Source organism: Chionomys nivalis, chromosome 21, assembly GCF_950005125.1.
Source record: "Chionomys nivalis chromosome 21, mChiNiv1.1, whole genome shotgun sequence".
Classification (NCBI taxonomy): Eukaryota; Metazoa; Chordata; class Mammalia; order Rodentia; family Cricetidae; genus Chionomys; species Chionomys nivalis.
In genome coordinates, this window is record NC_080106.1 from 40375779 (window position 1) to 40445691 (window position 69913).

At 44.7% G+C, this 69913-nt stretch overlaps 1 protein-coding gene across 2 annotated transcripts; it reads left to right on the forward strand.

Moving 5' to 3' along the window:
* The first annotated feature begins 7726 nt into the window (after positions 1-7726).
* Mylk3 (myosin light chain kinase 3) lies at positions 7727-55891 on the forward strand. 2 transcript variants are annotated; one of them, XM_057754035.1, is made up of 13 exons: positions 7727-7813; positions 27773-27866; positions 29077-29485; positions 32941-33383; positions 34925-35030; positions 35504-35597; positions 36774-36883; positions 37807-37948; positions 40340-40410; positions 47812-47940; positions 51751-51903; positions 53670-53802; positions 55272-55891. In XM_057754035.1, exons 1-13 carry the CDS (start codon positions 7727-7729, stop codon positions 55329-55331), a joined length of 2031 nt encoding a protein of 676 aa, XP_057610018.1. In that variant the 3' UTR covers positions 55332-55891. The 2 variants fall into 2 exon arrangements, with proteins under 2 accessions (XP_057610018.1, XP_057610017.1); XM_057754034.1 differs by lacking the exon at positions 7727-7813 and adding an exon at positions 21691-22176.
* Positions 55892-69913: the final 14022 nt, after the last annotated feature.

Sequence of the window (69913 nt, forward strand, 5' to 3'; positions counted from 1 at the left end):
CTCCCACAGTGGCCACCAGATGGGTTTCCATCAAAGTCCCATCGTGTGTGTGTGTGTGTGTGTGTGTGTGTGTCCGTGTCCCTGTCCAGTGATAGAAGGATAGGAAAATGGCTGGGGTCAATCCAGGGTGTTGTTAATGACAATTCCTGGAGAACAGCCCTCTCTGCAGAGGCCGATGGACTGATTAGAACATGATGATGTGGACAGGTTGGAATGTCCGCTATCCAGAGACTAATTACCTTAGCCTGAGCTCGCTTCAGTCCTGTTTCCTGCCGCCAGGTTCCTGCCCTGCCGTCCTGCTCAGCATTGTTTTTGGTTGTGGTGCTTATTACAACAATAGAAACCCTAACTAAGACCCTAGCTCCGACCGATCTTGGGCCTATAGCCTCACTGTATCCCCGCTCTGATGTTCCTTCCCTTCAGTGTATTTTAAACCTGCCTTGATTTATGATTTTCTCTGTTCTGTGAAACTATAAATCTTCATGAAACTGCTTCCATGTTGGAACATGGAACCAACATCTGTGTTCCTTGGCCATGGTCACTCAAAATAGTTCCAGAATAAACTCCCCTCATTACCTTTTAGGTTTTGTTGATGTTTCTTTCTAGTCTTTTCTCTCTGTGTTTTCCTGGACTCCATTTAGTAAATATTGGACTTTTGTGTCTTTTTTCTTGTTTTTTATCTGTCCTTTCACGGTTTCTTTTTAGTCTGTTCTGACAGTCCCTCTTTTATCATTATTTTGAGCATTTTATTTCAACTATTATGTTATTGGTTTCTAATAACTATCTTTTTTTTCTTCAGACATCTTATTTGTAAAGTTTTGAGTCATTTCCCCCCTTTCCCAGATTGTCTTCATTCCCGTAGAATTTTCTTTTCCAGTCTGTGTGCGTTTCGGTTTCTTTTTCAGGCTGCTACTTTTGCTAATATTCAGGTGGCCATCCTTAAGGTGAGTCTGCGTAACTGGATGTCTCTCAGCAGTGAGAGTTATGACATGATGCTCTGGCAAGGTGCGGCAAGGTTAAAATTCATTTCTAGCCTGAGGCCCCCTGATTAATAGGACAGGACTTCCCTTTGGGGCACCAAGCTGATGACTAAAACCCCCGAGATTCTCTAGGACAATTGGTGTCAGATGCTTGTTTGCTTAGGTCTGGAGTGACCAGACAGTTAGGGAAGGAAAAGCTGCTGTTAATCTATCAGAGATTGCCTGGTCACACAGTTGGCTAGGAGCTCTCCTCCCCAGCCTGCTATCTGATGCACCAAGACTTTATCAAAATTCATGTTATCTTACTCTAGCTCATGCAGAATGCAGAACCAAATCTCACTCATTTTGCTTAGAGTTAGTAAGCCAGTCTCCACTACACGCCTAACCAATAGCCAGGTTTGAGAAACTCCTGACTCCTCTCCTCTTTTCCCACAGTGCTGCTCTCTCTTCGCTCGTCCCTTGCACACTGAGCCCTTGTTTCACAGGGCTCCCTTTGTTCTATTTTCCTGCCTTGCAGTTCTCAGAATCTCTCTCAGGGTCTCATCAGGTTCAGCCTGTGGTCTGACTGAGTAGCCCTACCTTTGACCTCTGATAGGGACTGCAGCTGTCGGAGAAACACCGGCAGCAGTGCCGGCTAACCTGGTAAACACTGCAGTAACTTCCTTAGTTTGCTGGATCTGATTCTGATAGATCGTTCCATGACAGATTAATAAATACAAGTAATGCTGCAGCTGGGAATCACAAGTGAGTCCAGTTGTTAGCTATGTAACTAATCAGTGGCCAGAAATAAGACTATGGGCTTGAGTCTCAGATAGCCAAGATTCGTTTCTTCCCGTGTGTTCCACAGGCAGTGGGGTGTGAGGCAGTGGGTCCGCTGGTGAGTTCTCCTTTATTTACTCAGTATAAAGAGATGCCGTGATATTCTTATCTGTGAGATAGGTTGTGCGGGGTGGATAACAGAGGAGTTAGCAACATGGCCCAGAGGAACTCTCCGTGGGCTGGGGCCAGCTGACACATGCCACTTAAGTTTCCAAGGAGCCAAATGCCCCACTCACACACGGCTGATGCATTTGTGTCTAAATGCGGTGCTGCCAGGGCCTCTGGCCAGCTTCAGGGCAGGAAATAGAATGTCCCCTTCTTCCCCAGTGAAATCGGCCTGTGCATGATTTATACTGGGGCCAGTGAAAAGGCTCAGAGGGACAGGCAGCTGAGGCAGGCAGACCAGGAGGCGGCTTCTACAGATCTTCACGAGCTGCCTACTTGCCCAGGTCTAAGGGCATCTTCCTGGAAGATGGCGATATTTAAGATCTTACTGGAGACTTAGGAAAGCAATGTCTCCAACTGGCCACTTGGGACCACGGATGAAGGTGCCTCTCGAGTTCAGGTGATAAATTTACGGTGTGTTTGTGTTTTCAGCAGTGTGTCGGGCACTTGCAAACCCTCCTGAAAATGCTTTTAGAGTTTGGTTTTTCTAAACAGCAATAGAAAATGAATAGCTGCTGGACTTGGATGCATGTATTTGGTTTTAGTTTGACCAGGTCTGGAGAAATTACACATGTAATTTAGAGATCATAGTGCGATTTTCAAACATGTTGCTCTGATTAATAATTCAGACATTTAATGCATTTGAGAATGTTGCAGCTGGTGACTGTTTCCAAACGCTCACTAACTTTGCTTTACAAATATGTCCCAAGTTGATTATACTTTGTAGATTATGAATTGTGCATAAAGCTAAGAACCTTTCTTCCTAAGTTGACTGGGAGTCTATTAAAACAACAAACCAAACAAAAACAGCACAACTGGTATCATGGCTCATGCCTGCAATACCAGTACTTGGAAAACTGAGGCAGGAGGATTGCTGTGTGTTTGAAGTTAACCTGGGCCACATAGTGAGTTCTAGGCTAGCTTAGGCTATAAAGAGTGGTTAAAAAAAAATAAAAAGTACCAACCGAAAAACAAAAATTGTTGCTTTGTCTCCCATGATTTGCTACCTTTGAAGAGTTTGGTTCAGCTGTGACGCAGCAGTTGATCTCACTTATGACTCTCCTGCATCACAGAAGTGGCTCTGTGTCAGGCTCTCTTGATCACTTCCGTCCATTTCCCCAGGGACCTTATCATGGCACTTCCCACCTCAAGAAAGTCCGTCGGTGGTTGTCTCCCTCACTATTTCAGTCCAAATATTTCTCATCACTTTTCAGTTCATTCTGCTGGATCTCCTGAGCTTTCCCTGGTCCCTTGAAGGATGAGAGATAGAAGGGGCCAAGAAAAGGCAATTCTAGTGAAGGCAGAACTAACAAAACTCCAAGAAGAGCCTAGAATTGCCGTTCCTTGGCCCCTTATATCTCTCATCTTTCAAGGCTCAGCTTAAAGTTTGTTTTCTCCAGAACATCCCCCAGCCCCCAATCCTTTTGCCTCCTCTTTCACAATGGCACTCCGTGGCTAAGCACCCAGAAAGATGGTTGTGGGAGTCCTGCCAACCGCCATGCCATTTGGTCTCCTGACTCTGGCCGGCCCTTTGGTTCCTGCTCTGCTTGCTTTCTGAACCCATCCTCCCTCCCTCCCTCCCTCACATGCCAGGGCTTCATGGGGGTCTGTCAGTCATCCAACCCCAGACCTGCTTGGTGTGTTCATGCCCTGTCTCCTTTCCCTGTTCTTAAGGTCGCTAGGACAAGCCAGGAGCCTCTTCTATGTTCCCTCAGGTCCCTCAGATCACACACACTGGTCCAGGAAAAGAGGAGAGGTGAGATGGAGGGAAAGAGCGTAAACAGGGGAAGATAAAATTCCTTTCACCAGATACAGGCAGGCTGGAAATACTTGCATATTGTACAGTTTTATTCCATCACACTCATGCCCTTTTGTATGCATCTATCTGTGAATCGCTGTGAGGGTTAATTTTGGTCATCAGACTCACACACCTGACAGAGAAGAACCTGAACTGAGAAATTGCCTCCATCAGATTGGCTTGTTGGCGTTTTCGTGGTGGCAGCGTTTTGCTTGCTAATTAAAGAAGCAGGGTTCAGTTCTCTGTGGGCGGTGCCACCCCTCAGTAGGTGGACAGGGCCTACATAGGACAAGCAATGGAACAAGCCATGGAAGCCAGTGTGAAGTGTTTCCTGCCTGACTTGCCTCCTCTTCCTTCAGTGATGACTACAGTCTGTAAGCGGAGAAAAATCCTTTATTCCCAGGGGCCAGCTTTGGCCATGTGTTTATGATAACAACACACAGGAGACCAGGCCAGAGATAGGCCACCTAGAGTCTGTGGTTGCTGTAATGGACGCTTCATTTTGGGGGCGGATTGTGGAAGTGTTTGAAGATTTGGGCTGAAAGAGTCTTTGCTCCCTCAGGACGTAATGAACTGTCCTGGGACTTGAGGGAAGACGCTAAGAGCAATGCAGACTACAGAAGCCTGGCTTACGAAGTCTCAGAGGGAAGCTTGAAAGTTCCTTACAGCATCTATCAGGGCCGTTTGTGTGAGAATCTGTGGTGTCTGGTCTTTCGGGGCTGAAGAATGAGGTGTGATTAATAAGAAGAGATGAGCGGAACTGAAGCGAGGCTGGAACAATTGAGGCTGGTTAGCTAGGCCTGAAATGCCAGCTGTGATAGACAGGAGACCGGAGTCGCTGAGGTGAACTCTTCCCGCAAGTGTTGGGTCGGCGCGTAGAAGCTGTGCTCCAGAGGGGCCAGAGCTGCATTTCAAGCAAGTAGCCAAACTTGATAATGTGAGGTCTCCCACATGGGACTTCAAGGCACTGAAGGGGTCATGGAGAGCAGCTGAGACTTAGCACCATGTGGCATGGTTGGAGTCCCTGGAGAGAGCCAAGACACCATTGTTGAAAGACACTTGGTTGCAGAGGAGGTACCAGAATAATAGAGAGGCAGGGACATCCACCAAAGACAGCCACAAGCAGGGAGTAGAGTCAGCTTGAGCCTACAAGACAAGATGTACGTGTTGCCGATTGCAGATACGTGGGACAGTCCAAGTCCTTGGATCCCAAAGGATCGTGAGTCTCAGACACTGGACACGTTTTACACTGCTGGGGTTGGTTTTGCTTTGATCTGATTGTAACTATGCCTTGGTTCGGCCCTTTAGGGATATAAAAGTATGTAACTTACTTTGAATTTTACAGGCACCCACAGTCAGGAGAATTAGGAGAGACTTTTGATACGGTGCTGTTTTATATTGTGATATCAATATGAGAGCTTGGGGACGCGGAAAGGCTGTGTGTGATTCAACAGTGACGTGTTTGTGTGTCAAGTTGGTGACGGGTGGACTTGTGATGGCTGGCCTCCCCTTGGTTCTCAGCTTGATGCACCTGGGAAGAGGGTACCTGAGCTGAGAAATTACCCCTCAGACTGGCCTGCGGTCACAGCTACGGAACATCTTATTCTTGCTGACTGATGCAGGAGGGCCCGGCCCACTCTGGGGCAGAACAGTAAGCAGTTCCTTCATTGGTTTCAGCTCCTAGCTCCTGTCTTGGTTTCCTTCTGTAATGTACTGTAAGCTGTAAGCTGAAGCAAACACTTTCTTGTTTAGGCTGCGTTTGGTCTGTGTTCTATCACCCCTTTCCATTGTTCTGCTATGCGGCCCTTACCTACATCCAGACTTCTGGGGCTTCTTGTGGCACAAGGAGAACTCTGAGCTCACAAGTAAATACAGCCAGGGAGCCTAAATAAGATTGCAATTAAAGTCATCCAATATCAAAGGTCTGCAAGTCCTCCTCTGAATAGGTTAGTCCTAGCAGATGAGCAGACGTTTTCAAGCAATGTGTGTGTGTGTTGTGGGGAGTACAGAGGTCTACAGAAGGTCTTCCTTCTACACACCTTCAGGGGTGTAGAGGCCCAGCTCCCCACTTCTTCAGGAGTCAGAGATCCCAATCCCTCCTCCTCAGACGAGCGGCCAGAGTGAGGCACATGGGAAAACACGCCACGGATGGGAGCTTCCTTACGGCGAGAGCTGGCAGAAGGATAGCCTAGGCATCTGCCAGCATGGAGCCGGTCGGCCTGGTTCTCACTTGTGAATTTATTTGGGTTTTCTGAATTGGTAGTTGGCAAATACAGCCCTCTAGAGACAAATGCAGGTTCCAGTCAGACAACAGGAGGTTTCAGACTGCTAGATGATTGCCTACATTTAAACTGAAGTTCTGTGTACTTTGGAAATTTCTCGATTTTTGCAAGCCTGAGTTTGTCTTTAAAAATGAAGATAACAGCTCCTACCTCCTACACTTGTTGGGAAGGCAAATATGGTAATTTATATAGAGATGTTATACCAATACCTGGCACATAAAAGTGCTGGTGTCCACCAGCCCCTTAAATGCACTTGCTTTCCAATAAACAATGAATAAGTAGATAAATGACTTAACTACTATCCATCTGGATTTAGTTCCTGGTGGTGCTTTTTGGTTTTCTTCCAGTGTCCAGCTAATTCCCTCTGCCCTTGCTGAGACAGGGAAGCTATTCAGCTGGGGATTCAGGGAGCGAAGAAACGAAACAAAAGGGCTTCAACCAGGGCTAAGATGGCTGAGCGCAGAAAACCGAGGCAAATCTACCAGCAGCACAGGACTGGAGGGAACCACTACACCCAGGCGAGGCTTCGGCACCGTTGTTCCTCCCATTCAGCCTCTTCAGAGGAGCCAGCTTGGCTTGGGGCTTGGTTCCAGGCAGTTTCTGGATTCATCCTGTCAGGATATGGGGCTGCTTCGATCCTCTATGTGGGGTCACTATGACGAGACAAGTTAGAGACATTTTTTTTCTGTGAAAGAATTAGCAACCAATCTTGGTATCTGGGGGGGTCCCTGCGTTTCAGACCCTTCCTTACGTCATCAAATGACTGTTAGAACTGAGTCTGAGGACACAGGCCAGTCGGACCCTCTAGCTGCCCCTGAGGTCTCTCGACCCACAGAACAGGTGGGGGGTTCCATGATCTCTCTAAGGGCTTCATTTAGTTGTCCAGTTCTGCCTTCGCCAATCACCTACTGTGTATCTACAGAAACACTCTTCCCCTCTCTGGTCCTTAGATTTTCCATCTGAAAACCAAGGGAGATTATAGCCCCGTCTGGAATTTCTCTTGCCTCCCAGGGTACTCTGGGAAAGAGCTGACTCTGGCACATCGTTGAGCAGAAGTCTTGTGTCGTGACCTTCTCCTGGCTGCAGTGTGCCTGAGTTCTTATGGAATCTACACTTAGTTATGGCTTCCTGAGTCCTTTTATTCGGGAAGGTAATTGTCGGATCCTCCTAGCCCAGAGGTAATCAATTAGGCTCCCAGCCAGCGTGTGAGCAGCCCCACAGAAGAAAATTAGGGCCTCTGACCTCTTCTGGTGCTGGGTGGGACTTCTCTGACCTGAAAGGCTGAAGACAGGAATTCCCAGTTCATCTAGGCCTGTACCGGATTCTGAACAGAGTGTTTCAAGCCAGCTCAGCCCCACGACTCCCCTCCCTTCACTCCACCCTCTATGGACTACACGATGTTTAGTCACAATTAGACAGCTTGCTAAGTGATGCAGGAAGTAGGCCCCCCTGGGAAGGCAGATACAGCCCAGCAAAGCAGATAACCGAGTGAAGCCTCTGGAAGCTTCTGGGGCCTGGACAGGGTCAAAGATAAGTGGAAATACCAGGCTTATCACTAAGCCTGAGCTCTTCCAGAGAAGCCAGCCCAGCCAACCAGCCCACCTCATTACCAGGGCTCCGTATAGTTGGGCAACAACTATCTCCAGGCAAAGTAAACACGACTTGACCACTGTGGCCACAGGATGGGAACTCTGTGCCCTGTCCCAGCACTGTGCAGGCCTGGCACCAGAGGCCAGCAGCGGGCATCAGATTACACCCAGATATTTGCGGTAAGGGTGGCGCCAAGCCATGGTGCTTTGAAGTTAGAGCCTGAGAAACAATTGGTAAGGTCGCAGGACTAAAGGAGACAATGACGATTGTTCCCGAGGCTTAGGTCCTCTTGAACAAAGAAATGTAGTCAATAGAAAATTTTGATTGATGGGTATAGTCTGTGGATAGCCATCTTGGGCGTCCCTAGCTTCTACTAAAGTGTAAAGGACAGGCAATGTCAAGCGGTAACTAACCCTCCAGTGTGTGCTGGACTCTGGATTTCTGGGACCGATTTCCGTTTGCTTTCCTTTCTTAACTAAGTTTGGTTCCACAGAGAGCGTGTGTGTGTCTTCCAAGCATGTCGTCTAATGCTGCCTGCGGAGGGTGCAGAGAGGTGCAGGGTGGACTGACCGGAGAGTGCCGAAATGTGTTCCCTGCTTGTACCCATAGCTGCCTTACTGGGCTGACAGTTCCACGGGGAAGGTGGGGACGGCAGTCTTAATCTCTACATGTGCTAGACACTGTGCAGGCGCTGAGCTGACTTTCCCCGGACAATCGCACGCAAGCTTCCCGTGAGGAGGAGGGATGCCGCAGGCAAGCAGGTGAAGCTGGCCCCATGCTCGCAGCAGTCCCTATGGTACTATTCTCTGAGCATCTGCTTCTGGTTCTAGGAACCATCTCTTGATACTTGGTTTTGTTAGAGTAGGACCCGCCCCTCTCATAACAATACGCAATATTGTTATGAATATACAAAAAGGAGGGGTGCCTTGTGTTCTGTTTCTTAGACGTGTGCCTTGAGTTCTCCGTAACAGACCTCTTTTTCCCACAGACAACGAAGGAAAATTTTCAGTTGTTTTTGTTTGTTTGTTTTTGTTGCTGTTTTGTTTGGTTTGGTTTTGGTTTTTCGAGACAAGGTTTCTCTGTGTAGCCCTAGCTATCCTAGAACTTGCTTTGTAGACCAGGCTGGCCTCAAGCTCATAGATACCCACCTGCCTCTGCCTCCAGGGTGCTGGGATTAAAGGTGTGGGCCACCACGCTCGACTCAGCTCTTTTCCCATACGTATTTGCTGTTAGTTCCATCCCTGGACTTCCTTAGCTAATGGACCTGGACCTTTCTCACTCAGGCTTCCAAGCTCATCCTAATCTTGCCACATTTCTGCTTTTGCATACTCAAGTGTTTGCTTCCTTAGGGCTGTACATATTCATCGCTAAATCAATGACTGGACTTTAACATCCTTCTTTCTTGTAAGACATTTCTGGGGTTTTTGTTTCTGTTTGTCATGCCTGCCAACCGTCAGGCTACCCTGCTGAATACTTTCAATGTGTCAATCACAGATAAACCTTGTAAGGGTCCACATTCCCCTGGTAACATGAGATACACATATAGTTGTTTTTCTTATGTCACAGAACGAGCAAGAAGGGCAGACTCAGAAGTTAGGTAACCCTTGGCCACTGTTCTAGATAATAACAGAGAGAGAAGCAGGAGTTAAATCCATTCTGACTCTCAGGCCCCAAGCTCTTAACATTTCTCAGATATTTTAGGACTGGGAGTGTAGCTCAGAGGTACAACGCTTGCCTAGCATGTGAACATCACTCCCCCAACCCCTAACAACAACGAAACAAAAAACAGTGTGTGTGTGGGCGGCAGAGACAGGTTGCTGCATTTTGAGACAAGGGCTCACAATCTCATATAGCACGGGGTGGCTTCAAGCTTGAACTGTTGACCCTTCTGCTTCTCCTTCCCAAGTGCTAGGATCACTTTGCTAACTATTTTACAGACTGTTTCCCGCTCCCTTCGAATCATCCCTCTGGAGAATTCTTCATTCTCCTGCTTCAGCATCGAGACTGTGTTGAAACTTTTCCCCCCTGCTTTGACTGGAGTTCAGCTTTAAAGCAGCTCCCCTGGGGAGGGTGCAGTGAGGAAAGGAAACTAAAGTGTCCATGTTTCTACATCTTTGGGAGCTCTAGAATTCTCTGGCAAGGGTGCATTGTCCTCAAAGTTCTGAAGGGAAATGCTTTCCAACCTAGAAGTCTACTTCCAACCCAGCTGTTTTCTGGTGTCCAGTTGTTAGGATGAGAAGTCTGATGTCTGACTTCTCATTGTTGTGTTTGTGGTTCATTGTGCAGTTTTGTTTTCTAATTTCCAGAAGCTTTTATTTATTTTTTAATTAAAAAATTATTCTATTTTAAAGTGTGTGCGTACATGCGCACGTGCATGTATGTGTGTGTGTGTGGCATACACATTGTAAGCTGGTTCCCATAGAGGCCAGGGGTGTTGGATCCTTTGGAACTGGAGTTACAGGCTGCTGGGAGCTACTGGGCCTGGATGCTGGTTCTCTGGAAAGGCAGTGTGGACTCTAGCTGTTAGATCATCTCTGCCATAAAATTGCACAATATAGTGTTTGCTAAGTTTCTGAAACCCCAGTTAATTAGGTGTGAAACTACCTGGATACATACATTAATATATTTTTGTTTATTTTCTTAAAATAATTTTGATTTTATTTTATGTGTGTGGGTATTTTGGTCTGCATGTAGTCTGTGTACTACATGTGTGCCGGGTCCACAAGGAGGAGAAAAGAAGGTGTCAGGTCTTTTGGACCTGGAGTTGTGTGGGTGCTGGAAATCAAACACAGGTCCTCTGGAAGAGCAGACAGTGTTCTATAACCAACGAGCCATCTTTCCAGTTCTTCTCTTTGCTTCTTATGCATATTTCTTCATTTTCATGTTTTGTTATTTTTAATTTTAAGTTACATTTGTCTGTTTCTTTTATACTGATTGGCTAATCTGTGTACCTTTACCCGCAGATCCATCTCACTTACCCTATGTCTTTATTTCACCTGTTTTTGTGACTATACAGTTTATGAATGGCAACCATTTTGAATTATTCTGCTTCTCACATTCTCTGTTTCCTCCTTGATTATATTTCTTTTCTCTTTAATCTCCTAATTTCTTTGGGAGTTTTCTTTGAATAACTGATGATTCTTTTTTGTCTCTGTGTATTTCAGAATGTGATTTAGTGGCTGAGGCTTTTGACTGCTCTGTTTAGTTGAATATCATCTGGGGATAGATTCCAAGGGGCCTCCTCTATTCCAGTGCACAGAACTCTTGTACTGTGGACCTTTGAGTTTCCCCAGAAGCATTGTCAGAGGGGTATAGTCTTTTAACTGTGCCTTCTCTGTAGATGGAAGTTTCTGTCCCACCTGGTCCTGCAGTCATTCAGTTCCAAAGAAACACACAGAGACATATATTAATTATAAACTGTTTGGCCTATAGCTCAGGCTTATTACTAACTAGCTCTTAAAACTTAAATTAACCCAGAATTCTTGTCTATGTTTAGCCACATGACTTGTTACCTTTTCTCAGTGAGGCATTCTCATCTTGCTCCCTCTGCATCTGACTGATGACTGTGCCTCTGCCTCTCCTCTTCCCAGGATTCTCCTACTCTGTTTGCCCTGCCTATAATTCTTGCCTGGCTACTGGCCAATCAGCATTTTATTAAACCAATATGAGTGACAAATCTTCACAGTGTGTACTTCTCTGTGCAGAGATGTGGGGAACAGTTAACTAAGAATGAATCTCTTGGTGCTGCTGTCTACACTGCTGGGGGTCAGTTTCCTGGGGTTCAGATCTGATCTGATTTAATCTTACATTGTGGGGTGACAAGTGTCAAGAAGTTAGTGCCGAAAAACTTTTTGTGGCCAATTTTAAGCATCTAAGAGGTAAAAAAGGAGTGGTTCTTAGGTCAACTGGACCTGAAGTCCACTCTGTTGGCATTGTGAATGATGTCTTATTATCCAAAAGCTGTACTTCTATGGCGTGTCAAAGGACAATAAACTTTCTAGAAACACAACTGTGAAGAGAAGATAGTGCAGCAGAAGGTTCATATACAATAGTTATAATCTAATTTGTCTTAATAATAAAAACCTTGAGTCAGATAGGGACTGAAAGCTGAAAGATCAGAGAAGCAGAACAGCCAGCCACTAGTTCTTACCTCTATAAAATCCTCAGACCGAATGGGGTATCCTGTCTCTACAAGTCCTCAGAATGAATGCCATCTCTATGAAACCTCAGACTGAGGTTCCTGTCTCCTCCCACCTTATATTCCTCTCTCCACCCAGCTATCTCACTTCCTGTCTCCACCTCTCTAGTGCTGGGATTAAAGGTGTAAGTCACCACTGCTTTGCTCTGTTTCTCTTTTAGACCAATTCAGTCTCAAGTAGTACAGGGTGGCCTTGAACTCACAGAGATCCTTCCGCCTCTGTCTCCCGAATGCTGAGATTAAAGGTGTGTGCCACCATTGCCTGGCCTCTATGGTTAACTATTATGGCCAACTCCACACTCTGATGTCCAGGCAAGCTTTATTTCTTGAAGCACAAACAAAATATCACCACATTTGGCCACAGGGCCAGAGAGGTAGCTCCGTGGTGAAGAGCGCAGACTGCTCTTATGCTCTTACAGAGGATCCGAGTTCAAGGCAGATGGTTCACAGGCAACTGTAACCCCAGCTCCAGGGAACCTGACACCTCTGGCCTCCACCAACACCTGAATCCAAGTGCACATATCTTCTTCCCTGCAGATCTTATGTTAGGAAGAAAAAAAGCTTAACAAGAACACAATGATCAAGGGCAAATGTCTTCGCAGTTAACAGACAACAGATGCGGAATTTACTGAAACAACCAAGAGGAAAACTAAGGTGGAAGTTAAGTACTACTTGTAGACTTTCAAGTCTTTGTTACCTTTCCATCACCAAGAGGCACAGCGTGGGAGCCAACGTAAGGGCTGAGTGCTTGCCTTTGCTGAGGAACATATTCTTAGTACAGGTAGGAACTGTCTTAGTTAGGGTTTCTATTGCTGCCATGAAACACCATGACCAAAAAGCAAATTAGGGAGGAGAGGATTTGTTTAACTTCCACTTTCATGATCACTGTTCATCAACTGAAGGAAGTCAAGACAGGAACCTGGAGGCAGGAGCCGATGCAGAGGCCATGGAGCGGTACTGCCTGCTGACTTGCTTCTTGTGGCTTGCTCAGCCTGCTTGGTTATAAAACCCAGGACCACCAGCCTAGAGAGGATGCCACCCACAGTGGAATGGGCCCTCCTCTTCTATCACTAATTAAGAAAACGCCTTACAAGCCGGGCGGTGGTGGCGCACGCCTTTAATCCCAGCACTTGGGAGGCAGAGGCAGGCGGATCTCTGTGAGTTCGAGACCAGCCTGGTCTACAAGAGCTAGTTCCAGGACAGGCTCCAAAGTCACAGAGAAACCCTGTCTCGAAAAACCAAAAAAAGAAAAAAAGAAAAAAAAAAGAAAACGCCTTACAGCCAGATCTTCAGGAGGCATTTTCTCTGAAAATGACATTTCCTCCATTCAGATGACTCTAGCTTGTGTCAAGATGACATAAAGCTAGCCAGCACAGGGAGTACACAAAACCTGGGGAATGTCAGCATCAATAACAATTCTGTTTCATAGAATGCCATCTTTGTAAAGTGTTTCCTTAAGCTTTGTGTCGTAGACTGTTTAGGAGTACATATATAAAAGAGCCAAAACAACTAGCATCGTTACATAGAAGAATTATACAGACGTCTTTTTTTTTTTAATCTATGAAGCCAGCTTCTTTTATGGAGTGAGATTTAGGGTTTTTCTCTCAGCAGAGCAATGGGGTTACAACAATGGCTAAAATTTAGATCTCTTACAGACTTATGGGACGAGGTTAGTGGTTACAAATAGACCATGGACAAGTGCACCTTGCATAAAATAACAAATACTTATTTTGTCAGGTTAGGCAGATATATACCAGGGTTTCAACCACCAAGATTTCCCAGGTGGAGGATTGCCCTCAGACTCTGTTTAAGCTGACGAGGAAGGCAGCGTTACATATCCGTATGCTGCTGTGGGCTGCCTTGCATTTCTTCATGCTTAGTTTAGCCTGGCCCAAGGCCGAGGGGAAACAGGACCATACTCTGGCCTGATGTGCCCACTGCTTAGATTCACTGTGGTTACAGCTATTGTTTGTCCTTCAGCCACATCTGAAATAAATCTGGACTGTGGGAAGGTAGTTTCCCAAGTAACCCACGTCTGAAACAGAAACAGTTTTTAACAAAACATCAAATCCTGTCTTTTAGGTTAAATATAAAATGCTATTAGGGACAGAACAATGGACTTCAGCCTAAAGTGTCCTAAGGTGGCTTAACTGTCTATTAGCTACAGACTGCCTTGTGATTTCCTCAGGTCTCCAACAAACACATGTTGCACAAGAACCCAGACTATATAAAAATAATTACACACACTTTCAGAGCCAAGAAACAGCAAAGTCCACTTCCTCAGCATCCCCATGATTCTGAACTGATGACATAGTCAATGAATAACTAGAAAGGAAAACCAAGATTTAAGTGTATTTTGGGCATCAATAGATGCCCACTTTGAATTCTTGAAAAACTAAATAACATCTAATTTTTAATTCTATTTTTAATTTTACATCTAATTTTTGCAGTATTTTTAAGACCTTTACAAATATCAAAGTATTAAAAATAGTACAGTTTTTCTGTAACGATAACTAGATGAACTTCTTAACTGATTAAAAACTTCTATATTGTTTGGAAACCTGAAAACTTGCCAAATTGGCTTGTCACCTCTATTGAAATCTCCTAAATCATGCAACTAGCAAACAAGATGAGATCTCAAGGCACAAACACAGAAGCTTCTCCAAGTCGGTCAACAGGGTGAAATCCCGAAACGGCATCTATGAGGGAAGAGTGATCCAGCAGCAGACAGTGGGAGGCAGAGGGTAGGCAGTCACAGGTGCGGCCTTTGCTTCCTCTAGGCTGCTTCATACCCACGCACACAGAAACTGGGCAGTACGGTCAACATCTCGTTATTGCGGGACCGTGCAGAGGAAAAGCAAATTGCAGTTGCTTCCCAGGCCTGCCCACTGGTTCATTCAGAAAGGAAAACTGATGAATTCAAGCTGTAGACTTTTAAGGCAAAATAAAGGGTGAAAGGTAGTGGAACCATGCTGATTTTTAGGAATGTTTTTGTTCTCTAAAAATAGGCTCTCTTATGAAGTCCTCTTGACTCTCCATGCTTCACTTACTTTCCTGTTGTGGTGGTAAGGCACCATGGTCAAAGCAACTTACAGAAGGGAGGGTTTATGTTGGGCTCATGGCCCTGGATCCATCTCCATCACAGTGGGGAAGCAAGGCACCAGACCAGAGTGTGGAGGCATGAAGAGTTGGGGGCTTGCATCTTGCAAAAGAGAGTTTGAACTGAAAATGGAGGGAATCTTTTAAAACCTTTAGGCCCATCCCCAGGAGCATATGTCCTCTAGCAAGGCCATACCTCCTAAACCTTGCCAAACAGGGCCTCCAACTGGAACCCAAACATTCAAATGTGAGAGTCCTCTTCGGGGATCTCATTCAAACCACCACACTTATCTAACAGTTCAGGAAGCAGAGTCACAGCAGGAGAGAGAAGACAGCATACATATAATTTTCAACACACAATGCAGCTTTCTCTTGTTTTGAGACAGGGTCTAGTAGGGCCCAGTGGGCCTGGAGCTGGTTAAGGCTAGGCATGATTTGGAAGTACTGATCCCTCACCCCTGCAATTATAGGCCTATGTGCCTCCACCGCCCCAGTTTGGGCAGTGCTGAGGATCAAACCCAGAGCCTCTGGTAGGCTAGGCGACCATCAGTCTACCCCCTGAGGTACACCCCAGCCAAGTTTACAGTACAGAATGCTCAGCATAGTCTATTGCAGCGCCAAGGTCCCTAGCACACAAGTTTCAGGGAATAGGATTATTTGAACAAAGGGACAAATGGGAGAAATATTCATGTGAAGATGGAGAATAGGGTGCTGATTCTCTGTATTACAATGAAAGAATGAACTTTTTATTTAAAAAAAGAAAAAGCAAGCTTCAAAATGGATTTGATGTTGAAATTGTCATGTATATATATATATACACACTATACATATGTATGTATGCAAATATACCCCAAATTATCTTTTTTAATAAGAAATTATTTTTTATTATCTTTTAATTTGTATTAGTGCTCTGGCTTCATGTATGTCTGCCTGTGTACCACGTGCATGCTTGTGTCTACAAAGGCCAGAAGAAGGCATTGGATCCCCGGCACTGGAGCTGCAGACAATTGTGAGCCTCCATACAGGGACTGGGAATTGAACTCAGGTCCTCTGGAAGATCAGCCAGTGCTCTTAACCACTGAGCTATCTCTCCAGCTCTGGGAACGACATTTCTAATAGCATTTTCATTATGTTGCATCTGTCAGAGTTACATAACATTACATGTACAATGAGAACATTCTGTCTACAAATACAAGCATAGAATTTAATAGTTCAATGGACAGAGACTAATTCTAATATATCTTTGTGAATTACGCTGGTTTTATCTTGATCATTTTACAATGTAGATTTATACCAAATTGTTAATTAGATAGATTTTTTTACCAGACTTGGAGGCCATTAAGATAGCCATCTCCCATTTCCTGGGTAACACACAAGAAAATAACATAGAGAAGGAAAGAGGCCAGAGATGCCGTGGCTTGGTGGAGGTCTAAGGAAAAGCTACTTCCCCGTTAAAGCAAAAGAATTTGAGTTCTATCTCTGGTCCTGGGTAGGGACATAACCCTCCTGTAGGTCTGAAAGTCCATAACTTTCAAGGTTATTGTCCTTTTCTTGGTGTAACCCTTAGAGATCTTCACTATCGAGTTTGCCCACTTTTCTTGCTACCTACCTTTTTATCTCTTCTTCGAAAACAGATCCCGATCCTATCCTAAGTGTCTGGTCAGCATCCTGGACATTCTCTCATTCTGAAGAGCCCCTCCTCCACTTAGCTTCATATCAGTCTCTTATTGAGATCCGCCCTGTCCCCTTTTGGGAACTCTGTCTCAAAGACTTCCTTTTAGTCTCTTTTCTTTCTTCAGCTACCAAGGTGTTTAGCCTATCCATTTCCCTGTTCTCAAACTCCAACAAAAGGATCCTCAGGAATCAGAGCCTTCTGGTTCGGTTCCCAGATGCCCCATTAATAGGTCTAAGCACTCACAAAAGGGAGGCCCAAGTCCTGGACTCCTAATTTTATAATATTATTTACAGCAAATGTATTCATTCTCAGCAGTTATCACAATAGTAAAATTAGCCATATATATATATGCAGAGTGGTGCATGCCCTTAGTCCCAGCACTCAGGAGGTAGAAACAGAACTCTGTGAGTTTGGGACAAGTCACAGGTACATGGTGAGACCCTGACTTAATAAAATAAAATAAAATAAAATAAAATAAAATAAAATAGAGCAAGGCACAGAAATCATGTAACAGTATCTTTACATACAGGTTAATTCCCAAAAGATTACATTTCTCTAGCAAAAAACAGTTTAGATATTTTTTTCTGACTATTCAATGAAGACATATTTTAATAATTTAGTAACTTTAAATGTAAGCTATTAATCTATCTCCTTATAATAAGACTTAACGAAATAGACCTTTTAAAAATTATACCCAGTAAGCTAATACAGATCCTCAAAATTATTATATGTAGAATTATATCTCCTGTATTTTTCCCTGAAAAAGAAAAATTAAAAAAAAATGTAGGTGTGTGTATGTGCATACACATGAGCTCAGGTACTGTTTGGAGCCATAAGGGGACATTATATCCCCTGGAACTGGAGTTGCAGGCAGTTGTTGTCTGCCTGACATGGGGTTTGGGAACTGAATCTGGGTCCTCACCAGAGTAGCAGGTACTCTTAACCCTGGAGCCATCTCTCCAGCCTCTGAAAAAAGGAAATTTAACAAGGACGTTTTACAGACGTACATATCCAGCATTTATATCATAGGCTCTGTAGGTGGACTTCTCTGTCCCTCCTGCCAGCTCCCAAATCACAACATGGAGACTTCTTATTAATTATGAAAGCTCTGCCCATAGCTTAGACTTGTTACTATCTAGCTCTTACAACTTAAATTAGCCCATTTTTATTACCTTACTTTCTGCTTTGTGGCTCTATTACCTTTCCTCTGTACTGCTCATGCTGCTTCCTCTCCATCTGGTTGGTGATTTCTGCATCTCTACCCTTCTTCCCAGTGTCCTCTCTGTCCTGAAAATCCTGCCTCGCTATTGGCCTTTCAGCTTTTTATTAAGCCAGTCCAAGTGACAAATCTTCACAGTGTACAAAAAGGTTTTTCCACAACAAGCCTCAATAAAAAATCTTATACTTATCACTCATCTGTTATCTTGAGTAAAACTTAGCAATAATCCAACAGGAGTGATAGAAAGTCTTGCCATGTAAAAAGCAGCTGATGCCTCCTGAAGTTGTAAGATGGAAAATGTCCTTGAAACAATATGACACTAGCGACTGCTAGCACCTTCCAGTCTTTCCTCTCCATCCAAAGCCAACATTCTGTGGGTGGCAGCCCCCCCAAATGTGCCTTTTGATCCCTTCATAGTGTCTACGATTGATACTAGATGGAGTCACAGCCTGTTACCCAACAAGGTAGAACCGATCATTCACCTGCCCTCAACGAGCCAATTAAAAGAACCAAATTAACAGCGGAAATTAGAAAATGGAGATTTATTCAATGTGGCCATTTTGGGAAAGGGGACATATTTCCAGTCTGGGACACATGGGACAAATAGATCCAAACTCTACCCAAGTCTGCCTTCAAGGTCCCGAGGTTCACAATTAGGTAGAGGTCAGAACTGTACACATCTAAGTAGTCCTGGTTAAAAGAAGTCTCTGCACAGCTCTGATCCATCACTGTTTTGGTTCTACACCCCAAGGTGATCTGAAAATGTAACATTCTCGCTCTGGGGAAGTTTTGTTCAGGCTGGTCCTGGGTTTGGCATTTCCCTTCTTTAGGCTTGTGGTTGTTGAGGGCACTCTGATTAACACAGAGTTAATGCAAAACACAGCTCTCAACTCAGAGGAAGCAAGAGTTGAATTCTTTTAGAGCTAAGATACAAATGACCATAGTCCCAGGATCATAGCTTTAGGTCTTTCCAAATACAGTGTTCCAATATGAAAATAGTTTCATGGAGTTTCTATAGGAAGAGAACAAAGAAAGCCACAAATCAAGGAACTTTCAAAATACATTTGGTGGAATCTTTGGAGAGGTAGTTACAGCAAGATGGCGAGAACCTCAACAAGCCCCAGGTCTTTTTTTTTTTTTTTTTTATAACGTTCTTTAAAAATTTTTTTAGATTTATTTATTTTATGTGTATGAATGCTTTGTCTGCATACACACACACACACACACACACATACGTATCACGTGACTTGTGGCATCAGCAGCTGTCAGAAGAGGCTATCAAATCCCCTGGAACAGGAGTTACAAACAGTTGTCAGACACCCTGGGAGCGCTGGCAACTAAGCTGCTGAGCCATCTCAAGCCACCTCTCCAGCCCTGAGAGCATTCTTACTCTTCCAGCGGTAGAGGGGAGGGTTCTGCTAAGTTAATGCATCTGTCAGGATGTTAGAGCTGACATAGGTAGGTAAGGATAGCTGTTTGGTAGGCTAACGATCACCCAAGATAATTATAGCCCTGAAACTGCGACCTTCCAAACTCTGCCCGACCCTGAAGTTTAAGGCAGTCAGCCTGTGCACACAGCTTCTTTTTGGTACCTGTGTAGTTCACAGATCTGTCATTTCAATAGTCTGAGAGCCAAAGTGAGGAACACAAGAGCATCTGTAGGAAATCTTCATCCCTGCCAGTCGGATGTACTTCCATACCTGGTTTATGTAATGCTGGCAATTGAGTCCAGGACTCTATGCACACTAGGCAATGATTCTCCCACTGATCTACATCCCCATGCTGTGCATCTGTCTTTAATCTCACTAATGGGATAGTCCAAGCTCCTTTTGAGCTTGCTGAGCTCATTTCATTACCAACACGCAGGACTGCTCCCAGAGCGAGTTTAGATCCTCCCAGGCTGAGGAACAGGCGTTCTGAAGAGGAATGGGTACAGGGATTGTGACCAAGCACAGCAAGGGCACCATTGAAAGGCCACCTATGGCTTAAAATAGCAAAATGGCTTGATGGTGCTTGTGGGTGCTAAATTTCCAGGCCAGTTTATCAAAATTGCTTGTGTTCAGTAAAGGGAATCTAAGGGGGGGGACACACACACTAAAGACCCCTTCCCTTGGTGCCTCCCTGTCCGTGGCAAAACCACCTTCGGAGCCCGTTTGCCTGCCTGCCCTGGGCATATTTACCTTTCTGAGCTCTGCTCTTTACCAAAGGGACTTGGATGAAAGATGTCCGGTTGCTCTGTGGCACCCTTGGCACTCTGAGATGCAAATTCACCTTCGTGTCCCACCCCAGTGATGATCTGAATGTGTTCACTTCAGACATTGGTACTTTTGTAAGAATCCTATTCAAGCTAAGAATTTTCGAAGATAAAGTGTTTGAAAAACCACAGGAACACTAGCCTTGTTGTCATAAACACTATAGAGACCGGAAACTTAGACTTTGGTTGTCTGAGGTGTTCCTTGTTATTGCTGGGACCCAGAGGGTCACTGATGATTGTCCCTGAAGGGGCTTTGTAAGGAACAGGACCCATGGGGTTGCACTTGGTGAGTAGCCTAGGTTGTTGTTTCTCAGATCTATTTTTAGGTACAAGTGGGGACCCAAGTGCATGTTTGTTAGGGGCAAGACCTGCAGACTCTCCCCACAGGCGGTCCAGATTCACACTTCATGTATCATCCAAGCGGGAAACAACAACAAAAAGCTTGTTTTTAGTTTGCAGAAACAGTAAGATTTTCGTGACGGTGAAAGGCAGAACTTGGTGAAATCGCCTTGCACTTTGTTCTGCTCTCTGCTGTGAATTAGGCGTGTGGATGGTTCTGGACACCGTGTCTTCAGCGTCTGCAGTTCTGAAAACCGCCTTGCATAGCCAGCTGACAGATATACTCTCTTAGGGTTTTTTGCTAATAATAAATCACAAGGAAATTTATTTTAAGACAATTTGTTGATATACATACAATTTTATCATTTTAAAAGACCAAAGTGAATTTGTATGGTAATGAGAACATGTTTTTCTGTGTTTTATTTTTATTTTGTTTTGGTTTCTTGAGACAGGGTTTCTCTGTGTAGCCCTGGCTCTTCTGGAACTGGCTCTGTAGACCAGGTTGGCCTCGAACTCAGAGATTGACTTGCCATTGAGTGCTGGGATTAAAGGTGTGTGCCACCACTGTCTGGTTATTTTTATTTTTAATTAAATCGCAATTATATAATTTCTCCTTTCCTTTTCCTCCATCGCCCCCACTCAAATTCACGTCTTTTTTATTGTTATTATATGTATAAAAGTGCATGAATTTATAACTACAACCTACTGAGTTTGTTTAGTATTACTTGTATATTATTTCAGGTCTGATCACTTGGTATTGGATAATCAGTTAGTGGGTTCATCCCCGAGGAAGACTAATTCTCCTGTTCTCAGCTCTCCTTAGTTGCCTGTAATTCTTCATCTAGAGGTGGGGTCCCGTGGATTTCCCCTCCCTAGTTTTCATGCTAAAAGATAATTTTCTCTCAGCCTTTAGCATCGGCTGTATGAACCCCAGCCTTCTCCGGGCAGATTCTTAAAATAACTGCCATCAGCAGCCTCTCAAAGGGGAATGTTAATTGTTACCATGATGTCAAAGAGGCCCCAAGAAAAGGGCCTGGGCTAAACTCAGCCTGTCACTCCCTGGCAGTGGCTGAGTGGAAGATAGGCAAAGCAGACACACAGAAAACCTGGCCCTCTCAGCTCCCCAAACGCCCAGGCAACAGGGCAGGCTGATGCTGTACAGCAAGGCTCTTACCAGAACAATGGCCTTCCAGACGTTACCGCCTAAGTGAGAAGCGGGGCTGTGGCGCTTCTTCGTTGCCTTGCCTTTCCCCTTACCTAGCCGGAATTGGAATGTCAGGAGTTCCAGAGGAGGGTCCCGAGGGTCTGGGGCCCCTGAGGCTGCCAGCCTTGGCCAGAGCTCCCTTAGCCAACATGGACAGCAAACTTACGGTGCTGAGCGAGAAGGTTGACAGACTCCTACATTTCCAAGAAGATGTCACAGAGAAGCTGCAGTGTGTGTGCCGGGGCATGCACCAGCTGGAACAAGGTCTACATCGGCTGGAGGCCTCCCGCGAGTTGAGTCTGGCAGCGCCCTATGGCCCTCTTCCAGCCACTGCTCAGGCTGCGTGGCCTGAGGTCCTGGAGCTGGTGAGGGCGGTGCGGCAGGAGAGTGCCCAACATGGTGCCAGGCTCGAAGCCCTCTTCAAGATGGTGGTGGCTTTGGACAGGGCTATTACTTTGGTAGGGGCCACATTCCAGAACTCAAAGGTGGATGATTTCATCACGCAAGGGAACGTGCCCTGGAGGAAGGGCAGCTTGGCCGCTGGCTCCGAGGAGGTTGGTTCTGGATTCCCTGCCCTGGCTGGAGGGTGTTCCGGGACCCTGGTGGGAAGACCTGCCTGGAAATTATTCTTAGAAGAGCTGGGGACATTGTTTCCTTATCATGTATTCTGTGTTCTGTCGATGGGGAAATGAGAGATGGAAACAGGGAGAATAGATGGATTTCCATATGGTTCAATGATCCCCGCTCTAAGAGAGGGTGAGGTAGTGGTCCAGTCAGTATGTAGCTCCTTGGGCAACTCTGCCACCCATATGTGAAGGACAAACTAGATGTGAAGAAACGGAGGGTGCTGTGCTTAACACCCCTGGGACTTCTCTCTTGCCCCTTCCTGTCCCTTTATAGCTGGAGTAAGAGACATGGTCATTTTATCCCCCAGCCCTTACTCAACAGCCAAACCCTCATTGTCCCCTACATTGTGCTTTGCCCCAGAGACGGCAAAGTGTATAGCTGCCTGTGGGAAAGTGACTGTTGACAGTGACTAACAAGGGACAGCAAGCAGAGGTATGACCCCCTCCCCCCAGGGGGAAAGATGGCATTTCTGGGAGTGACTGTTTCCAAGGGTTGTATAATCACACTACTGCTGGCTAATAGAAGCTTGTCCACTGGGCACATTGTGTGTGTGTGTGTCTCTGTGTGTGTGTGTGTGTCTCTGTGTGTGTGTGTGTGTCTCTGTGTGTGTGTGTGTGTGTCTCTGTGTGTGTGTGCGCGCGCACGTGTGTGTAGGGAACACCTTGTTTGAGAACAGCTGAAGACCAGCCACTTAGCAACACCAGATAGCCTGGAGCCACCATTTAAGATTCTGTGATTATCGCTTGCCCCTGGCACAGAATGGATTGGTGTGAATGAGGTCTGTACTTGAAGAGGACACCTTCCTGCCCAGTCCCGCAGGTCCCAGGCCACCCAGTGTCCCTCTTCTCCCTGTCTGAAGCTCCTCCCTCCTGGAGCACACCTCTCCCCTCTCCCTCAGCTCCCCGATCCCTGCTCTGCAGCCCTGGAAATGCTGTCCTGCAAAGAAAATGGGGCACACGCACTGCACTGCCCTGGCCACCGCATCTAATTACACTACTAAAATAAGTTGAATTAATGGCCTTAGAAAGGAAAACTAAAATGCTTTTAATCTGATAGTTTAACACGGTAAAAGAAAACACTTTTGATATAGGTGGCTCTAAGTTTAATCCCTAACATTAAAGAGAGAAAGGGAGAGAGAGAGAGACCAATCAAACATAAATAAAAAAAAAACAAAAACAAAAACATGAAAAGCATCTCCTTCTGATTCCACCACTGGGTCCTTGGGAGTCCAGGTAAAGGTTTTGCAACTAAAAGCACATTATGTGTAAAACCTAACCAGCCTTCAAAAAGTTCATTTTAAGGCAAGGTGTGGCAGCACAGACCTGCAGGAGAATCAGGGTCAGTCTGGGCTCTGTGCGGCTTTGTCTAAAACAATTAGAAGTCATTCCAGGGGTTGTAGGTGGAGGTTCACTATGCCTTCAGTGAAGAGCTTTCTTCTTAGTTTTCCTGAGTGTGGGGAGGGAATTCCACCCCCTCCTGGGGGATGTTTCTGCTACAAGATAATAGCTATTTGCATAGCATATTACATTAAAAACTATACTATACAATGTATAATGTACAGATGATTTAAAGTCAACAGGGAACTAATCTGGAATGAGTGGTGTTGTTCAAAGGGGTCTCTTACCCAGCATGCCTGAGGCTTACATTTCAAACCTAGCACTACAATTAGCAAACAAGTAGAGTTCAGCATTTTTGTTTAAAAGACTTGGACTACCTCAGAAACAATTGTATTGCTGTTAGTATGTCCTCAAAGTAAACGCTTTTGCTATTATTTGAAGTTAGTATTCAAGCATCCCGAAAGTCTTAAACTTCTTAGTGTCCTTATTGAATCAGGCCCCAATGAAGCAGTTGGTGATGCCCTATAAAGTTAATCCTTCTTCTGAATTCATAGAAAGTTGTCTTTTTATTCAGGAAAACCTCAGACATAACCAAGAACAGAGAGAATGTGTCCTAAAGCTTTGACGTCTTTTACTAAAGGATGGACCATCGTTTTAAAAAAAAACCATTTGCATTTTCAGTGAATGACCTCTTCACAAATTTTCCTCCTGTTTCTTGTTTTGTTTTCCACAATTTCCTGTTTATTCATAGGGTTCTTTATAGAATAGCAGAACTAACTGGCGCCCAGGTTGTAAATACATAGGCGTCTGGGACAGGGGAGGTCAGGGACTGTGTGTTCATTCCTGCAGCTTTACCTGTCTGCGAGGCTCCGCTGCATCTCCCTCTGCTCTTTGTGATTAATTTGTGTATGGTTGACTGTCTGCTGGTTTGGGTCCTGTCTTCTCATTAGATTGCCAGTTGTCAATTGGATCATGGCATGCTTCTGTTTGTCAGGGATGAACTTGCAGGTCAGAGAACCCTTCTCACGAGGTGGAACCACGGGCCTTAACAAATTCCTCATGCTGAAATCTAGACTCCAGAGACTTCTGGAGACCCTCCGTTTGTTTCTTAAGAGAACAGGGGTGTAGTGATCACATGTAGAACTGAATTACATCCTAACACTGGCTGTTAAATTTGGAAATTATGCCAGGGCTTGGTCAAGGTCCTCCTTGAGAACTTTATATTATATTTTGGTGGTAGTGCTGGGGATTGAACTCAGGGCCTCACTTACACAAGGCAGGTGTCCCGCCATTGAATTACTTCCCCAGACACCACCCACACCTGCTTCATCTTCTAAAGTACCCACCGAACTCTGTAACGATGAATTAGATTATCACTAGAAGCCAGCTGCCGTCAGCTTCAGTCCAACAGAGTCGAGCTGTTCAGGACATCAGCCCTCATGAGAGGTGGACACAGGAGCCTTCCTATACTGAAGAAAAGGAGGGAAAGAAGGACTGTTCGCATCAACAGGGACTGCCTCTAGAAGTCTGTGCAAGTCAGTTTCTACTGATGAGGAGGTCTGTGGCAATGCCTCCGGTTTCCTAAAACAGAAGTGGCAGAGAAGATCCTGCAGAGGAAGGGAGAGGGGGGCTGTTTGATGTGAGGATCATAGCGAGAACTTGTGTGTGTGTGCGTGTGTGTGTGTGCATGCGTGTGTGCGTGCATGCGTGTGTGCGTGTCCTTTGGGCATTGGGCTGTGTGCTCTCCATGTATTGTGTCCTTACTATTGAAAGAGGAAATCTGGGCTGGCTTCTCAAAACTGAGTTTAATCCCTAGGCCTACCATACAGAGAGAGAACTGACTTTCATACGTTGTCCTTTGACCTCCACATGCCACCTGGACACATGCACAAGTGCACACACCAAAAGGAAGACAGAAAGAGAAAGAAGGAAGGAAAAGAAACATGGAGTCCTTTAGTGTCTTTGGGCTTGCAAGACGCTTGCTACAAAGTCTGAAAACCAGTGGTGGAACGAGGGGACCAATTCCTGCAAACTGTCATGTGATCTCCAAGGGTAGGGCCCGTGCTTGTTCTCTCTCTCACACACACTTACACACACACACCTAACACACACACGCTGAATAAAGAATGAATGAATGCAATATTTGATGTTCTGGAGCCACAAAGAAGTGAGAAGGGAACAGGGCTGAGAAAGGTGACTGAAGCCAAGGAAAACCTGGCAAGGGGGTTGGGGGAGCAGAGGACTTTGGGAACTGCTCTGGCTGATAAACAAAGGACTTAGGTCAGGAATGGAAAATCAAATTCTACCCACCCTAAGTCAGATCAACATTCAAGCCACTATAGTTCTGATTGAGACTGGATTCCCAAGTCAAATCATGCTGACAGGATGGGGCACCACAGTCAGGGTCTAACCCCTGCCTGGGGACTGGGTGGGGGACCCCATGTCACCCTTCCCAGGGTCTAACCCCTGCCTGGGGACTGGGTAGGGGACCCCATGTCACCCTTCCCAGGGTCTAACCTCCTCCTGGGAGCTGGGTGGGGGACCCCATGTCACCCTTCCCAGGGTCTAACCTCCTCCTGGGAGCTGGGTGGGGGACCCCATGTCACCCTTCCCAGGGTCTAACCTCCTCCTGGGAGCTGGGTGGGGGACCCCATGTCACCCTTCCCAGGGTCTAACCTTAGCCTGGGGGCTGAGTGGGGGTCCCCATGTCACCCTTTCTAGTGTAGCAGTGTGGCAGGAGCCTGGCCTCTCAGGTCAAATTTGTTGCTTTTAACTCTGCCTTTAGCACCTGGCCTACTCCTTTGCTTCTGTGTTTCTCATTTTCTCCATTTATTCCATCAGTAAATGTTATCTCAAAGAGTGGGCAGGAGGAGGGGGAACTAATCTGTGAAATGTTTGGAAAAGTGTGTCCAGCACACAAAAGTTACTCAACAGCTATGGCTATTTTGAAACAGAGCGGTGAGTGGCCCGTGTCGAGGAGCCCTCTAGTAAGGATGCTGAGGATAAGGATGCTGAGCGCTGGTCCAGAGGGATTCTCCGCAGCTCTTCTTTAAACCTAAAAGGTCTACTAGAGACCAGGGCTTGACAGACATGCTCAGAGCCCTACACTGGACCTGGCCACTCCGTGACAGTCAGGAAACCCTCCAGAAAAGGTTGCTTCTCTTGCTGGGGTTTCCACCCTTTGACCAGTAAGGTCCCAACTGTGGCTCCTGGTGTTGAGTCACAGCAATAGCTCCGGTTAACATGTCCCTGATCCCCTGTGCACCAGGGAAAGTGACTCACCAGCTAACTGGCCTCTCTCTGGCCCAGCCACAGAGTTCCTTAACGAGGAGCCCAGAGAGCAAAACAGCTGAGGACACATGCTATCTGCAGCACTGAAAAGATTTTAATTGATTTCCAAGACGGAAAATTGAAATCTTTGGATTAAAATGCTAGGGATCCTTTGGGGGTTGCAGAATTGCCCTGCATTTTGTACATTGGTTGAGCTGGTGTGGTACACACCTTTAGGCTCAGTACTCAGGAGGCAGAAGCAGGTGGATTTTCGTGAGTCTGGTCTTTATAGGGAGTTCTAGACTCTCAGGGCTACATAGTGAGACAGTCTCACAAAAAAGTTTATAGTTTGTATGTGTAATTTATTGTATACAAATGATGCTTTAATAAATTATTTTTTATTTAATTTTGTGCTTTAGTAAGTCTGATTTAAGCAAAAATCTATGTAATTCCAGTTTCTCTTGATCAACAAAGCTCTGGCAACTCTAGGCCCAAATGATAGAGCCCAGCTGGAGGCGGTTCCTCAGCTCCCAGGCTGACGTGACCATTGGCTGTGCTGTCCCATCTGCTAAGCACGGATTTGACTTAGGGATCCAGTCTCAACCAGGACGACTGCAACTGCAGCATGAATAGCAGAGCCGAGCTGATGGCGACTTAGGATTGAGGTTTCTTTTCCTTCTCCATTCTCGGCTTAAGACCCCGGTCTATTTAGAACCTCTTCTCAGGGAGCCAGCTCGCTAGCCATTCAGTGAAGCCCTGGAAAGGACATGGGCTCTAGCTGTGAAGCTAGGCACATGCGGCCTCAATGTCCAGCCACACTGCTGTGGGTCATATTTATTAAACTAACTCCATGTGAGCATGTGGCAGGTGGCCCTTGGATGTTTGAATGATGGTGTTTTTATGGTGGTTATTTTAGAACAAGGAGCCAGAAGAAGCTACGGGGATCAAGCCGAAGCATGCGCTGAGTACCCAAGGTGAGCAAGCTGACCCCGCCAGGAGGCTGTGGGTAGGTGAGGGGGTCCACAGGTGAGCAAGCTGACCCCGCCAGGAGGCTGTGAGCAAGCTGACCCCGCCAAGAGGCTGTGGGTAGGTGAGGGGGTCCACAGGTGAGCAAGCTGACTCCGCTAGGAGGCTGTGAACAAGCTGACCCTGCCAGGAGGCTGTGGGTAGGTGAGGGGGTCCACAGGTGAGCAAGCTGACCCACCAGGAGGCTGCGGGTAGGTGAGGGGGTCCACCTGCCTGTTTCTACTGCACACGTAATGGTTTGGAATAAAGTACCAGGTACGTCGCCCATGCCATGGTTGTTCTAGTTTTGTTTGGACTTTTGAGACAGGGTCTCATGCACCCCAGACTGGTCTCAAACTCTACCACGTAGCTGAGGATGACCTTGAACTTCTGGTCCTCCTGCCTCCATTTCCAGAGTGCTGGAATTAAGACTTTGACTGGATTTCTTTTATAAAAGCTCATTCTCTTTTAAAACTTTACATGCCTGGCATGGTGGTGCACACCTTTAATCCTGGTACACAGAAACAGAAGTGGGCAGATCTCTGTGAGTTTTAGGGCAGCCAAAGCTACAGTGAGACCCTGTCTCAAGAAACTAAATTCTTTTTTTAAATAGTATTTTTAGGGTTCTAAAGTCAGATTGACAAAATAAGGTATACTAAGAAGCCTGCCCTTTGTCCTTTCTCCTTAAGACCTTTATTTATGATCAATTAAAAAGTTCTTATCTTTCCAGTGAGGTCCAGTTTATGGAAACCACTCATAAGTAGTCATAGGTTTACACACATGTGCACACTCACAAACATCCTCCCTTCTCTCAATGCGTGTTGGTGTTTTGTCCGTATGTATCTGTGCACCACCTATGTGTGTGTTGTCTATGGAGGCCAGAGAGGGCATCAGATCCCCTAGAACTGGATTCCAGACACTTGTAAGCTACATTGTAGGTGCTGGGTATCAAACCTGGATTCTCTCCAAGAGTAGGCAGTACTCTTACCTACTGAACCATCTCTTCAGCCCCTCTTTTCTTACTTTAAGAGTGGCTGTACAACACGTCCTTGGGTGGGTGTTCTAACATACAGACACATCTCCCTTGGCAGTATGGGTTACGTCCAGTTTTTGGCTTTTACAGATGTGGTGTGTGGGATGACACATATGTGTTTGTTTTTTCCTTGTGATCCGTGTCCCTTAGAGTGTGTTTTCCCCCTTCCCGTTATCTCGTAGAGAGCCAGAAGGAGGACACAGCAGTGGGGGCAGTGGGAAGGCTGCCTCTCATCATCAGTACTTCACTGAAGGGAGCTGACTCCACCCAGGCGGGAGCTTCACTGAGGCAGGAAACTGAAGTTCTTGGCCTAGGCCAAGCACCCCCATCCGCAGAGGCGGAACCCAGGCTTCCGGGAACGTCTGGTGAGGATACTGGGACTACCCTGGAATTGTCTGTCGCACTCGACAGAATCAGTGAGGTCCTTACCAATCTCAAGATGTCGCAAAGTGCAGGACAAGGAACCTCGTCCAGCAAGCCTGACTGTTGGCTCTCAGAAGAGAACATGAGACTGAATTCAGGGCTTAGCCCTCTACCCGTAGGGTCACTAACTCCGACCAGTGAAGTCCACGGTGGTGAGGCACTTTCCAGGTAAGGGGTGTTCTTCTGTGCTGGGCAATGGGCACAAACAGCTGTGTCCCTTTCCGTGTGGCGTGGCCAATGGGCCAGTGACACGTGTTGGTGACCACTGTATACATAGAGCCGCACTAGATTGACAGGGGGAGAGCTTATGTTTGGGATCCTGGGGGTACTGGTATCTACCTGGCCATGAGAATTACCTGGGAATAGGGAGTAGGGATTAAAAAGAAACATCCATGTCCAGAAATCTTGATTCCTTTGGTCTGGAGTGATTCTCAGGTACCATTCTTGAATTTTTGTTTTTCATTCTAGTGGAGAATAGGGTTGAAAATGACAAACTTTTAGATAAGTAATTACTTCAGCGAACAGGCTTCACAGAGCTCTTCACCACGTTCCAAGCACTGGCCTGGCCTTCTGAGGCCTCAGCTCATTTTATTCTCCCAGTGTTCCCAGTGTGGGAAAGTGTCCTTTTATCTTACTGACGGTGACATGGGGACTAAGCACCACCATCCCACAAAACCACCAAATCCGTACTTAACCGCACGCCTGCTTCTTTAGACCAGCATTTAAGTCCTAAACAATATGGCGAGGAGAAAAGGGCGGGACAGGTAGAGGCATTCTAGAGGCTTTGGGGAGGTTTGTGTCAGAGGTCCTAGAGAGGCAGTGACGCCTGGGACAGGAACTGTGCTCAGCAGAAATGGTAGAAGAGAGAACTGGCCGGCTGCATTCCTTCTGTATTCAGTGCCGTTGGTGCAGCACTGCTGTGTCCACACAGCCTGCTAGGACCCTGGCCTTCTAGACCTCTCTCAGATGCCCTTGTACCTGATGCCCTCTCCACCTGCCCCACGTCTACCACGGAGACCACAAGACCCAGCACCAGGAGATTATCTAGTCTCTCTCTCTCTCTCTCTCTCTCTCTCTCTCTCTCTCTCTCTCTCTCTCTCCTCTCTTTTTTGAGACAGGGTTTCTCTGTAGCTTTAAAGGCTGTCCTGGGACTAGCTCTTGTAAACCAGGCTGGCCTCGAAATCACAGAGATCCACTTACCTCTGCCTCACAGAGATCCACCTACCTCTGCCCCCCGAGTGCTGGGATTAAAGGCGTGTGCCACCATCTCCCGGCTTCTAGCCTCTACTGTGGTGATTGGTTCTGGAAGGAAATGGGACCCCATCCCACCCCACCTCCCTCTGTGCCAGGGGCCTTGGCAGGCTGGAAAGAGGGATTCCTGGTAGCTGTGCCTGGAAAAACTCTTAATGTAGCGATTGCGGAAGGAGCGAACTTCCTCTGACATGTTAGGGATCCCCAAAAACCTCTCACTGAGAAGAATGTCCCACCCCAGACACAGCCCTGAGCTGAATTTCAGACACGCCAGATCCGAAGCAGGTCTCAGGTAGTGGGGAGGCCACCACCTGCCTTTCCTTCCCTAGAATGTGTTTTTTGAGGAAAGCATATCAAAAATTGAGTGTCCGATCTGACCAGAAGGGGCTGCTTGTCTAGGTATCCTGAGACCATACCTGAGCTCGGCAGCCCGGAGTTGTTGGCAGTGCCTGTGGTTGGTGTGCTATGCAGTAGGTAAGGAACCATTGGACATCAAACATGACATAGAGCTGCGTGACACTGGGGTCACCTCCTACCCCACTGGAAGAGAAGACCAGAGAGGGCTGAAGTGGCCAATGACCTTTTCCTCTGACTACCTGGATTCTCCCCCAGCAATTGGTTTGTCAAGCTTTTTGGGCCCCTTGGTCTGAGACAGGCTCAGGTGCTTAGCTTGGCTCCCACCTTGCTTCCCACTGTTATCACGGCCAGTTGTCTCGTCACCACACTCTTGCCCCGTGCTCAACTGTAGACAGACTGCTGGGTCTCTCGACTGCACCACTTGGGATCAGCGTCCATTTTCAAAGGCCTAAACCTCAGAGCAGCCTGGGCTTTCCACTGCTGGAAAAAAAGCCTTGTACTTTTCTTTATTCTTTTTATTATGATAAAGGACACGTAAAACAGAATGTACCATCTTAGTTTATGTGTGCGCGTGTGAGTGTGTGTGTGTGTGTGTGTGTGTGTAGCTGGGAAGGGAACTAAGGGCTCTGTGTACACTAGATGAGGGCCCATATTAACTATTTTTTATTTCTTCTTAAAAAATCTAAAAAGTCCATATTTGTGTTTCTTTTTGTAAACATTTTTAAACAAAGATGTATTTCTTTATTTGTTTATATCTTCAGAGACATTTGAGCTTCAAACTTGGAGGCTAATTTTCCAAAAGAGAACAAATGAAGAACAAAAATGTTGTTAATCTTTAATTAACTCCTCACTCATGATTTTATATCATATAAATTACAAACTCAAATTTTTTTTTTAAATATTTATTTCTTTATTATGTATACAATATTCTGTCTGTGTGTATGTCTGCAGGCCAGAAGAGGGCACCAGACCTCATTACAGATGGTTGTGAGCCACCATGTGGTTGCTGGGAATTGAACTCAGGACCTTTGGAAGAGCAGGCAATGCTCTTAACCTCTGAGCCATCTCTCCAGCCCCCACAAACTCAAATTTTTATCTTCGGGCTGGAGATGGCTCAGAGGTTAAGAGCACTGACTGCTCTTCCAAAGTTCCTGAGTTCAAGTCCCAGCAACGGCATGGTGGCTCACAACCATCTGTAATGAGATCTGGTGCCCTCTTCTGGCCTACAGGCATACATGCAGACAGAACACTGTATACATAATAAATAAATAAATCTTTAAAAAATTTTATCTTCCATAGCACATTAAAGATTATTAGTGAGGGGGAAATCATGTAACTACATTTTAATTAAATAAAAATAAGGCAATCAGGCCTAGTGTTGTACAAATGATGGCTAGAAAATATAGTTTAGTATTCTTGTTATCACAAATACTATAATATGAATGCTATTGAGGAAATTTTGTCATTTGTATTTGTAAATCTCCTAAGTATTTGTTTTATTTTTTTACTAGCACTTTTAAGATCTCAACAAACCACCATAAGGTATATATGCACAGGGCCTAGATCAGCCCATACAAGCTCCCTGATTGCCCCTCCAGTCTCTACGAGTCCCTAGGGACCCTGGTTAGATTCTATGGGCCATGTTATTGTGGTGTCCTTGACCGCTCTGACTTCTCCAACCTTTCCTCCCCCTCTTCTGTGGGACTCCCTGAGCTTTGCTGTGCGTCTCTGCTTCTCAACTACCCTTCTTCCATAGCCCAGGCCCCTCTATCTAGGGAGGTAGGCTAGGACCTCCTGCATCAATGAGCAATTAAGAAAATGCTTCATAGACATGGCCACAGGCCAGTCCAATTGGGTCAGTTCTTCCATTGGGGTTTCCTGTTTTCAGGTGACTCTAGGTTTGTGTCAAGTTGACAGCTGAAGCTAACTAGGACACTAAGCAGGGCTCTACCGCTGAGCTGCATCCCTGGAACGTCCTTGTTTCGAACCTCAGGGCCATATTTCTCTCTGCCCAGGATCTCTATCCATGTACAAGAGATGGCTGCTCCTGGGGAGATGCTTGAGACCCAGAGGGGCAGTCCCATGGCCTCTGCAGAAACTCCAGCGGTTACCCAGCCTGACAAGCAGGCCCCACATCCCAAAGGCCCTGGAACTGCGTTGCAAGACCAGATCCCTAAAGGAGCCAGTCCATTTCTACCACTACCAAAGAGGAAGTGCAGCAATGGAGGAGCAAGTGCAGAGGAGGAGGCGGGGCCTGGGGCTGAGCCTCTCAGAGGACCAAACTTGGCCACAAGGGACTGGGGAGATGAGATTGTTGGGACCACGGATCTGCTGCAAGAAACAGACCCAGGAGCAGGAAAGCCTGAGTCTGGGAAGGACCCTGCAGCCAAGGGCTCAGGGGGAACTGAGGTTGGAAGTAGGATGCCTACTGCTGCGGAGGCTGCCATCATGGTTCTGGGTAAGTGAGGCTGTGATCCAGCTCATCACGGCCTTGAGGTGAGTGACTGGGAGCCTTCCTTCACCTTCCATAGATTATGTGGTTCTGAGGAAGCCTAAGTCTCTGGATAGTTAAGTCCTGGTACTAGAGTCCAAGATACAGAAATGTGGAAGGATTAGACTTGGGTCTTTGATGGTTGGGAAGTGGGAACCTCTGTGGCCCAACTGGGTAGACGTCTCAAAGCAGCTCCTCTCCCTGAGGGTTCTACTACTAGCATCGTTCTAAATGAGGACAGGTGAGCATGAGAATGCAGGAGGGCTAGGAATGGAGTTCAGTTGCTAGAGTGTTTGCCTAGCATAGAGCTGGAGCTGAGGCTTTGATTCCCAACACCGCAGAAAACCAAATGTGGTGTTGCGCATCTTTAATCCAAGCTCGTGGGAGATGGAGGCAGGAGGATAAGTTCGAGGTCATCCATTGCTATGTGATGAGTTTGAGGTCAACCTAGATTATATGTTCTCCCCTCAGAGATGGGGTGGAGAAGAAAAACGAAAAGACACTCACTGATATGTGTAAGACCGCCATTTGCAATAGCGACGAAGTGTTGAGAATGACCCACTTGTCAACCCAGATGGGTAGCAGGCATCTCTGTGTTCTTCTGCTACGAAGAACTTCAGCACCAATGGTTTGGGAGTCTCCCATCTGGTGAGAGAATTGTCTGTGGAGCACCCTCTGCACTCAGGGAGCACGCAGGATGCTCCCAGGACAAGCGTGAACAAATGATGACCCAGTCATTTGTGCGAAAACACTTTGTAGCATCATGACTGTTGCATGTTTTCCTTTTCTTTAAAATATAATTTCACATGATATTTCTAGGTATTCATATTAACCAATTAAAATGAAATCGTAGGGCCATTTTCATCTGGTAAAGGCATTTGTTGCCAAGCCCTGAGTTCAGTTCCTGGGACCCATATGGTGAAAACTGAATCAACTCCTGAAAATTATCCTTTGACCTCCACATGTATATGACATGGTGTGTACATACACACACACACACACACAGAGTAATAAAATTAAAAAGAAAAAAATGCAATCGTAAATGCCTGTCTTCTGAGTTTCCAAGTGCTGGCTGCCCTTTGCTTCCCTTCTAGATCTATTATCCCTCCTCACCAGCCCATGCTCTAGGAGAAGTTCCCCACGGGCTCCCCCCACGGGCTCTCTTGCCCTCTGGGATCTAGTTGAGACCAGCTATCAGGGGGCCAAGGCTGAGTGGTGAGGATGGTGTGCTTGTTTTTCTAACAGTCTCCTCTCTACGCTCCCCTGACTGTCTTGCACACATTCGTTGCCTTTGAACACAGTCGCCTCATGCAAACCTGCTCACTGATGCAGTGAGCTCGGCTTCCTCTCCTGACAAATGGGGTTGACTCTAGAGTCAGGGCTCCCACATGCTGGGAATGTAAGAAGGGCGGTGGTCTTGGCACCTGGCAATCCAGGTGACGCTTAGTGGGTTTAGTAGGGGAGACGACTGGTTGGAGACTCATGGGTGCTTTGTCGTCTCTCTACAGACGACAGTGCAGCACCCCCAGCCCCCTTTGAACACCGGGTAGTGAATGTCAAGGACACCTTGGTCTCAGCAGGCTACACAGTGTCCCAACATGAAGTCTTGGGAGGGTAAGTACAGCATCCACCTGGGTGAGGGGCAGGGACTGGAACACAGAGGCTGACCACATAGAGAAAGAACAGGGGTCTCCCTGGGATGCAGGCAACTGCACACACGAGAGAGGAGAGGTGTAGGAGGCCCTCAAAGTAGGGCGTGGGAAACCCTCCTGAGGTAGCAGGGGTGCCAGGAGTGGGTGTGGTCAGGAGGCTGGCAGGACGTGAGTGAGTAGCAGATATTCCCCTGTGCAGACTAGCCTGTAACAAGGTCAGGAGGTTTCCCCTTCGACTGTAGAGCAGACCGCACGACTGTGGGTGGTGAAGAAGTGATTTTCTCGACTCAGGGTTAGCCCAGGGTGAGCGATGACAAAGACAACAGCCTGTGCTGTAGGACAGCCTGCATGGGGTGTGTGAGGAGAGGAACGGTGGCCTCGTGAGTTGGTGAGGTCTGCATGTTCTCCTCTTACCGTGTCCCTCTGCCTCTGTAGGGGCCGGTTTGGCCAGGTGCACAGGTGTACAGAGAGGTCCACAGGCCTTGCACTCGCAGCCAAGATCATCAAAGTGAAGAGCATCAAAGACCGGGTAAGACATCTGCCCTGGGCCAGCCAGATCCTTCTAGCCAAGACCTAGAATCTTTTGTTTCCTAGCACCTGCTCCAGCCCCCTCCGTGCCAAGCAGGAACGTGGTGTATTCCTCCCTCTCTACCTGGACTCACACCGCTCACTGAGTCACCCACGTTCCTTACTCCAGACCCCATTTCTGTAGATAGCCTGGCACGGCTCTGCCAACATGCTTGCAGGATCTTGGGTACCAAGGGCTTTTCCTTCTGGGGCCTCCAGTCTGTGAGAAGAACAGGTGTCTCTGAGGTGATGAGTGGGTGTCTGTGAGATGAGGGGGTGTCTGTGAGATGAGGGGGTGTCTGTGAGACAAGGGGGTGTCTGTGAGACAAGCGGGTGTCTGTGAGATGAGGGGGTGTCTGTGAGGCGAGCGGGTGTCTGTGAGGCGAGCGGGTGTCTGTGAGGCGAGCGGGTGTCTGTGAGGCGAGGGGGTGTCTGTGAGACGAGGGGGTGTCTGTGAGACGAGGGGGTGTCTGTGAGATGAGGGGGTGTCTGTGAGGCGAGCGGGTGTCTGTGAGGCGAGTGGGTGTCTGTGAGATGAGGGGGTGTCTGTGAGATGAGGGGGTGTCTGTGAGATGAGGGGGTGTCTGTGAGGCGAGGGGGTGTCTGTGAGACGAGCGGGTGTCTGTGAGGCGAGCGGGTGTCTGTGAGGCGAGCGGGTGTCTGTGAGGCGAGCGGGTGTCTGTGAGGCGAGCGGGTGTCTGTGAGGCGAGCGGGTGTCTGTGAGGCGAGCGGGTGTCTGTGAGATGAGGGGGTGTCTGTGAGGCGAGCGGGTGTCTGTGAGGCGAGCGGGTGTCTGAGATGAGCGGGTGTCTGTGATGTGATGACTGGTGGATGGAATCAAGGTTCTTTCTGTTATAGGAACACAGTCTGGGTGATGAGTCAAGGAGAGCTGGTGTGGCAGCAGCATAAAATGTGTGTGTACGTGTGAATGAGTCTGTGAGTGTATATATGTAGGAATGTGTGTATGTGTGTGCGTGAATGTGTATATGCATGTGTGACTGTGTGCATGTGTGTGTGATTGTATGTGTGTGTGTGTGTGCGCACATTTGGGCGTGTCCACCTCATACATCTTGGGAGATACTAGTGGTTTCATTCCTGATCTATTTTCTTGAAAACCATTTTTCTCTGGTCCCACCAGGAGGATGTCAAGAATGAGATCAACATCATGAACCAGCTGAGCCACGTGAACTTGATCCAACTCTATGACGCTTTTGAGAGCAAGAACAGCTTCACCCTGATCATGGAGTAGTGAGTATCTCAGAAGTGGTGGCTTCCTTCCGGGCCTTGCGGCAGAGCCTGAGAGCCTTCAGTCTAGGCAAGCTCCCCTCTTTGCTCTCACAGGCACCCCCAGACACATGCCACATGCCCTGGTTCTGTGCTTTGAACCAGAGAGTGGAAGTTGGAGGACGAAGTCCTTTTGTCTCAAACCAGTGGCCAGCATATCTGGTCTAATCTGTAGACATTATGCCAGTTTGGCCTAAACAACTTTTAGTGATTTTGTATGATAGATTAATGGTTGGAAATTGGAAAATGTAGACAGAAATTGGGAAATCTTTTTATCCAGCTTTCATGAAAATATAAAGAATATAGTTTACATTGGAACCAAACCTATATCTGTAGAGGTGTACTACAGCTCTGTCTGTGTGTGGGTGTACTGCAGCTCTGTCTGTGTGTGGGGGTGTACTGCAACTCTCTCCATGTGTGGGTGTATTGTAGATCACTGTGTGTAGTGTGTGCTACAGCTCACTCTGTGTGTCAAGGTATACTGCAACTCATGGTCCTTAACTCTTGACTATTTTTTCCTCTGCCTCTCAAGGACTGGGATCACTGCTGGGGGTCACCACGCCAGGACTGGGATCATAGCTGGGGGTCACCACCCCAGGCTTCACTTGGGCTTCTTGCCATGTGGGTGCATTTGGCACTGCCAAGCAGCTGAATTTGCAACCCTAATTTAGATATCCCTAATTTAGAGGTTCTAGGTAAACCTCCTGTGGGGAATATGCCAGAACAAAGGACCCAACCAAACCCCACGTAGCAGTACCAGGAGCCTTTGTAAGCCGCCTTGGGCCTTCCGCGGGCTATACCCGACTTCTGCACACCTAGACTGGCTGCTCGCAGGACCTCTGAGAGCTTCGCTCGGTTTGACACCTGCTTCTACTTTTCTCCGGCAGTGTGGATGGAGGTGAGCTCTTTGACCGGATCACGGATGAGAAGTACCACCTGACTGAACTGGATGTGGTCCTGTTCACGAAGCAGATCTGCGAGGGTGTGCATTACCTGCACCAGCACTATATCCTGCACCTGGACCTCAAGGTCAGTGCTGGGCCTCGGCAGGCGCCTTCTGAGCATCTGCGCCCAGCTCACTGGGGTCTCTGGGGCTTCCCCTCCTGGCTCTGCCATTTACTAGTTCTGGTATCTGCAACAGACCTGTTATTTTGCCTCTATTCTTTGTATGTGACATGTAGACAATTGTGCCTCTTTAAGTGTTGCTTGAGTATTAAATAACACAGTAGCCTTTTTCTTTAGCAATGTCTTAAAATTATTATTTTTTTAGTCTGGAGATATGACTCAGCAGTTAAAAGCACTTGCTGCTCTTCTCAAGGATCTGAGTCCAGTTCTCAGCATCTACACTGGGTAACTCACAACTGTCTATAACTCCAGGGGGTTTGCTACCCTCCTCTGGCTTCCACAGGCACCCACAAACATATGGCATGCACTCATATAGACACACCCACATAAATAAAAATAAATATTTAAAATTCTTTTTTTTTTTTTAAATAACCTCAAGGGGTGGGCCTGTGAGATGGCTTGGCAGAAATGCTGCCAAGCTTGATGACCTGAGTTTGACCCCTGGGTTCTATACAGCTCAGATCCCAGTACCTGTGTAAGGAGCATCATGGGGAGGGGTGTCCTGCCTCTGCGATCCCACTAGAGACAGAAAATATGGGGCCTGAGCTCAGATTCCACTGCCCGTGTGAAGAGCATCATGGGGGATCCTGCCTCTGTGATCCCACTAGAGACAGAGATTCTGGGGCCAGACAGTTTTCCCAATAGGAGATCTCCAGGTTCAGTGAAAAACCCTATCTCAGAAATAAGGTGAAGCCAGGCGATGATGGCGCACGCCTCTAATCCCAGCACTTGGAGGCAGAGGTAGGCAGGTCTCTGTGAGTTCGAGGCCAGCCTGGTCTACAGGAACTAGTTTCAGGATGGGCTCCAAAGCTACGGAGAAACCCTGTCTCAAAAAACAAAAACACAAAAGGTGAAGAGCAGGTAGTGGACACTCAGTGTTGACCTCTAGCTGTTACACATACAATGATGCATGCTTACACACAGATATGTACATACATGCATGCATCACACATACAAACATACATGCATTACACACAGTTTTAAAGGGGATATATACTTGTGGAAACAAATATGGGCAATATAAAAGTGTGTAAAATACATTTTTCCCAACTAGTTTTCATGAACAGAGGACTTCTTCATGAGTGACTTAGCATCACACAGGAATATCTAAAAAGGGGTCATAAGATGCATCCTTGTTTACATTGTGTGTGTGTGTGTGTGTGTGTGTAGTGTATTGTGTGTGTGCCCTCACAGGTGTACATATCCCATGATGCCCTCACAGGTGTACATATCCCATGATGCACATGTGCCACAATACATTATGTAGAAGTCAGTGAGGAACTCACAGGAGTTGGTCCTGGCCTCCACCATGTAGTTTCCGGGTCAAAGCTGGTCATCAGGCTGGGTGGCATGCAACTTGACCAGCTGGGCCATTTTAGTAGGCTTGTATCTTATTTCTAAGCAGCAATTGTAGACATCTTTTCTTATGGTTTTAAAGAACCATCTGAAATTTCATTGAATGAACACATTACACTTTTCTCTGTCTCCTAGGAGAATCTCTGGCTGTCATGTATGTTCAATCTCAGGCATAGTTTCTGGCAGGCAGAGAGAACATATGGTCCTTTCTGAGATTTCTTAGGCTATTCCCACAAGGGGGTGCCTTTTGATCACCTGTTTCAGAAGGGGCTTGCATTTCTATGACTCCCTTTCAGATGAGAAGCAGGGTGCTTGTACCTGTTGGGGTGCGGGCCACTGTTTCTGACCACTTTTCTTGACTGACATCAGACTATAAGGCAAGCACTCAGAAAGATATTGGGTAGGGCAGGGACCCGGCTTTGACTGTTACGAGAGCCAATTTCAAGGCTTTAGACCAGATGGTCTGCAGGATAAGCAATTGGGGAAAACCTGGGACTCTTATCTGCACTTCTGGATCAAGAACGGGCCTTTGGGGAAAGAGTCCTCAAAGCTTGGAACTCTGATCTGAGATTTGGATGGAAAAGCAGTCCTTTGGAGGGGGGCGGATTCCTATAGCTCTGTAGAAGAGAAACAGCGTTTCCTGAGGCAGTACAGTTGTGAGTTGTCCAACATGGGTGTGAGGTACTGAACTCAGATCCTCTGCAAGAGCAGCAAAGCTCTTAACCTCTAAGCCATTTCTCCAACCCCATACCACAACTGTTTCATTAGTGCGGCTCATTTATCTTTATTGTCTGTCTAGCCCCATACGACTACCCTAAGCCATTTACTTCCCTTAGATTCTGGGGAAACGAGGGCTATGGACATAAGTGTGGGAGCTGTAGGCTTCCTTAGCCAGGGGTAATAGGGATAAAATATCTTGCCCTTCCTTCTCTCTTCCAGCCAGAGAACATACTGTGTGTCAACCAGACAGGACATCAGATTAAGATCATCGACTTTGGGCTGGCTAGAAGGTAAGGCTCCTGATACGCTGACAAAATTCCTTCTTCAGTGGCACCTACAGCTCTCTGGACTGGAGATCTAGCCATTTTTGAGCGTGGGGATGAATGCAAGAGAGCTCTTGCTTAGAGACTGGTGGCCTTTGGCTTGTCGTTAAGGCAGTGGGTTGTAGTACAGGCTCCGTTTGCTCCAAAAGATCACAGAGTTAACTATACTTTGAACCACCTGTCTGAGCAGAGGAATAGGGTTACAGGGAACTGCTGGACAGGGTTCAAGGCAGACTAACTTCCATCAGTTCTCCCTTCTGCCAGGGGCCATGCTAGGTAATCCATCCACCACCATCCTTGCACTCTGAGAAATCTCTAGTTTACATATGAAAACACATGTGTCACAGAACAGGGTGGTGCTCTGATAAGTGGATTTGTAGCCACTGATGACTAGATTAGAATTTAGTACAGTGGGAGGCTGGAGAGATGGCTCAGCACTTAAGAGCACTGGTTGCTCTTCTAAAGGAGCCGGGTTCGATTTCCAGCACCCGTAACTGTCTGTAGTTCCAGGGGATCTAGCCTCCTCACACAGTCATACATACCTGTACATAAAAAGAAAAATAAATCTTTATTGGGTGGTGGTGGCACACGCCTTTAATCCTAGCACTCGGGAGGTAGAGGCAGGAGGATCTATGTGAGTTTGAGTTAGAGGCCAGCCTGTAGATCAGCTACAGAGGGAGTTCCAGAACAGGCTTTGAAGCTATACAGAGAAACACTATCTCGAAAAACAAAACAAAAAAATCTTTAAAAAATTAAAAATAAGAATTTAGTATAGTGGTGACATAATGCCATTCTTGCCCCTATGGAGATCGCCCTCAGATCGTGAGGGCTAAATGGGTTCTTATATGCACTTACTAGTGTGAACTCTATCAAGTCCTCAAATTTCAGTACATTAAGTGGATTGCATAAAATTAAAAATTTTTGTTGCATTTATTTATGTGGGAGCAGGGAGGCACAGTGCATGCTGCAGACGCTGTGTGGAGGTCAGAGGGCGGCTTCTAGGAGTTGGTTCTTTCCTCCCTACAAATGGGTCCTAGGAGCTGAGCTCAGGGCATCAGGCTTGGCAGCGAGCACATTTACCCAGAGTATCTCACTGGCTCTTATATATAATTGAAAGAATATTCATTTATTCTTATTTTATGTGTATGGGTGTTTTGCCTGCATGTGTATCTGCACAGCATGTGTGGAATGCCCACAGAGGTCAGAAGAGCATGTCAGATCCCCTGGAACTGGAGGTACATATAGTTGTGAATCTCCATATGTGTGCTGGGAACTAAACCTAGGACCTCTGAAGGAGCAGTCAGTGCTATTAACCACCTAGTCATTTCTCTAGTCCTCCTTGTACATATTTTTAAAAATATCTTAAAGACCCTTAAAGTTCATAGAGCCTAATATGGACACAGTTTTACTTCTCAGTCTCGACAGTTCCACGCCCACGACTGGCACAGCTGACAGCATGACTTCCCAGAAGAGGCTGCAGCAGACCCGTGGTGTTTAGGAAGGCTTCCCACCAAATCTCCAGTCTCAACTAGGATGCTAACTAAAGTTGTATGTCCATCCTCCAAGCTTCCCTCCAATTTTTTTCCTCCAAGAATGAGTCTTCTTTGGGAATCACATATTTTCTGCATAGTTTCGAATATAGTAGCTGTCTTGCTTAGGGTTTCTTTTTTGTGTGTGAAACTTTTTTTTAAAAATATATATATGTTATTTATTGATTTTTTTTAATGAGCTCAACATTTTTCTCTGCTCCCCTCCCTGCCTCTCCCCTCCTCTTCAACCCTCTGCCAAGTCCCAATTTACTCAGGAGATCTTGTCTTTTTCTACTTCCCATGTAGATTAGATCCATGTATGTCTCTCTTAGGGTCCTCATTGTTGTCTAGGTTCTCTGGGATCGTGAATTGTAGGCTGGTTTTCTTTGCTTTATGTTCAAAACCCACTTATGAGTGACTACATGTGATGATTGTCTTTCTGGATCTGGGTTACCTCATTCAAAATGATGTTTTCTAGCTCCATCCATTTGCCTGCAAATTTCAAGATTGTTATTTTTTTCTGCTGTGTAGTAGTACTCCATTGTAAATGTACCACATTTTCCTTATACATTCTTCAGCTGAGGGGCATTTAGATTATTTCCACGTTCTGGCTATGAGAAACAATGCTGCTATGAACATAGTTGAACACATGTCTTTGTGTCATGATTGAGCATCCTTTGGATATATACCCATTACTGGGTCTTGAGGAAGGTTGTTTCCTAATTTTCTGAGAAATTGCCACACTGATATCCAAAGGGGCTGTACCAGCTTGCACTCCCACCAGCAATGGAGGAGTTTACCCTTTACCCCACATCCTCTCCAGCATAAGTTGTCACCAGTGTTTTTGATCTTGGCCATTTTTACAGGTATAAGATGGAATCTCAGAGTTGTTTTGATTTGCATTTCTCTGATGACTAAGGATGTTGAACATTTCCTTAATTGTCCTTCAGCCATTTTAAATTTCTCTGTTGAGAGTTCTCTATTTAGGTCTGTACTCCATTTTTTATTGGATTATATGATCTTTTGGTGTCCAATTTCTTGAGCTTTTTGTATATTTTGATGATCAGACTTCTGTCTGATGTAGGGTTAGTGAAGATCTTTTCCCATTCTGTAGGCTGTTTTGTCTTGTTGACTGTGTCCTTTCTTTTACAGAACCTTTTCAGTTTCAGGAGGTTCCATTTATTAACTGTTTCTCTCAGTGTCTATGCTACTGGGGTTATATTTGGGAAGTGGTCTCCTGTGCCAGTGCGTTCAAGTGTACTTCCCACTTTTTCTTCTATGAGGCTCAGTGTGGCTGGCTTTATGTTGAGGTCTTTGATCCATTTAAACTTGAGTCTTATGCATGGTGATAGATATGGATTTATTTTCATTCTTCTATAGATAGATATGTTGATATCTAGTTATGCTAGCACCATTTGTTAAATATGCTTTCTTTTTTACATTTGATATTTTTTGCTTCTTTGTCAAAAATCAGGTACTTGAAAGTGTGTGGATTAATATCTGAGTCTTTGATTTGGTTCCATTGGTTCTCCTGTCTGTTTTTATTTCAATACCAGGTTGTTTTTAGTACTGTAGCTCTGTAGTAGCGTTTGAAGTCAGCGATTGTGATACCTCCAGAAATTCTTTTATTTTACGGTATTGTTTTGGCTATCCTGGGTTTTTTGCTTTTCCATATGAAGTTGAGTACCATTCTTTCAGGTATTTGAAGAATTTTGCTGGGATTTTGATGGGCATTGCATTGAATCTGTAGGTTGCTTTTGGTAAGATTGTCATTTTTGCTACCTACCCAAGAGCGTGCTCCCATCAGAGCATCCCATCGGAGGTCCTTTACACTTTCTGGTGTCTTCTTCAATTTCTTTCTTCAAAGATTTAAAGTTCCTGTCATACAAATCTTCCACTTGTTTCGTTAGAATTATTCCAAGATATTTTATGCTATTTGTGGCTATTGTGAAGGGTGATGTTTCTCTGATTTCTTTCTCAGCCCATTTATCATCTGTGTAAAGGAGGGCTATTGATTTTTTGAGTTAATCTTGTATCCTGCTACATTACTGAAAGTGTTTATGAGTTGTAGAAGTTCCTTGGCAGAATTTTGGGGGTCGCTTATGTAAACTATCATATCATCAGCAAATAGTGAGAGTTTGACTTCTTCTTTTCCGATTTGTATCTCTTTGATCTCCTTTTATTGTCTTATTGCTCTAGCTAGGACCTCAAGAACTATATTGGATAGACATGGAGGGAGTGAACAGCCTTGTCTTGTTCCTCGAAGGGCCTAGATTCATGCCCAGACCCACAGTAGTTTCTGGGTCTGGTCCACTGGCTCAGCAGTTGCTTCCTTGTACCTGCTCCTGTGGAGTTTGCTGCCTCAGGCCTGCTCTGGCCTAGGTTGCTGGTTCAGACCTGTTTTTGTAAATGTCCCTGGTTTGGACCCACTCCTGCAGAGGTCCTTGGCTTGGGGTTGGTTCTGCAAAGGTCTCTGGCTCTGATCTACTCCCTTGGAGGTCCCAGACTCAGGTGTTCCTTGACCCGCAGAGGCCCTATTCAGGCCTACTTCCTCAGAGGTCCCAGACTCATGCCCAGACCTGCACGGGTCCTGGCTCAGGTCTACTCCCTTGAAGGTCCCAGATTCATGCCTGGACCCACAGCAGTCTCTGGCTCTTGCCCACTTGCTCAGCAGTTGATCCCCTGTACCTGCTCCTGTGGAGCTTGCTGTCTCAGGCCTGCTCTGGCCTAGGTCTCTGCCTCTTACTTAGGGTTTCTATTGCTGTGAAGAGACACCATGACCATGGCAACTCCTATAAGGAAAATATTTAATTGAGGTGGCTTGCTTATGGTTTCAGAAGTTCAGTCCATTTTCCTCATGGCACAGGCAGACACGGTGCTGGAGAAGTAGCCGAGAGTCCTACATCTTGTAGGCAACAGGAAATGGTCTCTGATGCCTCAAACTCGTTCTACAGTGAGGATGACCTTGACCTTTAAGTCTTGATCTTCCGACTTCCACCTCTTTAGTGGTGGGATTATAGCCAGTGCCACTCTTAGCTTTGTTTATCGGTTTGTTATTGAGACAAGGTCTTACTATGCAGCTCTTGGCTGCCTCAAACTTGTGATCTCCTTCCTCACCCTCCTGAGTGCTAAGATTGTGTGTGTGTGTGTGTGTGTGTGTGTGTGGCCAGATTTTCTGTCATCTTCATGGCTGTTTTCCACGGGAGCTGTCTTTGTGGTTTCCAAGCTGCTAAGTGTCTCCCCACACCCTTTCCCCATCATCCACCAGAGGCAGAGCTACTCACCTGCAGTTAGCCTCTGGCTTCTGCCCCTGCTTCCAGGAAGCATCCTGAAGTATCAGTCTTTTGGGGTCACCCCTCCACTGTTTGAAGTGTTACCTATTTGCAGGAATGAAAGATACATTTTGTTGCCCCACATGCTGTTTCTATAACAGAAGATTGTCACCCTACCACCTTCAGTGAACAATATAACCCCTCTATGCACCTCACCTTCTATCTGTAATAGAAAACCTGCTTCATAGATTCCTAAATAATGTCTTCTAAAGTTGGGGTTATTTTGCACATACGTGTGTGTCTTTTACAAGAGAGTGATGCTTTTCAAACTATTTCTCTTTTTTTCCTTCTTCTTCTTCTTCTTCTTCTTCTTCTTCTTCTTCTTCTTCTTCTTCTTCTTCTTCTTCTTCTTTTTCTTTTGGTTTTTCGAGACAGGGCTTCTCTCTCTATTTCTCATTATCACCATTTGCCTCCAGCAGGCCTTTTTAGACTTTTCCCATAATCATTGTCCACCACTCAGTGGAGTGGGATGCCGTAGAAGCACTGCGTATCTGTGGTTGTCCTGTGGCCCCTGGCAAAGCCATAATAGAAAAATGTTTTTGATGCCCCAAAGCCCTCTTTTCTGGATCCTTGTGGCATAATATTGTACTTATTGTACAGCACATGCAAAACCAGCAGGACACACTGGAATGCCAGTTGACATATGTCACTCACAGTGACATACTGAATAAGAGCAACAAGAAGCTAGATGCTCCACTAGAAGCTCCTGGGATGAGCTTGCCATGGGCAGGGACTGGTATGCTGGCGAATATTCAATGACCAGCTCAGAAGAGGAGGGAAGTGGGGACACAGGTTGATTTGTGATATTTTCCAGTTTTTACAAATTGATGAATATAATTAGCTTTGGTGCTCTCCCGAGAGCCAGAGCCATTGTGAGCAGGAGCTGCAGAGGGGAATAAGGGGGGGTGGAGGGGAGGGCAGGGATGGCACTAGTTATGGCCTGAGGATGGATGTGTGAGTGTGAGCAGAACAAGCTACGGAGAGCACAGTAGGGGATGAATGCACTCAAGAAGAATCCTGAATGTTAGGCTCAAAAGCTTGAATGTTACTGACAGGCCACTGAATCTTACCACTCAGTGACTTCATTTTGGTCCATTGAAACTACCCTGGGAAAACCAGTATTTACATCACCCAAACTGTACCGCAAATCAAGTCTTAAAAAAACATAGACAACTAATTTTGAACATTTACCTACACACCACTACTTGAGATCATTAAGCTGGCTCAGTTTAGTTAGTGTTACATTTTATCTAATTGCATATGTGTGTGTGTGTGTTTTGCCTGTATGTATGTCTATGCACACATGAACAGTGTCTACATAGGCCAGAAGAAGGCACTGGATCCCCCAGAATTGGAGTTACAAATGGTTGTGAGCCACCATATGGGTTCTGGGCATCTAGGTGTTCTGCAAACACTAACCACTGAGCCATCTCTCCAGCCCCTCAGTGAGGTCAGATAAGCACTGTGTTTCTCACTCTCTTCTCATGTCTGTAACACAGGGGAAGTTACAGCCTGGCTTGGTTATTAACTCAGTGTCATTTTTACTCAAATTCCTCTGACTAAAACAATTCCGATGGCCAACCCCAGCATCAGAGGAATGCAGCAAGGTATTTCCACTTCTAGTGGAATAACTATCTCATCTCAGACACAGAGGGTGGAAAGGGGGCAGAGGAAAGGGCACACAACTGTTCCCCGGAGCCCCACTTTCAATATTTTTGAATACATGCTCAAAACATTGCTAGATCACATAATCCTATTTTTAATTTTCTGATTAGTCATCTCTCAGGATTTTGTTTTGTTGGGACAGAGCCAGTCATCCAAGCTTGCTTAAGCTCATTGTGTAACTTATCCTGGTCTCAAACTCATCTTGGTCCTCCCGTGTTCGCCACCTGGGTGTTAGAATCACAGTTTAAGACACTACACCCTGCTCACTTTTCTGTTTTCCCCAGTGTCTGCTCCATTTCCCATTCCTCACCTACACTCCATAAAGGATGGGAATTCTCTGCATTCTAGTTAACACTTGCTAGAGTCTCATTCTCTCCTCATATGTGTGTGTGTGTGTGTGTGTGTTAGCACTATAGACATTTATATAAGAGCATACGGGGGCCACGTTTTATTATTTATTTGTATTTCTCTAATGATTGCTTAGAATGACCTTTGTTTCTTTTTCTTACTATGACCCCTCTAGCATGTTGTGTAAACCAACAGAACAGTCGCTCTCCAGACGCTCTGCCCCATTTGTCTGTGCTCATTCATGTGGGTGTACACCAAGTACGATGTATTAGTCTTCTCTCATCTTCAGATTGTAAGGGGCTGGAAGGAGCGTAGCTTTCTGCTCTACCACTAACTTAAGGCTGGAAGGCATGTCTGAGGGTGTGGTTATTCCCTGGGAAACGTCCTGTGTAGTGTGAGTGTCAGGTCCATGCAACATACCTGACAGGTAGAATCCATATCTGCATCCACATGTTCTCTCCCATGGTGCATCACATTCTCTCCCTTTTCCTCAGGTACAAGCCTCGGGAGAAACTAAAGGTGAACTTTGGGACCCCAGAGTTCCTGGCCCCAGAAGTTGTTAACTATGAGTTTGTCTCCTTCCCGACAGACATGTGGAGTGTGGGAGTTATCACCTACATGCTGTGAGTACCCAGGGCCTCGTTCCGGGTGGGACTGGGGCTATCCGTCTTATGGTGGTACTTTTAGAAACAGAGAAACACAATTTGGGGAGTGTTCTCAGGACCACTCATAGAGGAACAGACTAGTGAGACTGGAGAGAGGCAGTCAGCTAAGGATGTGCTACAAATGGATCTTACTTCTACATACTGAATAAGATGAGGGCGTGACTGTTCCTAGGCATGGTTGAGGAGAAGGTTTCAGTGTAGTTATGAGGGAGAGGACATCCAGAGGCACCTGGAAGAGTCCAGACTGAACTGAGCCCTGGGGATGGGATGAAGAGTGAGAGAGGAAGAGAAGAAGGGGTGGGGGCCAGGGGACCAAGAAGCCAAGAGAGGAACCAGGAGCCAAATGCTTAGCCACAATGAATGAGAAGCTTGGGAAAGGGAATCCCAGTCCCTGGGAGGGAGAGGTTTAAGGTAGGGGGCAGGTGAGAAGTGCTATCAGGAGCCATAGGTACTGAGTGATGCTGGGAGGGATGGGAGGAGCCACAGGTGCTGAGTGATGCTGTGAGGGATGGGAGGAGCCACAGGTACTGAGTGATGCTGAGAGGGATGGGAGGACCCACAGGTACTGAGAGATGCTGGGAGGGATGGGAGGAGCCACAGTTACTGAGTGATGCTGGGAGGGATGGGAGGAACCACAGGCACTGAGTGATGCTGGGAGGGAGGACCCACAGGTACTGAGTGATGCTGGGAGGGAGGAGCCACGGGTACTGAGTGATGCTGGGAAGGATGGGAGGACCCACAGGTACTGAGAGATGCTGGGAGGGCTGTCCAGGATCCAATTTGATATGTTAAACACTTTAACTGCTATATTTATAGATCTCTGAAGAGTTTGAGGACCATTATCTATTAAGTATACTTGATATAAGCGAACTTTACTTGTTTTTAGTTACTTGCTTTTGGCTTAACCTTGGGAACATACACAGGAAGCTAAATAAAGCTCACTAAATGAATTACATTTGTACTTAGCATTACTATGAGGCTAATTCTAAGTACATGAAAGAATCTGATAATTTTTAGTAAAGTGACTGACCATTAACTTGCAAGTCTTAATTATTTTTAACAGTTTACTAGTTAGTAGTTTTTGTAAAATTAGGATTTTAGTTTTATCCCTGTTAACTCTGAACCTTAAAATTTTGAGTTGAAGATTCTTTAGTATCAAAATAAAACTTTAGACTATAAATAGAGTTCATAGAGAGACTGGGAACTTTAAATGCAATCTACAGAGGGATTGGGGTCCTTATTTTCTTGATCTTTTTATAGTACACGATTATAGAATATCACAGTTTCTTATATGGATCAGTTTATCCAAATAGCTAAGGCTTAACAAAGTTAGCAAAGGCAAGGAGACTAGACATGTATCTTCAAGTCAGTTACTGTCAACCCAAGAAGACCTTGGAAATTTATAAACCTTTTTTATCAACCATGTTATCCCTTATTTGAGTTTTCTAGAAGTCTGTTGTTGAACACAGTTAACAAAGACGTATGGAGTTAGGGCACGCAGTTCTAAGCCAGTTTCTATTAACCTGAGTAGACCTTTATAACCTTAGGAATTTATCATCAAACAAAACTCCATCCTAATTCAAGGTATTTTGGAGACCTGCTATTGCTTCCTTCATCTAAAAGGAGATACAATGATATGCAGAGGGCCTAGTAGGACTAAGAAGTTTTATGATTGTTGTTTTAGTTGGTTTATACCACGTGGTCATCTTCACCAAGATGGTGGTGAAGTTACATGGTATGTAACCTTTAACCTTAGTAAAGGTGGCTGCCAGCCATGTGGTTGCTTCCATCCTAACGAGGTCATCAGTCAAGATGGAGGCAAGCCACATGGTTGCTATTTAAAACATCTGTTTTCCTAAACAAGAGTTGAATTCAAGTTACACATACTGTAAGCAGATCCATTTTTTATAATAGTTGAATTACATATAGCAAATTAATATTAAATCTTTGTTTTAGGTTTCAAGCTAGGTTTTTTTTTTGTGTGTGTGACAGATTCTTTAACCACATGCAGTGAATTTTCAAATGCTGAGATAAAGAGTGTTTACACAATGGTCTCAGAAGATTCCTCGAGAGCAGAGTGCCGAGAAATTGTAGAGATAAAAGATTGTAAAGAGTGGAGAGTGGAGACTTTGGGGACTGAAGAGCAGGGAAAGTTTAGATCTAAGAGGTTTGGGGTCTTTTGTATGGTGGCAGAAGCTGTTGTGATCGGGGAGAATTTGAAAACCGAGTGTGCCAATTTTTGGCCATTGATTGAGCTGAACTGAGGCCAAGCCTTTTGCAGTAGGACAGTGAGGTTTAACAAAATCAGAGCCGGAGACTGAAAGGAGAAAGAGCTGAGAAATGGACTCCACCCAAGGGAGGTTCGGGGAAGCTCCAAGAGGGAGCTGAGAGCTGAGAGCAGTGTAGCCACGAGGACCAAGATCCGCAGATAGGAACTCTGCCTGAAGGAGGACTCCTAGAGGTCACAAGGGCTGCAGCTCTTCAGGGGAGGCAAGGGTGCTCCTAAAGGAGCCGAGAACAAAGGGAGCAGGGCCTCTCCACACAAACCGCGTCCCAAACACGGAGCAGCGGCATCCCTTTACATGTGATAGGGCCCCAGCAGGGTGAGAAGAGCTTCCTGGCACAGTAGACAAAGTGGGCAGCTCCAGAGTGGCACAGAGTACAAGAGATGAGAGTAGAAGAGAAAACAGCTGGAGGTGGGCAGGAGAGGCTCTGGGGGGGGGGAAGGGAGGGTTCCAGTAGAGGGAAGTGTGTAAGGGCTGCTCAAAGGGTGGGGCCCCAGAGGGTGCCGGAGGCGTCTTAGTAGAAAGACACCCATGTGGTGGGTGCTCCAGAGGACACAGGAGGCTCCAGATGCCAGAGAGAGGACACTTACCCAGTAGGTGAGGAAAGGCAGATGGCTGGAGCAGGTGGAAGAAAGAAGCTATGAGGAGTTAAGATTCTAGAATTTGGAGTCAAATGTGGTGGGTGTCAGAAGCCAGCAGAAACAAGTGATCCCTGCATACCTTGGGACAGTCAGATCAGCAGCTTGGTTTAGAGAGGCCGAGTCCCCTGGAAGGGAGCTCATAAACGCCAATCCTGTGGTTTCAGCACTAAAAGAATGAAAATGAGGACGTGACTGCTCCTCGGTTTGACTGAGGGAAAGGGTTTTATTGTAGCTAGGAGGCATCTGGAAGAGTCCAGAGTTAACTGGACCATGATGCAGGAGGCAAGAGAAGAAGGGAGGGGAAAGTTAGGTTATCTTGTCTCTCTGCCTTAGCCTGAGCATAGTAAAGCCAATATTTCATTACTTTGAAGGACAATAGTATCTATTAGCCCCTAGCTGTCCCAGAGAAATAGAAAGCTAGTTTTAAATAAATACACACACTGGGCATGGGGTGCACACCTTTAATCCCAGCACTCAGGAGGCAAAGGCATGAGGATCTCTGTGAGTTCAAGGACAGTGAGTTACAGACTAGCAAGGGTTAACTAGAAAGACACTGTCTCAAAAAACAAAAAGGACAACAAAAATAAACAGATACACACTTGACAGCTGGACACATTGTGATACACTCCACTCTCCAGATCCTTTAGAGATACGGAAAGGGTGGTACATGATAGGCTGTTCAGAATGTCCTTCCCATCTGCCTCCTTCACGTGAACACATGGAACTACAGGCAGTGGAGAAGCAATGGCAGTAGAGCTCATGACACACTGAGCGTGCGACACACTGAGCGTGCGACACACTGAGCATGTGACTCCACTCATGGTCCTTTCTCTCCTCTATAGACTCAGTGGTTTGTCCCCATTTCTAGGGGAAACAGATGCAGAGACCATGAATTTCATTGTGAACTGTAGCTGGGATTTTGATGCTGAGACCTTCAAAGGGCTGTCAGAGGACGCCAGGGACTTTGTTTCCCGGTTGCTGGTCAAAGAGAAGAGGTATTTTTAATTTCTGGTCACTCCATGACCATTATAACGGGCCCTGGTCTGTGTGCTGAGCTGGAATGCTGAATCCTTCATCCTGGGGGATTTCTTAGTCTGTTACTTGTGTGGAACATTAAAAGGGGCAGTAGCAAGACAAAGGGAATTACTATAAAAACAACTAGACAAGACAGAATCTTAGAAAGAGCTATATATTCAAGTGAGTCCTATTCCTATTCCCAAGTTATCACTTACAATAAGTTAACATTGAGATATTATATACGAGCTCTTTCTTTATCCCACCTGCCAGCTCCCAAATAATAAAACAGAGACTTAGTATTAATTATGAATGCTCGACCTTAGCTTAGGCTTGTCTCCCTAGCTCTTTAACTTAATTTAACCTGTTTCTCTTCATCTATGTTTTGCCTCAGGGTTTTTACCTTTCTTTCACTCTGTATGTTCTACTTTCTTGCTTCCCTTGTGTCTGGCTGCTCCCTGGCATCTCTCTGCTGTCTCTTGTTTTTTATTTTCTCTGTCTCCCTCTGTCTCTCTGGAACCTAGATTCTTCCTCTTACTCTCTCTGCCTGGAAGTCCCGCCTATACTTCTGGCCTAGCTATTGGCCATTTAGCTTTTTGTTAGACCAATCAGGTACCTTAGGCAGGCAAGGTAGACAAATGCAACTCATCTTTACAAAGTTAAACTAATATTCACAACAAGATGTGAAGGTGCCATCCTTCAGAATACAGGTCTGAGTGCTTCATTTCTTGGTCACAAAGGCCTCTTTAGATTTCAGCAGTGTCTTAGGGTGGTTATTGCGGTGATGAAACGCCATGCTGAAAGCAAATCTGGGGAGGAAAGGGTCTATTGCACTCACGGTTTCATATAATAGTTTGCCATCTAAAGCAGTGAGGACAGGAACTCATACAGGCTAGGAACCTGGAGGAAGGAGCTGAGGCAGAGACCATGGAGGGGTGCAGCTTACTGGCTTGCTCTGCATGGCTTTCTTAGCCTGCTTTCTTATAGAACCCAGGACCACCAGCCCAGGAATGGCACCATCTACAGTGGGCTGGGTCCTGCTGCCACCAATCACGAATCAACAAAATGTCCTATAGACTTTTCTTCAGCCACATCTTTTTTTTTAATTTTTAAAAATTATTTATTTATTTTTAATTAAAAATTTCCACCTCCTCTCCTCTTCAGCCACATCTTATGGAAGCATTTTCTCAATTGAGGTTCTCTCTTCTCAGATGACCCAACTTGTGTCAAGTTGACTTAAAATTTTTGATACTCAGACATAAAATAATTGAAAATAACCAATGACAACAAAAGTACACCCCCAGGAGAAAGGCCCAAGAGTCCAGGCTTTAGGAAAGCTCACTGCTCTCTTTGTACTGTAAAAAACCTTCTAGGTGGAAACCCCAAACTTGTAGGTTCAGATGAGCTGACTGATGCGCTAAACTCTGTCACGAGAAATGGTTTTGTTCAAGCACCACCTTCTCCCAAAAGCAATCCAAGCGGGTCTTCCTTTGCTCTGCCTTAGCTTCCCCAGCCCTTCACGGGAGGTGATTGTGAATCACTGGGACACAAGATTCCCGGAGGTCAGGAAACTTTCACTGACAACTTCCTGGCTATTGTGAGGAGTAGAAGGTCGGGTGCCTGCGTGAATCTGCCTGAGTGATGAACCTGTTCCATCGACTCAGGCTTCCTACCCAATGGAATAGACTTTTAGACAACTCTCAGAGGCGAGTACAACTCAAACTTTCTACTGCGTTTGACTCCACAGCTGCCGGATGAGCGCCACACAGTGCCTGAAACACGAGTGGTTAAACCATTTGCCTGCCAAAGCCTCAGGATCCAATGTTCGTCTCAAATCCCAATTATTGCTGCAGAAATATATGGCCCAGAGCAAATGGAAGGTATTTTGTTTTTTCCTTCAGTCAATGCCACATTTGTCTTCTGTCCTTTGAAAGAATTACAGCCAAATTTTAACTAATGCATGGATTCCTGATACGATGATTATTTAAAGGGAAAACTCTCTCATGTCGCAGATGCTAGCTGGATTACGAGATGACACAGGACTGGGCATGATGGTTGATGCCTTTAATCTCAATGAGCTGAGAGGCAAAGAAAGAGGCAGGCAGATCACTGAGTTCAAGGCTAACCTACTCTACATATCAAGTTCCAGGACAGCCAGGGCTACGAAGTGAGATCAGGTTACAAATAAACAAACAACAAACAAACAAACATGCCACAGATCAGAAATCACTGGTATAAAAATGATGTTAGCCCTTAGTTATCTGAATTCTTGAAGTACCAGGATGAAACTCAGTGCATATTCTCAGTGGCGACAGTAGGCAAGATCCTGGCTTAGCTGTGTGTAGCTAGAGGCTTGACCCTGTCACATTTCAGAGATGCGAGATGGAAAACCCATATTTTACATGTTATTCACTATGGATCCGTTTGGTCCCATCAACACAGAACCTGTCTTAACAGCAATTGTTTTCCAGGGAATTAGCTTTCCAAAATTTTGGTGTTGACTTAGAGTCCCATGGGGAGAAACAATATCAGGATTTTGTGCTTGGCTCGGCATGTGTGAGGCTCTTGGTTCAAATCTCAGCATCAAACAAACAAACAAATAAACAAGAAACCCCCACCTATATCTCCGTCAACTCAGAAACAGACAATGAAAGCAAAACCCCTTTCCTTGGATCTGGGACTTAAGCATAAATATGCACGCAGCCCTGTGAAGCAAGCATTTACCCTACTCCAGTAGTGTAGGTCAGCCTGTTTTCATTTCTGCGCCATTTGCTTCTAGTGCACAGGTTGGATTTGACGACCTGTTGGTGACTATAAGTTATAATTTGAAAACTTGTTCCAGAGAGTTCTATTTTCCACTTGGAAGGGCAGAATAACTTTCCTTCTCAGTCATGACTCAGAATGTGACTGTTGATTATTCTGGAAACTTGATCCCCCTTTGGAGCACTGGTTTTATTTATTTTTCATTTTATTGAAAATAGTTTTTTTTCCCTCACGTAATATATCCTGATTGCGGTTTCCTCTCCCTCTACTTCTCCCAGTCCCTCCCCACCTCCCCTCTCATCTGGATCCATTCCCTTTCTGTCTCATTAGAAAACAAACAGGCTTCTAAGGGATAATAATAAAATAAGATATAATAAGACAAAACAAAAACTAACACATTGGAATTGGACAAAGAAGAGAGAAGGAAAAGAACCCAAGAGAAGGCACGAGAGTCAGAGACCCACTTAGGGTACTCGTTTTTAATAAGCCCACATGCCTAAGCTTATTTTTTCATCATTTCCTCTTAAGTGTATCTAAAGATATTTCTTTGTTTCTCTTTTATCTCCTTCCCCCACTTTACTTCAAGAAACATTTCCATGTGGTGACTGCAGTCAACAGGTTAAGGAAATTTCCAACGTGTCCCTAATCTTCAATTCTGCTGCTCCCCTGGGCCCAGGAATGCTTGAGACAATGTGAGGTGGTCATATGAAGAGATTACCCAAGATTTTATGTAGCCTGGCCTTTTGCTATTATTGATTCCTCTTGGTTTGCAAAAAATGATGGAAGAAAGAAAAAGAAAAGAAGAAAAAAGAGAGAAGAAAAGGAAAAGGAAGAAAGCTAGGGAGGAAGAAAGGTTGTTGTTGCCTTCCTTGTGGATAGAAAGTGTTTGGTTTGGTTTTTTAAGCTCTAGGAATGATTCTCTGCCTTGTAAGATCACCAGGTCTGATACACTGCTTCCTGCCTAGTACCCTTTCTGTTGGTAATAAGAGAAGGCGTGCTCAGGATGGGCAGGGAAGTCTTACTTGGCTTTAGTCAAGTTTGAATTCCAGACTTGTCATGATTAAAGACCTCAGTAATGAGGAAAGTATGGATCTGGAAAGGGTTAGGGGCAAGAGTGGGGAATGAATATGATCAGAACATATTGTATGAAATCCTCAAAGAATTAATAAAATATATTTTTAAAAAGGAATCGGTAGATTTGAGCTGCTTGCACCTGGTCAGAGAAGCTCCTTTCTGCAGAGAAGCTCCTGACTCACTGCAGAGATGGTAGTGAGTGCCCAGACTGGGAACTGGGCAAAGCACAGAGCAAGTAGGCTCAGCCTCCGGGTGAGTCATCTTATTACCTCCCACCATCCAAGACTGGGGAAAGTCACAGAAGAGAGGACAGAGAGAATCTAAGAGTTGGGGAAGAGGATGAGTGAGTGCTCTGAAGTGCTGTCTCCTAGACATGACACAACTTTCGCAGGCATCCAACTCACAGCATCTGTAGCTACAAAATCAAGTCAGTCAAAAACGGATGGGAGGGAACTCCTGAGCTTCACCCCTATTGGTGGAGCTGTTGGCAATCAACAGCTGATGGGGTAGGGAGAATCATTCTCCTCCAGCCTCTAGTAGTAGCTGTTCATACCCCTGGGATGCTACATTCTCATGTGCACATGAGCAGTACTGTTAGACTTGGGAGTTTCCTAAGAGCAATAAATGAATAAATGAAAAGAGGATATGAAGCTAGGAAGGAGGTGGGGTGGGAGGATATTAGGGAGAACTGGAGGCAGGTAGATGGATACAATCACTATGCATTGTACTACTGTATGGAGTGTTCAAAGAATAAAGAATATCATTGGAAAAAAAAACTCAGTAGATTCTTTTGCAAGGAAAGACCTGTCATTTTTTTTCTCCCAGTGCAAAGGTTTCCAGTGTCAAGAGTTCCTAGAATTATAACTGACTTAGCATCAATCTCATACTGCTCCACTCTGCTCCCAGGATATCTGAGAAGAACCCTCGAATGTTTTAACTCCTCTTTTAAGAATCAATATTGGGGCTGGAAAGATGGCTCAGCGGTTAAGAGCATTGCCTGCTCTTTCAAAGGTCCTGAGTTCAATTCCCAGCAACCACATGGTGGCTCACAACCATCTGTAATGAGGTCTGGTGCCCTCTCCTGGTCTGCAGGGATACACACAGACAGAACATTGTATACATAATAAATAAACAAATAAGTATATATTTAAAAAAAGAATCAGTATTGGTCAGGCAGTGGTGGCACACCCTTTAATCCCAGCACTAAGGAGGCAGAGGCAGGCAGATATCTGAGTTCGAGGCCAGTCTTGTCTACAGAGTAACCTCCAGGACATCTAAGGCGACACAGAGAAACCCTGTCTCGAAAAACCAAAGGAAAAGAAAAGAAAAAACAAAACAGAAAAACATCAGCCAGGTATAGTGGCTATACCTGCAATTCCAACACTCAAAAGTCTGAGGCCTTCAAGATCAAATTTGATTATTTTGAATAGGCTTTTAAAACTTGATATGTATTATAGGTTACAAAATTTCAAATAATACTAAAGAAATGTAGGTTGATGTTGGTTTTTATTTTCTATTTAATTGGAAGGGTTTTTTGAGACAGGGTTTCATCATATAGCTCAGCTGGCCTCAACTTGAAATCCTCCTGCCTCAGTGTCAAGAATTCCTAGAATTAGGACTGGGGTGGGGGTGAGGTGGGCGTGGGGTTGTCTCTTAAAGGGACAGGACAGACCATTACACAGCCCCTGTCTGCCACTGCTTAGTGTGCAGGGGAGTGATGGGAACACGCGATGCATGGCCCAGTGATGGCTGTAAGCTGAGGCCTCCAGGAATCACCACCGTTTTTGGTCTGTTCCTGGGCTCAGAGAAGTAAAAGCAGCTCAGCCATGTACCTCAGAGCTTGGGGAAAGGAAAGTGGGAGTAGTGAAAACAGTGTGGCCCTGCCCGACTAAGCTCCCAGTCAGCCAAGCCTGTGGATGCCTTGGTCTCAAAGTCCTTTCAATGGCAGTTACCTGGGTGCCTGTGATGCAGCTAAGTTTGTCAGCCACCACCTTTGCTGGTCTCCAGCAGGACCACTGAACCACAGAGAGTAGGACCTGCATCCCGCCAAGACCCAGCAGGCACTGGCAAACTGGAGCCTCCTCTGCTCCACAGGCAGTCACCACTGGGGAGCAGGGAGCTGCAGGAGACAGGAAAGTTTGCAGGGCTCTTCTTCCTCCTGCTGCAGTTAACGGCAGGGGATGACTCTTGGCAGCATGGCCTGCAAGCCTGACAAACCTGTATGGGTAGATCAATAGTTTTTAGCAGAGGAGAGGATGCAGGCTTCTCCTATTTGGGGGGTTAAAAAGAAATCTGGAGAATGGAGAAAGATGCAGGATTTGAGAGGAGTTAAGGAGACCATGAAGCCCCAGAGAGCTGTCCCACCTACCTAGGAGTCTGTAAAAATGCAAATTGTTACCTATCAGATAAAGAGAGCTTCTGCAGCGTGGATTAGAAAGATAGCTTAGCTTGTTCAGTACAGAAAAACTAGATGGAATCTAGGCCATATTTTGGTAGGGGACCTAATGTGATCAATGTTCCTTATACTAAGCAACAGGTCGATTGGTTATTTCAGAGTAATGATTCTTGAGCAATTGGGTTTGCTCAATTTGTAGAGCAAATTGGTAATCTTTTTCTCTTGATCAATTGTTGCAATTTGCACAAGTACATTTCTTTATTTTTCCTAAAATTGTAATGAAAGATCCCTTAAAGGATGCTAAGGTAATTTTTACAGATGGTTCTTCCATTGAAAGAGCAGTGTACGTTGTTGTTGGTAAAGGATATTTAGTGCAAACAGATCTGTCCTCAGCTCAAATGGCTGAGTGGTTAGCTGTTGCTGTAGTAGTCCAGCTTTCTGCAAATAAGGCATTTGATTTATAAACTGACAGTCATTACATCTTTAAAGCTCTTCTGGTCATAGAAACTGTCCCCTGCATTGGACCTAGTAATAGTAAAGTTAAATTAGTGTTCCAGCAAATTCAAGATGTCAATCATCAAAGAAAATTGCCATGCTTTGTGGGTCATATTAGAGCACATCCAAATCTTCCTGGCCCATTGGCTGAAGGTAGTGCGTTAGCTGATAAATTTACTCAATTTACCACTTTATCTCAACTTGAGCTTGCTCAGCAGTCATATGCTATGCATCATCACAATAGTAAAAGCTTAAGAAAACAATTTGGATTAACAAGAGAAATTGCTTGTCAGATTGTTACGCAATGTGATATATTTACCTGTATCTCATCTGGGAGTAAAACCTTGAGGCCTGCTTCCTAATCATTTATGGAAAAAGGATGTTATTCATATTGCAGAATTTGGCAAATTAAGATATGTGCATGTGACAATTGGTACATATTCAGTTTTCTTAAAGGCCAGACTGCACAGACTGGAGAAGCCACTAAGCATGTAGTAACTCATTGCTTGAAGTGTTTTTCATATATGAGAATTCCTAAAATTATAAAGATGGATAATGGATTTAGATATACAAACAAAGCACTTCAGTAGTTTTGTTCCCAGTGGAATATTGAGCATAAAACAGACATTCCTTACAACTCTCAAGGACAAGGAATTGTGGTGTGTGCCCATGTCTCCTTGAAAACGCAACTTCAAAAGATAAAAAGGGGGAAAGTATACCCCCAGTCATCACATAACGCCTTAAATCATGCCCTTTTTGTTCTAAATTTCTTGAATATGGATGCCTGTAAGCAATCTGCTTCACATAGATTTTGGCATGATAGCACCAGAGTGACCTTCACTAAATAAAAATGGAAAGATCCTTGCATTTATGGAAAGGACCTGACCCTGTTTTAATATGGGGTCAAGGACATATTTGTGTTTTTTCACAAGAGGAGAATGAAGTTCAATGGCTTCCTGAAAGCTTGGTGCAGTTCGTGGAACAGAAGATACCAGCCCTGATGACGCAGTAGCTGCTGCGACCTTCCCAGAGGAGCTGGAGTGAGAGATTGCTGAATCTGTGTTCCTGACCCTCGGATGCTATCATGTTGCAGTCTGAGAAGGAAAGGAGATTGTGGTGATGGTTAAGATTCCTGCTTTCCTGATAGACCTGCCACACAGATTTCTAGACCTTTGTGAATCCTATTTATTCTCAAGTAAAGCCTTGAAAGCAGGTACCTCAGAAATTTCCCCTCTGGGAGAAAAAGACTTGTTAAAGCAATAGAACACTATTATGGAGGCAACATGTGACTGAAGCCGCTCTTCATAATATGAGGAGAAGTGGCAAAAAAGGTTTTGCTGCTACTCGGAGACTGGGGCAGCTCAAACTTACCTTTGAAAGTTTAGAAGAAGCCATGCAATTGGACTATAGGGAAGGAAAAAGACTCATATCTCACCCACCACAGAAAGTTTTTCTTGTTTTTTGTTTAGAACAAAGATATGAGAATTGTTACTTGACAAATTGTGTGTTTATTGTTAATTTTCATACTAGAATCATGGTATTGAACTGTTAATGTTTGTAACTACTTTGGTTTACTATGAAGATGTTACTGGTTAGAAAAAGGTTAGATCTTATCTGAGAAAAATTTGACATGATGCCAATGAGTTCTTAGATTTGGTACATTTAATAAGACAAAATTGGATTTTGATGCAAGTAAAACTGCTAAAGACATTGTAGACCAATTTAAATAGGCCATATTTACTCCTTTATTAGGAGGTTTTGTGGCCATGGGAGCATGTATATCACAAAGCATTATCTACTTGCCCATCTAGTTATTTGCGAACTCTTTTGATGAAATGTTGGCTCAGAGGAGCATGACGTCTAGCTACAAGTTCTCCCTTAACCCTGCAAAACAGAGGCTGATAGTCAATGACTGGTAAGATCTTGTTCCCTCCAGGCAATCTAAGACAGGATATGCATTACAGAATGTATGTACTGATGACGGGTAAGTCTGAGAGGTGAAAGGAAACAACCTAAGCCAGGCACAGTCATCTGTCTTGTGGCAGAAGCACAGGCTTTAACAAACAAATTTAAAAAGTGGAGTATGTCAGAGCCATTGGGTGTGGATCCATTCCGCTTTGACTAAAGGTCAGAGAATTGAGGCCTATTGTTGTTCCTTCAAGGTTAGGGCAGGAGGTTTGACCCAGGATGTGACCACCTACGGGATGTTTGGCCTAAGGTGTATTCATGGTCTGTCCTGCCTAAACAACAGAATACTTACCTCAGGATATAGTTACTTGATGTTTTGGGTATTGAAGAGGTAATTACTCTGTTTATTCATTGTATCATAGTAAAGCAGTCTTAGCCTTCTTCCCCTCTTTTGGATTGGGGTATATAAAACATATGGAAAATAAATGGAAATGAATTTAGTATTCACTGGGTTGCCCTCCCAACTATTCTGTGTCTCTGTTCTTTTCTTTCGTGTCTGTTTTTTCTACCTAACATTTCTAATCCACATGCCCCTACCCTGGAATGTATGAGCCCATTGGGGCTCGACCCTGACAGTCATCGATGCCTTGAAGCAGAGGAGTTAAGAAGATGACTTGGCCCACAGTCATAGCAACAAAGGAAGCAGAGCATAACTGACATCGAGATTTAGGTAGTGGTACTCTACTTTTTGGCATCTCATGGATCATATTGAATGAAGGATTATTTTGGACTACATATTAAGCACACAAACACCAATTAAACCTAATATAAAAAATTCAATGTAAAATTTTAGGATATCCACCTCCACAGATAAGCAAAAGTTTTCTCACATAATAGTCCTAATTATACGGTGCTCTATTTAGACTCTAAATTTTAGAGAGTGTTTTAATTGCAGAGCAGGTTCCAAGTGTGATACCATTAGCAAGTGACTACACCTAAGTAATACAACTTCATCAATTTTTATTTTTGTTATAAATGTGAAAAAAAGAATAATGAGACATCGTATTTGCAAGGTGAACACATCAGTATTTGTAGCTGTGCTGCTTATCCTGTATTTTGTTTTTAATTTTACTCTTGTTGAGCTTCATTCTTGAAAATAATTGCTCACAAATATGAGTGCCATCAGAAAGTGATGGCACACTGTGAATAAGAGGATATTTGTCACTGGGAAGGCAGGATGATTCTATAGTGTAGTAGAGATACTAAGTGCAGTAAAGAAGTCGGGCATGGTGGCGCATGCCTTTAGCCTCAGCAGAAGCAGGCAGATCTCTGTGAGTTCAAAGCCAGCCTGGTCTACAGAGAGACTTCCAGGACATCCTGAGCTATGTAGAGAGTTTCTGTTTCAAAACAATAATGACAATAAACAAACAAAATCTTCAAACCAAACAAAGTCTACTAAGGAGACATGATCCAATTTTTTTTCTATGCTGAATGTCAGATCACCAGGAAACTATTTTATAAATTGAAAATAGAGTTTTTTTCAAAGAATATATTCTAATCATAGTTTCCTTCCCTCATCTCCTAGATCCTCCCTACTTCCCACCCATCCAACTCCACACCTTCTTTCTCTCTTTTAGAAAAAAACAAGCAAATAAAACAAACATAGAGACTAGAATAGAAATAACAAAGAGCACAGGAAACACACTCAAACACATACACACACGGGGGTGGAGGAGAGAAGAGAGAGAGAGAGAGAGAGAGAGAGAGAGAGAGAGAGAGAGAGAGAGAGAGAGAGAGAGTATAATGCCATGAAGACAAATTTCAGGAACCATATTGTATAAGCTGGTGTAGGAGGTTCTTCTATGTGGTGCTTTCACTGGTCAAATAAAGAAACTGCCTTGACCTTTTGATAGGGTAGAACTTAGATAGGCGGGGAAGACAGGACTGGATGCTGGGAGGAAGAAGGCAGTGTGGCAGACACCATGGCTCTCCTCTCTGAGACCGACACTGGTTAGACTCATGCTGGTAAGCCACAGTCAAGTGGCGATACAGATTATTAGAAATGGGTTAAACTAATATGTGAGAGTTAGCCAATAAGGGGCTGGATATAATGGGCCAGGCAGTATTTAAATTAATACAATTTCTGTGTGGTTATTTCAGGGGTTAAGCTAGCCAGGTGGCGGGACGCAGCCTGCCGCTCCCTCATACTACAATAAGCAAAAGGCTAGTAGGGTTAAAAAAAGGGGGGCCCAGACAAAGCATTATGAAACAACAACAAAACTCCAAAGATACCATTGACTTCATTTTGTGTTGGCCATTTGCTGCTGGCCATAGGGCCCACCTTTAAATGTAGTTTGTATGCCCGGTGAGACACCATTAGAGAAAATGACTTTTTCCTTTGTAAGCAGTTGTCATTTGGAGATAGATTCTTGGTTAGGAATGGGAGCTCAAGTCTCCTTCTCTCTCAGCATGGAGCCCCTATCCATCTTGGACCTGTGCGTGCTGCTACAATTTCTGTGGGTTCATATGTGCATTAGTCCTGTTGTATCTAGAAGGCCTTGTTTCCTTGATGTACTCCATCCTCATTGGCTCTCGTGATCTTTCTGCCTCCTTTTCTTCATAACTCGCAGACTCTTGAGGGGAGGAGTTTGATGGAGACATCCCATATAGGGCTTGGTGTTCCAAGGTCTGTCTGTCTGTCTGTCTGTCTGTACATTGTCCAGTTGTGGGTCTTTGTATTTGTCCCCATCTACTATAAGAGGAAGCTTCTCTGATGATGGCTGAGTGAGACACTGATCTATGGATATAGCAGAATATGGTTAGTAGTAATTTTATTGCTATGTTAATTTAGTAGAATAACAGTATTTGGTTTTCCCTTAGGTCCATGGTCTGTCTAGTCTCAGGTTCTTGGCCAGATGGGCAGTGTCAGGCATGGGTTCCATCTCATGGAGTGGGCCTTAAATCCAAGCAGATAGCAGTTTCTACAATGGCTGTGCCACCATTGCACCAGCACATTTATCTAGGCAGCTCATCACTGTAGATCAAAGAGTTTGTAGCTGGACTGGTTTTACTTTTCTCCTCTGGTAGGGTGCAGAGTACCTGCCAGTACTGTGAACAGTAGTCACTAGGGAGCACGAGAAATATTGAAATCAAATTTCAAATTATTTCATAATTGAATAATAACATCACAGATTATTAGGTCTTTTCAATATTTGGCCTCAATTTAACCATCATATTCCAGAAAGGAAACCATGTCATCATAGTCAGCATCAGCACTTTGAGGCATTCCTGGGACTACAGATGATCTAATCCCTCTGTCCCCACGAAACAGGGTCTTGATAATGATTTGCACACGGTAAACTGTTCTCATGATACTGCGTAGGTATTCTTGATGGCTATGCAGTGCTCTTTAAACTTGAGTTTAGGGTGAAAATTATATTATTTTATAGTTTTACAAGCCCCTTTCTTTCACCTACCATTGCCAGGGCGCTGTTAATAGTTATACCAGACATGTCGACAAAGTAAGAAAAAAAATATTAGCAGAAAGTAATGAAGGGATTGGTAAACAGAGGACCACAGTTTTACAGAATAGAGCTATTGTAGACTATTTTATGCTCAAATATAATCTTGGTTGTACAATTTCCTGGCACATGTTGCTTTAATATGTCAGATTTTCCTCATTCTATTGAATGTCAAATTAATGGTTTGCACAGTTCTCTTATGCTTGCCTATATTAACTAGAGAAGCACTAGAGGCAAGGCATTCAACCTTGGCTCTATTACAGACACTATTTTTTCTTTAAAAAACTAGGAAGGGGAGGATGCTGGGAGCTCAGAGGTCCTTATTTCCACAGATAGCACTAGGAAAGCTAGGAATATTAAACACACAGGGTTGTCCTTTTAAGGGAAAAGAGGTGTAGCCTGTTTTCTTCCCAGAGGGCTGGGAATAGAGGCAGCTAATAGCTTAGGTGATCCTTAGACTATCTGTAGGGCCAGGGACTCTCAGGCTTCTACAAGCATGATTGGAGTTAATTAATAGTCTAGGTAACCTCTGTGATATCTGTATGGCTTGGATCTCCTCCACACTCCCACACCCAGGACTGGAGGTGGCTAATAGTCTAGATGACCTTTGTGTTATCTGATTGGGACCACATCAGGCCCTCCCTTGGGCTAACACATGCAGCCTAACTATAGAACTCATCTTCATGGAAGAAGTGATATGTACTCAGAGAAGAGTTTCCATGTAATATGTAAGATTAGCCAATAAGAAGCTAGAGCTAATGGGCCAAGCAGTGATTTAATTAATATAGTTTCTGTGTGGTTATTTTGGTTCTGGGCAGCTGGGACAAACAAGCAGCCCTTCCTCCAACATATACACGAATAGTTTTACAATCAGTTTTGCTTTGTAAGTTTCTAAAACAGGTTTCAATATTTACCAGTTTGTTCCTTGGCCACTTTTCCCATCTGTTTCCCCAAATTTCCCACAGGTAGCCATTATCTTTTTGATCGGTATCTCTACCCTTAGAAGCACAAAGAGTCTTGCAAGCTACAAATGGACTTTTCTAACTAGGCATACCTACAGGAACACTGTGATCAGTTGGCAGCATATGCGGTTACAGTGTCACACAGGGTGAGAGACAGCTTTCTCTCTTGTGGGTAATATTTACATCTGATATGGTCTAGGTTCTCATGATCAACTTATCAGCTGAAGCTGGATCCATTCTACATTCAGTACTACTCTATCTCCTCTGGTGATATACCAGTTTTCCCATTTATCCTATAGGTATTGTAGCTTAAAAACTTACTCTTAATAGTTGGCACTGTTCATCCCTTGTTCTCATGTCCTTTTTCCTTAACTTATTGGGGTATTGGTCCAGTTATTAGAAATGAGGGAACTGTGGGTTCCTTTGATTCCACTTCATTCCCTGTTCCCATTAACTCCTGATACCATCTATTTAATAACATTTCTCAAAGACTCTTGTGGTTAAAATCATTCTTTCCAGAACAATTATGCATCTATGTAGTATTAAACTTCATGACCTACTCTGACTCATTCAGCCAGCAGTATACCTACCATAATGAAAACAAGGAGAGCAGGTAGCACACAGGCCCCTGAAGTCATTTCCAGAATTAAGCAGTGAACTATCCACAGGTCTTCACCAAGTGGGTCAAGGTCTTGCCATAAGGAGAGCCATTTATGCTATTCTCAGGCCTTGTTCCCCAAAGAAATCACATGGCTTCCATCAAAAATATGAAGACAGAAGCCTGTTACCCCAACCATCTGGAGGCTAAAGCAGGAGAATGAAGAATTCAATGCCCATCTGAGCTCCATTCTGAAACTTTGTCACAGAAATAGATAGATGATAGGTAGATAGATGATATATAGAAGATAGGTTGATGTTAGATAGATAGATGATAGATAGGTAGGTAGGTAGGTAGATAGATAGATAGATAGATAGATAGATAGATAGATAGATAGATAGAGAGATAGGTTGATGTTAGATAGATAGATGGCCGGGCGGTGGTGGCGCACGCCTTTAATCCCAGCACTCGGGAGGCAGAGGCAGGTGGATCTCTGTGAGTTCGAGACCAGCCTGGTCTACAAGAGCTAGTTCCAGGACAGGCTCCAAAACCACAGAGAAACCCTGTCTCGAAAAACCAAAAAAAAAAAAAAAAAAAAAGATGTAGATAGATAGATGATAGATAGATAGACCTTCATGTCTAATGCAAAAGATTTGGGGATGAAACCTGAAATGGAGCCAACATAGCTTGGACTTTTATAGATTTCAAAATGAAAATAATGTGCATTATTTTTCTTCTAATATTTCAAAGTAACCCCGTGTCTCTAGGAAGGAAATAGAGACACACTCTCACCCAGCTTCCATCTAGTAAGATTATAGATCCAGGTGACAAACAAAAGTCCAGACAAGAAAGAGTAGCAATCAATACTTGAAGATTCCCCATGAACCATGCTATGCAAGCAAGCACCATGCTTTGTCGCTGCCTCTCATGTGAGAGACATCAGTTCAATGGAAGATTTGACTTTCTTCATTTTTACAACTTTTATGCCCTAGGGTAATTTTATCGTGACTTACATGAAATATATAATGTTATGCCTGACATATGACCAGAGTGAAAAATATTTTCCTTAATATTGCTATAAGCTTGAAGTGCTGGGCACAGCAATATCAGAAAATAAAATGTGCTTTATTCAATTAAAGAATTGAATAATTCAGAACTCTTAGAAATGTCTCAAGTCATTGTTGACTGAGTTTTCTCTCTACCCGGTCCCTCTATGTTAGCCACGCCACCTACAGCTGTTTAGTCCCAAAGAATCATACAGAGAACTACATTACTTATAAACTGATTGGCCCATTAGCTTAGGCTTCTTATTAACTCTTATAACTTATATCAGCCCATAATTCTTGTCTGTGTTAACCATGTGGCTTGGTACCTTTTTTGGCGAGGCAGTCACATCATGCTTGCTCTGTGTCTGGCTTCCTCTCTGTCTGGGTGATGACTGCAGACTGAAACTTCCCTCTTCCCAGATTTCTTATCACCCGGCCTCTACTTCCTGCTTGGCTACTGGCCCACCAGCGTTTATTTAAAATACAAGTGACATGGTACAGACCATTGTCCCACAGCAAGTCATGCTAAAACACTCATTCATGGAAAACCTCATTACAAAGCCCTTTGCTATTTCCATTTTCAGAGTAGTCGCAAAGAAAACAGAATTAAGAAAAAGAAAAGCCTTGTTATTTGGCTTCTCTAGGCTTGTGAACTATAGGCTCAATGTCCTTTGTTTATGACTAGAGTCCACTAATGAGTGGAAAAACATATAGATCCTCCTGGAAATTGGAAGCAGATAAGAATACTGGACAAAAGTTGGGAGCATGGGGGTGGAGGTAGGGGTGGGGGTGGGGGTAGGGGAAGAGAAGAGGGGGAGAGAGAAGGGAGAAGGGAAGGATTGGGGGAGAGCTTGGGGGAGTAGGAAATGAAAAAGGGGACATAACAACAGACACTGAGGAAATCCAGAGAATCATTAGATCCTACTTCAAAAACTTGTACTCCACAAAATTGGAAAATCTTAAAGAAATGGACAATTTTCTGGAAAGGTACCGCATACCTAAAAACTAAATCAAGATCAGATAAACACTTTAAATAGACCTATAACCCCTAAGGAAAAAGAAGTCATTAAAAGTCTCCCAATCAAAAAAAGCCCAGGGAAGGATGATTTTAGTGCAGAATTCTACAAGAACTTCAAAGAAGAACCAATACCAATACTCCTCAAATTGTTCTACACAACAGAAACAGAAGAAACTTTGCCAAACTCTTTTTACAAGGCTACAGTTACCCTGATACTCAAACTACACAAAAAATCATCTAAGAAAGAGAATTACAGACCAATCTCTGTCATGAACATTGATGTAAAAATATTCAATAAAATACTGGTAAACCGAATCCAAGACCACATAAAAAAAAAAAAAAGAAATGAACCCCCCTGCAAAATATCCACCATGATCAGGTTGACTTCATCTCAGAGATGCAGGGATAGTTCAACACCATAATCCACTGTATAAATAAACTGAAAGGAAAAAAATATGATTATTTTGTTCCATGCTGAAAAAGCCTTTGAGAAAAATCTAACATCTCTTCATGATAAAGGTCTTGGAGAGATCAGGGATACAGGGAACATATCTAAACAGAATAAAAGCAACATACAGCAAGCTGACAGCAAACATCAAATTAAATGGAGAGAAACTTAAAGTAATTCCACTGAAATGAGGAGCAAGACAAGGCTGTTCATTCTCTCCATACCTATTCAATACAGTACTCAAAGATCTAGACAGAGCAACCAGACAACAAAAGCAGATCAAGGAGATACAAATAGGAATGGAAGAAATCAAACTTTTACTATTTGCTGATGATAGGATAGTATACATAAGTGACCTGAAAAATTCTACCAGGGAACTCCTACTGCTGGTAAACACCTTCAGTATTGTGGCAGAATAGAAGATTAATTGAAAAAAAAAATCAGTAGCCCTCCTTTAAACAAATGATAAAATGGCTGAGAAATAAATCAGAGAAATATTGCCCTTTACAATAGACACAAATAACATAAAATATCTTGGGGTAACAGGAACCAAATAAGTGAAATGCCTGTATAACAAGAACTTTAAGTCTTTGAAGAAAAAAAATTGAATAAGATACCAGAAAATGAAAAGATTTCCCATGATCTTGGATAGATAGGATCAACATAATAAAAATGGCAATCTTACGAAAAGCAATCTACAGATTCAATGCAATGCCCATCAAAATCTCAACACAATTCTTCACAGACCTTGAAAGAACAATACTCAACTTCACATGGAAAAACAATAACCCAGGATATCCAAAACAATCCTTCACAATAAAGGAACTTCCGGAGGCATCACCATCCCTGACATCTATTATAGAGCTACAGTAATGAACACAGCTTGGTATTGGCATAAAACAGAGAGGTGGCTCAGTGGAATCGAATCGAAGACCCCAATATAATCCACACACCTATGAACAACTGATATATGACAAAGAAGCTAAAATTATACAATGGGAAATAGAAAGCATCTTTCACAAATGGTACTGGCATAACTGGACAACCACATGTAGTAGATCCATACCTATCCCCATGCAGAAAACTGAAGTCCAAATGGATTAAAGACCTCAACATAAATCCCACCACACTGAACCTTATAGAAGAGAAAGTGGGAAGTAACTTTGAGTACATGGGCATAGGAGACTTCTTCCTAAATATAACATCAATAGCACAGACACTGAGAGCAAAAATAAATATATAGGACCTCCGGAAACTGAGAAGCTTCTGTAAGGCAAAGTACACTGTAAATAAGAAAAAAAATTGGCAACCAACTGAATGGGAAAAGATCTACACCAAGCCCACATCAAACAGAGGACTGATCTCCAAAATATATAAAGAACTCAATAAATTAGACATCAGAATACCAAATTAAAAATGAGGTACATATCTAAATAGAGAATCCTCAACAGAAGAACCTCAAATGGCCAAAAGACACTTAAGGAATTGCTCATCATCCTTAGTCATCATGGAAATGGAAATCACAACGACTCTGAGATACCATTTTACACCTGTCAGAATAGCTAAGCTCAAAACAGCATTGACAGCTTATGCTGGAGAGGACGCAGAATAAGGGGAACATTCCTTCATTGCTTTTGGGAGTGCAAACTTGTACAGCCACTTTGGAAATCTGTATGGCAGCTTCTCAGAAAATTGGAATCAATCTACCTCAAGACACAGCAATACCACTCTTGGACATATACCCAAAGGATGCACACTCATAC

Excerpts from the sequence above, each read along its gene's own strand:
- Mylk3 (XM_057754034.1), top strand. The coding sequence starts at position 21,691 with ATGTCAGGAGTTCCAGAGGAGGGTCCCGAGGGTCTGGGGCCCCTGAGG. Across the intron at positions 27,867-29,076 it reads CGCCAGGAGGCTGTGGGTAG|AGAGCCAGAAGGAGGACACA; the intron begins GTGAGGGGGTCC and ends GTTATCTCGTAG. Across the intron at positions 35,598-36,773 it reads TGAAGAGCATCAAAGACCGG|GAGGATGTCAAGAATGAGAT; the intron begins GTAAGACATCTG and ends TGGTCCCACCAG.